The sequence below is a fragment of the Cnephaeus nilssonii genome (assembly GCF_951640355.1).
Source record: "Cnephaeus nilssonii genome assembly, chromosome: 15".
NCBI classification, from domain to species: Eukaryota; Metazoa; Chordata; class Mammalia; order Chiroptera; family Vespertilionidae; genus Cnephaeus; species Cnephaeus nilssonii.
The window spans coordinates 7,921,594-7,993,682 of NC_137086.1; positions in this window are offsets into that span (position 1 = coordinate 7,921,594).

Genomic DNA, 72,089 nt, shown 5'->3' on the forward strand with positions numbered 1-72,089 from the left:
TCTATGACCTTGAAGGATCTGATGAATATTTTGTTGTATTTTTTCTTGTAATATTTGTTTAAAATATATTTTACATAGAGCTGAAATCAGAATTCTGTACAATTTATTTTTCTGTTTTTTTTCACCTAACATTATATCAGAACAGTTTCTTAACATTTGGTAAACATATTTTTAATGGCTGCCTAATACTCCATTAAAAGGATATATTGAGTTTTGCTCTGCAATTTGACCTCTGATCTTTTTCTGTGTAACAGATAGCATAGGCTTATTGATAATTCAGTTTGCTATAAATATGTATCTACTTTATGTAACACCTTGTGTTTTATTTATAACTCTGGTGGTGGGGAGGTGTGTAAGTGGGAATTTGGATTATAAATTATAATGAAATATATAAATTAAAAGTTGGTTTTAGAACACTGAGGAGGAAATAATTTATTTTCTCTTGGTATTTGAGGGCATGGTTTCATTGATTAGTGGCATTTGAAATGATCTTGAAGGCTTAGTAGAGTTTTTGGAGTAAGGAAGAGAGAGCATTCAAGGTAGAATAAAGGCATGGGGTACTAAAAATACGGATTTGATGCTGACGTGTTCAGCTGTGCTTATAGCAATCCACTGGTAAGTCTAGACTCTATCCTAGCAAATACTCTAACTATATCCCTTTTTAGGTTCTTTTTGCTGCTGATAGAATCCAGTCAATTATGTTATTTATGTATTATGTCTACATATTTCCTCTTCTTTCTGTAGTGGCAGCTGTGAAAAGTTAAATGGTTGGGCAACTGGTTCTATATGTGTCTTTTCTCTAGTATTCTGAGTTTAAATTTATTAGTCTTTTAAGAAATGGTTTTGGGAAGAAGCAAGAGCCATAGAAATACAGGAAACAGCCTTAAAAATGGCTGCAAGGTCTTGTGGAACAATGAACAGATATCTTTTTCAAGAAATACTAGTAATCGTGGTGTTTTTAGTTCATGTGAAAAATAGAATATAAAATAGAAGAAAATAACTTTATTGACTCTCCACCCTCACTTGTATGCAGTGCCCTTAACCTTGAGAATATCCAAGAACTGTTGAGAATGAAGCATTCTGAGAGCAAAGGACTTCGAGTGTACATATTGTAAGCTTTAAGTGGGCATTTTATAGGTCTTTATACTACCAGAATATATATCAGGGGTGGAAATCATCAACTCTGGAAACAAGGAGGCCTTTAATCAAATGAGTGAAAGGGCAGTGAGATGTGTTCAGGCTGGCGATGTAGCGGCTAGATAATACGCCAGCTCTGCGAAGAGCACTAATTGCAGCAAGAGATTAAAGTCTGTGGAAATCGCTTAAAGCGCTGAAGGTTTGTGGAGGTAAATCAGAACAACGCCCCAAGTCAGCCCTCCATGAATGAGGATCGCGTGCCTTTGCTTTCCGCCTTGAGTGCTTCCAAAGCTGGCCTCAGGACGGTGTGACGGTAATGATCAGACTGCGACCACCCAGACCCAGAGCTTTGCACCTCCAGTAGCAAACCTGTAGTTACCCAACGGGGAAGACACTCAGATGCAGTGGTGCAAAGGGATATCAGCATCACCTTAGTTTAGCCAAGCCACCGACCTATTGAAGCTCCTAATAAAGTAAGTTTGAACTTTGCCCCAAGCAAAACTTTAAGGCAGCTCACTTTTTAACTTGAAAATTAGTAGTCTTTCTAGGATGACCACAGCTGTGATTCAAAGATGAGTATTTAGAAGTATTTCCTCCCTATTCTTACTCAAATTTACATTAGAAAAGAGATTCTAAGTTAGACATACATGTTGGCTCTTAGATGAATTTTACCCACTTTCTGATAGACAATGACTACAAATACTTTCCCTATACTCAGGACAAATATAAGGATGTTGAAAATAACACTCTGAAATTAAGGTGCTGGTAGTTCAAATGGTAGGTGTTCTTTGATTTTAAGCTTTTTCATTGTGATGAGACTTTAGGATCAGAGGTGTAGAATGACAGTCAACTTGACATATGGGGGAAAATGGATATTTTTTAAAAAGGTAATTGTGGATTAAATTTAAAAATATGAAGTTTTTATTTTAAGGACTTACTTAGATTTAAATATTTTTATAAGTACTAGTGTATATTTACATGGCTTAAATTTATTTTTTTCTATCTATAGAGATGTAAAGTTATATAGAAAAATACTTAACATAGTATAAAATATGAAATGTTTTTTTTCAACCTGGGGAAATTTTACAAGTTTCTCTTAAAATATATAAAGCCCAAATGCTTTTTCTGTTTATTACCTAATAGAGCCTTTTAAAGGTAGTGTCATCGTTCTTAATAAAACAAACCCTAGAACTATAAAAGACTTGGAAGAAAAATCTTGGGTGTGGAGGTGTGATGGGGATTGATGTACAATTCCTAATTTTATTCCTACTCTTTTTCCTTGAGATTCTCTCAGTTGGGTACTGCCATCATGCTGGTTAAAAAGGGTCTTTCCATGCTTGGCCAGTGTAGCTCAGTGATGTAGCATTGACCTATGAACCAGGAGGTCACAGTTGAATTCCCAGTCAGGATGTGGTTTTCAGGCTCGATCCCTAGTAGGGGGCATGCAGGAGGCAGCTGATTGATTATTCTCTCTCATCATTGATGTTTCTCTCTTTCTCCCTCTCCCTTCCTCTCTGAAATCAATAAAAACATCTTTTTTAAAAAAGGGTCTGTCCCCAGTACCAATTGAGATGCTACATACTAAAAATATTGCATGGGTGGTGGTACATGGAGGATTTTGTGTCATTAAAAATACTAAAGAGAGAGTAAAGGTGTCTAATTAGTTTCACTCTTCTAATGATGATAACTTCAATGTGTTCCATTCACACACATATATGTTGTGTGTGTCTATATGTATAAACACAACATTCATTTAAAAATATTTTTATGCCCTTGTTTGTATGTACTTAATCCAGCACTGGCTACCTTATTAGAACTCAGGCATAGGATTTTAAGTAACTCCTGCTGCCTAAAATATTCTTAGAGACATTAGGGCCAACGTCATACTGAGAGCCTTTAAGTTGAAATTTGCCCACTATACATATATGTATAATGTATATGTGTGTGTATAATACACACATACTTAGCAATATAGCTTCATTTTATGTGTTTGTTAGGATTCCCAGTGTTTTAAAACGATATAAGTAATATACGGGGCAAGGCAATATAATAGAAGTGGTTGGAGGGAGAGAAATAATTCCTCATTCTGTTACTTCTCTGCCTTGGAAACATGAGGATTTTATTTGAAATGTCCACTTGTTTCCTTGCACTAAATTACTCCAGCAAGTGAATTTGTTACCTGTATCAACAGACTACACTTGTCTCAAATATCATCCCAAAAAAGATCTTGTTCTGATAGCATTTCCCTCAGGGACTCAGGATTGATTCATTCTAGAGATATTTTGGTGTGTCTACTGGATGCAAATCATTCCATAAATATTTATGCAAGATCTGTGCTTGGGACACAAATGAATAATATCATTCCTGACCTCCGGAAGTTTATTTTTGTTAGGGAAGATGAGAAAATTAGAGTGATCTGTAACAAAAGATAGGCTAGAGTAAATTCTGCATTAATGTCCACTCAATATTTAAGGAATAGAGCAGAGTAGGACTTAGTGTCACAAATGTATTTTAATTTTAGCTTAGACCAAAAAGACTGTCTTTTCGTCTTTATACTCCATGGGTATGGAGATGAGTTTATTTCCAGAAAGAACACTGTCGCTTTGCTATTAAGAGACAAAGCAATTAGATGAAGAGTTTGAAATTCTTCAGTGTAACTTGCCGTATAGGAAGTTATCTTGCTCTTCCCACGCAAATAATGAAAGCAAACAAACAGAGGAAAGCACCTGCTTATTTCACCTCTAATTGTGTTTTCTTTTATCCGGCCCCACGGGCCAGATTTAGTCAACAGCTGTGCGCCATGTGTGCCCAGAATCTGTAGAAATTTGTGCATGGGTCTGCAGAGCACACTTTCTTTCTTTCTTTCTTTTTTTTTTTTTTTCATGGAACAGTCATGATTGAGTTTAGTTTATTTTTTCCACTTTAGTGTTGAAGAGTGTGCATGAGGAGAAATAACACATACACATGCACGTATAATTAAAATGATTTTTCAGAGCACAGTGGAAATGCTGTTGCATCCATTTCTTAACATTTGGCAGGTACAACAGTGTGTGAAGAGTGGCCCTCCCTATGGCCTACTTTTTCATGGAGGGGTAAGAGGCCTAGCTTCTTCACAGTGATTAATCTGCGGACTTTACCTGGGGAATCATATGCTATGGAGTCCTTATGATGGTACTGGGGATGTGGAAACTTCATCTCTGCAAGCAGCACATTGCTGAGAAAGATAGAGTTATGCAGGGATTTGAATATGAATAGTCATTTTGCTTGATTATTTTAGGCTGTGTGTGCTCGAGATGGTATTTAGGTGCCCCTCTTCATAAACCATTTCAGTATGCTATCAGCTTTGCCCTTACGAATCCTCTTGTTTCACGTGGGAGCACAGAGCTGACTCTGCAGGAAAAGAGCAATATAACCTTTCTGAGGTCCATGGTGACCTCATCCTTATTAGCAATTCTGCCTCTTATAGATGGACCTCCGGTTGTATTCAGGTGCTTGGGTGAAGTGTTTGGTCACAGCACTTCTGCTAGGTTGTAAATGAGTTAACTCATTTTATTTTAAACTAGAGGCCCAGTGCATGAAAATTCGTGCACTCAGGGGGCTCCCTCAGCCCGGCCTGCACCCTCTCACAATCCGGGACCCCTCGGGTAGGGTCCCTAGGCCTGGCCTGAGATCAGGGCCTATCGGGCCTTTCCTTCCCCAGGCTGCAGGCAGCTGGCTCCACCCCCACTGCTGCCACTGCTTGCCATCTGTGCAGCGCTACCACCCCTCCCCTGCCACCGGTGGCCTCCCTCTGCAGGCGACAGGCTGGGGTGCAATGGCTTGGCTGGCCTGGGCCTCCCTCTTTCTTTGCTTGGGGGTGGGGCCAGCCCAGTGAGGGGCTGTCTGCCTACCTGATCTCCCCTAACCACTTGCCTGCCTACCTGATCACCCCTAACCGCTGGTCTACCTATCTGATCACCCCTAACCACTCTGCCTGCCTGCCTGATTGCCCCTATCCACTTGCTTGGGGGTGGGACCAGCCCGGTGAGGGGCCATCTGCCTACCTGATCACCCCTAACCACTGGTCTGCCTACCTGATCACCTCTAACCCCTCTGCCTGCCTGCCTGATTGTCCCTTACCACTTGCTTGGGGGCAGGGCCAGCACTGACTTCCGGTTGATCAGCCTCCGGTTGTTACTGGTTAAGACCCAGGGTTTTAATATATTAGGATGTGCTTGATTTTAAGACAGCTTACATTTTTAACAACGTCTCACACCAAGTAAATAAATAAATGAGAGCTCAAGATAACATCAGCTTGTCAAAGCCCTGATGTGATGAAAAAAAAGCAACAGCCAGTTATGCCGACAAGTGATGATAGGAAATGTCTACGTGGGTTAACACTATTCCTTTTAAAATAACCCTTAAATAAATTTATATATAGTCCAGCAGACCTACTATGATATATGGATTCATGTTTTCACCAAAAAAGAAATGATAGTTTTTGAAATTAATGAAAATATTCTCTGATTTGTTCCACAGTAACTTCATAAAAGTTTTTTACTTTTTTAAGTTTCTGGTGTTCGTTCTTGCCTTTGATTGATGTGATGCAGTCAGTGAGGGCCTTTCTGTGAGATTCATTTTGGAGCTTGTTTCTTGTAAATGATGCTTCATGATTGTGTCAACGCTGCGGCATGTGCTGCTTTTCCTTCTGGGTTTCCAGCAGAGGCATCCTGGCCAGTGAGTGAATCGACAGTGCTACCCTCTGTCTGCTCATCTTCCCAGCCTGGCCAGGCACAGCCATGAGCCATGTCCTGGATCTCGTGGTGATGTTGATTACCTCCATAAATTGATCATGAGGCTGCTGAAAAAAAAACAATAGGACACACATCCATAGATACTAGTATTTTCCCTGATGTAAATTACATATAAATAAAAATTAAAATAGATATGAAGGCAACTTGTTTTATTAATCAGACATTTCTACATTTTGTAGTAAAGTAAATGGATTTGAATTTTGATGAGATGATGAGATGGCTCTATTAAATGTGGTAATGAAGATTTACAAGACAAGTAGAAGTATTTTGGTAGAAATTTTCAGTTGACTTATATGTGATCATTGGTACAATTCCTTTCAATTTTTTCCCTATGCATAGAATTCCCCATGGCATGCATTGTTCAAGAAACCATTCTTTAAACTGCCCATAGTAGCCGAAATATTGGAATATCCTCTGGATACTTACAGTGCCTATGTTTGTCATTTGGAGGATTTCATATCCTTGGTGAGATAGAATTAATATCAGTGTGGTTTGAGGAATCCTGTGCCCAGTGATGTCATTACCATTCCATGTCCCTATCTATATCTATAAAAGCCTAAGCGACCAACCAACCGGTCGACCCATTGCTATGATGTGCACTGACCACCAGACTGACGACCAGGGGGCAGACACTGAATGCAGGAGCTGTGCCCTGGTGGTCAGTGAGCTCCCACAGCCAACCTCCCACGGCCCCGATCGGCCCTGATTGCCGGCCAGGCCGAGGGACCCCACCTGTACACTAATTCATGCACTGGGCCTCTAGTATATGGTATAAACCCGCAATGCATTATTATTTTTGTTTAAACAATTATATTTTAAAGAGATGCAATTATAAGAAAAGTTATATATACTTACCAGGTAGTTTCCATTTTCTGTGTTCTTCATTCCTTTGTGTGAAGCCATATTTTCCTTTTGCTTGAAAAATGCCTGCCTTTTTTTATATTTCTTTCAGTGTTAATCTGCTGGTAATGAATTATTTCAGTTTGCATATGATTGAAAAATTATATATTCACCTTCATATTTGAAAGATACTGTTGCTGGATATAGAATTCCAGGTTGGAAGTTTTTTTCTTTCAGTACTTAAACATGTTGCTACACTGTTTTCTCATTTTCTAATGAGAAATCTGCTGTCTGCCGAAACCGGTTTGGCTCAGTGGATAGAGCGTCGGTCTGCGGACTGGAGGGTCCCGGGTTCGATTCCGGTCAAGGGCATGTACATTGGTTGCGGGCACATCTCCCGGTGGGGGATGTGCAGGAGGCAGCTGGTCGATGTCTCTCTCTCGTCGAGGTTTCTGGCTCTCTATCCCTCTCCCTTCCTCTCTGTGAAAAATCAATAAAATATATTTTAAAAAAAGAAAAAAGAAATCTGCTGTCACCATGATACTTGTTCCTTTCTATTTATAGAGGTGTATTCCCTTCACACATCTGACTGTATTTAAGATTTTTCTCTTTATCACTGATTTTAGGAAATTGGAAAATTATGTGCTATCTTATTTTCTTATTTTTTTGTGTGCTTGGAGTTAGTTAGAATTGTTTACTTGTAGGCTTATTGTTTTCATCATTTGGGAAGTTTGTTTCCATAATTTTCACATATATACTTTTCTGTTCCTATTCTTTCCGGCCTCTTCAACTCCCCACAATGAGTTTGAGGTAAGGAATGTCTTGGTTGGAAATCTTCCATTAGTGTGTTTGGTCCTTTAGTTCTGACTTAGACCCCACCTATACTTTTTAGAATTAAAGTTATTTTTTAAATGACATTGTTGACAGATCATTTACCAATATTACCAATTCATAGTGCTCTTACAATTTTCTTTCTCATTCTGAGATTTCTTGTGCATTTATCTGAGTAGATAAAGAGTAAATGAAGTAAGTGCTACTCTCTGACTTACATTTTAACTTTTTGGTTTTAACTTAGAAGTAAATTTTTATAATTTTTTCTTGTGCTCTGATGTTTCCTGTAAACTTAATTATCCAGTTGTTACTTTTGAATCTTAATGATCCATCTCATGTGGAACTAATCTTAGAAGGATAGAGTAGAGAAAGTTGGCGCAGATATGTTATCTTTTGGATTCTAATACTGTATACTATGGTTGCTTTTCCCGAATTTAAAATACCCAATTTGAATCCCATCTACTGGTATATCTGTGCCTTCCAAGTTATTTGATACAATTAAACTAAGTTTCAGTAAACACCATATTACAAACTACACAATATGAATGGAGTATCAGTTATTTAAGAGTGGGAGTCAGTAATATGGATATGACAATTTCTCATTAACACTAACAACTTAAGAGCTGTTTTTACATTAGATTAAAATAGTAATTTAGCTGCTTAGTAAATGATTAAATGCAAAGTGTTATGTAATCTCTTCACTAAGAGTGGGTAAATGTTGCCAAACACTAATGATTGATTTCCTTAATAACATTAGGCAGTGTGAGGCCTTACGTTTCAGTTAAGGAGGTTCTGTCAGGACTGGACTGGGCACTGGTGCAGAGGCAGCACGGCAGGGATGGAAGAACATAGGCATGTCTGCAGGTCAGATTTGGATCCCCATAGTTATGCAACCATGAGCAACTTGACCTCTCTGAAAGCTCAGCTTTCCCTCTACCAAATGCTTCAACTTACATTGTAGCTTTATAATTGTTATTAGTAACTACTATCGTATATACTGTCAACCAAAGGTCATTGCTGCAAATTTAATGCCAATAGGAATCCCAAAATTGGGGTGAGGTGAGGGGAGAGAAACTCAATTCAGTGTAAATTATGAAACAACCCAGCTTAATTATGAAACAGCTTGGCTGTGGAACAGCTGCATTGTGATATAGCGTGGCTATGGAGCAGCACAACTGTGGAACAGCAGGGCTATAAGGCAGCTCTGGGGAGAGGTGGCCCTGGCCCCAGGGCTGCAGGTTGGCCCCTCTCTTGCTAGATAGCTCCAGTCCATTCTGCTTTGCTCTGCTCCCCTGGGGTCTGCTGAAATGGCTCTGCTCTGCTACACCCCCGCTGGCTAGACAGCTCCTCTCACCTTTGGTGTCTTTGGTGTTAACAGCTCCAGGTGGGGACACAGTCTTCAGTGGAAAGGGAAAGTGTGCTCCCCAAGACGGAGGGGAACTGACTGACAGAGAAATCCCCACCCCTGGTCCCTAATTGGTCTGCCCTCATGCAAATGAGGACTCCAAATCCTCACATTTGATTGGCCCAAAGTGGAATGGAGCCACTCTGATAGGTCAATGAAGATGCAAATGAGGATATAGATGCACAGCCCCTATTGGATAGGAAACGTCTCAGTCTTATTTGTGTGGACTTTTGAGTGGCCTCTTCTATTTGAAGAACAGCAAGGAGGCCAGCATTCTTGGCACAGATTTAGTGAGGGAAGAGGAGAGGATGTGCGATCATGGCGGGCCAGATCATACAGGCCGCCTTATTGCTTGGGCTGAAATAGGAGGCCAAGGCAGGGCTTTGAGAGAGGACTGATATGAACTGACATTTTAAAAGGCTTACTGCAGCTTCCATAGTGAGAATCTAATGTAAGAGGACGAGAGAGAAAACACAAATACCAAAGTACATTGAATAGAACTAAGTTAGTGGGTTGCTTCCTTGCTTCCTTGTATGTGCTGTGCCAGGGAGATTATGATTGACTACCCATTATATCTCTGAGATCGGAAGGGCTGGCTTCCTCGAGGGAAAGGGATTTCCTTTTGGCACATAAGGAAATATTCCTCGGTGGTGCAGAGACGTCCGTTCTCCTATTAGTGGTGACTTGGTGACAGGAAAGCGAACTCGCTGGCTCTGGCCCACCTGGATGTTTCAGATCTATTTCTGGAATGCAGATTTTATGAGGTATGCGTGGAGCGTCTTCCTTTTATTCCAACTTAAAAGTTCCCTAATTGGCTTGAGTTCAGATTCTGTGTCATAGTTCTGTGGTGCTGGGTGACACTAATAAAGAACAAAACTATGTATTCTTAGGTATAGGACAAATGGAGTGTAGTAATTAGGCAGGATTGTCCCTCCACTGGACAAAAGCCTTAAGCAGCTCAGGCAAACACCAAACAAAAACCTGGCACATGCATGCAGTGTAGCTACCTGGTGAAATCCTAGAAAACATGTTCACATTTATTCTCCGGCAGTGGTATTCTTTTCACAAAGCATTCTGCACTGCGATAGCTGTATCATTAGCCTGATAATCTCAAGATAGGTCTCTATTGATTTTTACACGTTTTGCTCTATAATATTGGTTTAAAGCAGAAGGTTGAACAGCTTAAAGAGATTGGTCTAAGGGGGAAAGGAAAATAGACTGCCTTTGGAAAAAGAAGTGTAGTTAAATCCAAAGGGAGCAAATGGGTGTTTGTACCTGTTGAGTAGACAGTGAGTAATTTCCATGTGTCCCACACTAGGCTAGGTATGAGGGGGCTCAACACAGTGCTTGCCCCAGAAATGCTAATATCTATCTTGTTGTGGTTATGTGCTATAGCTTCTTTAATTATTATGCACTATTGAGCATTTGGTTGATGTATTACTTAGCATAACACTAGTTGTTATAAATAAAGCACACAATTTCAGTTGCTTAATGAAATGAAATTTGATTTCTTGCTCATGTAAAGGTTCAACACACGTAACTTTCTTCCATGTAGTGATTCAGGGACCCAGGCTCTCTCCATCTGAGGCTCTGTCATACCCCAGGGTCTCAGAATCTTCTGAATTTAGTCAGCAGACGGGGAAAGAAAATGGAGGATAGATAATTCCTGGATGGGCATTCACTTTTCAGCTAAAATACTTTTCTGAAAAGAGAAATCACTTTCTTTTTACTTTTTTTTTGGTGAACAGGTAGCTGATCTTGTTACATACAATTTCTAATTTTTTTTTCCAGTTGCCAATAGTAGTACTTTTAAATAGAAAACAATTGGTTTTCTCTTGTATTTGAGATTTATTTATTTGGGATATGTTTATAGAAGTGAGTGTACTGGATGTAAGTTTTAATGATAAAATAACTATGAACTGTTTTATTTAATAAATACATGAAAATCCCAATTCATATACTTATAAAGTTATTGGATATGAACCACCTCTAATTAATTATTATTAATGCTTGACTAAAGAATATTTTTGCTATCCTGTTCCAGGACAATGAATACTATGAGAACAACAAACATATTTATATTGTCAGATTTACTTAAAAAACTTTATTGCTTTTCTGTTTTATTCAACACATAACATGAGTTATCTGACTTAACAAAACAGATACATGTACTATTAGACTGAATTATTTTAACATGACTTGAAAAGAAAATTGGAACATGCATCTAATAGTTTTCATATTCTTCTTGTTTGTTTATAGATAGGAACAAGACTGATGCTGAGTTCTATTTTATGTGAACTAATATAGTAAAACAAAGAAATTACATTTCTCTAGAGTGAAAACTAACAGGTTTACATAAGAAACAATGGTGTCAAAAAATTGCTACCATAATACTTTTTGGTGGGGGAAACCCCTGAACATCCCAAATATTTAAAGAACTCATTTTAATTTATAATGTTCTTCTTCTTCCTCTACCAGCCATATGTTTCAAGAACCCTGGATGCTTCTAAGGGTTTTGTTCTGGGACTTCTCCACTTCTCATCTTACACATTCCCCCGCCCTCCACTGGCAATCTGCTCCATCTCACTCACCACCTAAAATGGGACACTGTTCAAAACCATGCCTGCAGACCTATTCTCTCTTCGGGGCTTTAGCTCTGTATATTCAACAGCTTATACAGGATTTTCGTGGAGAGGTCCCATAGGCATTTCCAATATAACATATCCTTTCCTACTTTTATGCTTGCATCCGTCTTAATTCTGTCTCCTACATCCAACAAATCACCACTTCCTGTTTATTCTGCTCCTAAATAGTTTTCAAAATCAATTCCAACCCTCCCCTCTCTACTGCAAATCCGCAGGCGAGGCCGCCATCTTTCTCAGTACTAACTTTTCATGTCTCCAGACTGTCTCTTTCAATTCCCCTCCATACTATAGACGGAATGTTCTCTCAAAAGCCTGATTATGCCCCCCCCCTGCTTAAAAATTACACAATAGCTTCACATTGCTTTCAAGGAAAAGCCCAGATTTCTTAATAAAACCTATAAGGTTCTCAGTGTCTGGCCTCCCATCTCACGCTGTTACCGTCATCTTTTCCCTCTTCCTACAAATCACCTGCTAATGTTATCTGACCTCATGACCAGACTGGTTCAGGAGGCCTTTTTGGGGTCCCACTTAATAGTGTTTATTACACAGAATTGTAATTGTTTATGTGACTGCCATTCCCCACCTGACGGTAAGATGCCTGAACTCACAGATTGTACCCCGTCCACCACCTTATTGCCAGCCAAGCCCAGGGACTGGAACATTTACATGCCCAGCAAACATGCACGGAAGCTCCTTGTGATGGCCCCAAGCCCACCACCTTGCAAAAGCAGACATACGGTCATTGGCTTCTATTTGGAAGCTGAAATGGAAAGATCGGGAGATTCACTTATGTAGAAAACAAGAAAAACTCTGTATCTAACAGTAGCGATCTCCCATTTCTTATATCCCCTTAGTCAAATATAGGTGCTGTGATAAAAATAATTATTATATAAAGTGCAGCATCTACCTCACCTTTGCCGTACTTCAATCTTAAAAATGCTTGCAGATTAGTCTGCATTTTGTATTAAAGAGAAATCAAAAGATCAAGTACAAGTGACTTATTTAAACGGAGGAGACTGATTTCAAAGAAACGATGTTATAAATTTAGCAAGAAGTAAAGTTTCAGACTACCTATCATTGAACCTTATCTGATTAAAATATGCCCAGGGCAGGACTTCTCAGTATAAGGGTCAAACATCATAGGGAGAGTTTGCAGAGTGTTCATGAGAGTGTGACCAGGAATTGAAATCACCTTTTTCAAATAGAAAAAGCGTGCTGCTGCGGTGAGGCCGGGGAAGAGAGCCGCCCTCCACGTACCAATGAGGTGAGGATCTGTTTATGGAGAGTGGGGGCCGTGGTGCAAAGGTTAATGATGTTCTTTGTCCCGGGTGTAAACCTCATAAGTGAATGGTGCCTCAGGTTTTTATTTTTTAATGTGTCTCAGGTTTATTGCAAGCATAAGTGAAAGAACAGTTCAGTGGGGAAGAAGGCACAGAATATTAATTAAGCTGGAAGGCAGATTAAGAAAACCCAGGAAAATATAATCCAGTTTGCACATTCCTGGATTGGGAAGTAGTTGTAAGATCTGGTGTGGCATCCCTATAAAGAAAATCAGTGTATTTCAGTACAATTTCTACCTAAATGTGAAGATCCTCCCCTTGGGTTATCGTGATGTACATTGAGGGTCAAGAGAGGTGGAAAAGTGTTGTGTGGTACAGCAGTTAAATCCTAGAGCTTTTATGAGAATGAAGCAGCATGAGGAGTAAGTGAAGGGGTGGGGGAATTGGGCCATTGACAATAAAAGCTCTTGCTTGTATAGCAGCTGGTACCCTGTCTTGAGCCAGATGTAAAGGATGGGGTAGAATAAGGATGGATGAAGAATGGAGAATAGAGTAGGAAAGGAGGTGTTGTGTGAGAAGGTACCTTGGTCACAGAGGAGGGATCCAAATAGCCTCCTGGTTTTGCTTTCTCTCCCTGCTTTTCTCCTTTTCCTTTTGGACTGATGTAGTTACATGTGGAGTGTACACACAATCATGTTTCGTGTAGAACCTTTACCATCTCCCAGAACTTGCAGTCAGAGACAACAATATTTCAAAACCCGTTCCCACACTTACATACACTTTGAAAGTCCTGTGTAGAACATGTCAGAATCATGATGCCAGTTAGATAGATGAAGAGAAGAGCTCAGGGAGGCTACCCTGGCTCGCCCAAGGTCACTTAGAGATTTGTGTCAGAGCAGGGATTGCAGCCATTATCTCCAACCCCCCTGTTTTGTGAAGCAACACATTTGTGGGGTGCCTGGCCATTATGTAGTAGATGGTTGTAGTGGTTGGTACTGTCCTTCAGAAACCCAGGATACCAGCCAGGGTTTTGGACAGCTTTTGGTCAAAGAGAGAACTGTGGCGGGGGGTGGGGGTGGGGATGGGGGGTGGGGGAGGGTGAGCTAAACAATTTGTTTGCCTTTATCTTCTAATATTTTGAGAGAGGTTCTGTTGTCCTATCCAAGGAAGCTATTTCCATCATGGATGCTGCTGCTCACAATAAGACTAAGAGCTTCGTTAAGCTAAGAAAAAATAGAAGAAGGAAACAATAGCTAACATTTTATGGAAGCAGTTGTGGAGAATACATTAAAGTTAATGAGTATTAGGCTACTTAAATTATTTACAAGACTTCAAAATGTTAAATATTTGTCTGGAAATAGAAGCTAGTTCCTGTTCCCATTCTGATCCATCTTTTGGACTGTAGGATGGTTGGCCATTTTCTCAGGGTCTAGAGGAAAGTCCCTAAGTGGTTTGAGCTTAGATAAATTGAATTGGCTCGGGCACACTGCCAGTTTATTATATATGAGCATTCCAGCCTTGTCCCCTGCCACACCTTGCTCCCTTTCCTCCTAAAAGTCACCAAGTCTGGACCATTCTAAACTCATTCTGAGGACTGAAGGCCTCATATCTACTATAGGTGTTTTCCTCTTTTTCCCAAAAAAATACGTTTTTATTGATTTTTAGAGAGATAGGGAGAGGGAGATAGAAACATCAATGATGAGAGAGAATCACTACCTCTGCCTCACACTGGGGATGGAGCTGGCAACCCAGGCATGTGCCCTGACCAGGAATTGAACCGTGACCTCCTGGTTCATAGGTCGATGCTCAACCAGTAAGCCATGCCGGCCAAACTAGGTATTTTCCTCCTCTAGTAAATGAAGGCAATGGTGAAGTCAGAAGAATGATGGGGTCTTAGGCTATGTTATACCTAGATTTATACTCCATCATCCTGCCTGGGTATGAAGGCTCATCTAGTTGCTCTTATCCCTTCTGTTGAATTTGCTTTGGAAGGAATTGTCACACCTGACACTTCTGTCTCACAGATGCAGCCAAGGTCATCCTTTAAAATCCTCCTGAAGAGTGAGCTATAGAAGAAAGGGATTATCTGGAAAGCATGGGACTGGCCTTATTCAATTTATATTAATAACTCACTATGTGGATTTAAGGAACTTTAGTCTTCTTTTTGGACACAAGTTTCTATGTCTGCAAAATGAGTTTTGGCCCATGGTAGAAAAGGATTGTTGGACATGGAAGTATGCAACAGATTGAGGATCCTCACAGAGAAGAAATCAACATATATGCATAAGCCATGGACATAGAAAATAGTAAGGTGAAGGCCTGAGGAGGGGACAGGAGTGGAGAGGAGAGGGGTCAATGAGGAAAAAAGGGGGACATCTGTAATACTTTCAATAATAAAGATAAATTTAAAAGAATTTAAAAAAAGGATTGTTGAATCAGCTATAAGACTCAATTTTTTTACCTCTGGTATAGAAACAAAGGGCTTTATTAAGATACATTTCAAAGATAGGCAACTGTCTACTTTGAGGATAATAGACACACATTGGACAATATTAAACATTTGCCATTTTTGCCTCTAATTTTAAAGTAATAAAATATTTTGCACCGGGTTGAAGGCTACTGGGCACCATGACCTAATCCCACTCTACGTCTTTTTTTGCTGCTTTTCCTATAGCCGTGGTCGGCAAACTGCGGCTCGCGAGCCACATGCGGCTCTTTGGCCCCTTGAGTGTGGCTCTTCCACAAAATACCACGGCCTGGGTGACTCTATTTTGAAGAAGTGGCATTAGAAGAAGCTTAAGTTTAAAAAATTTGGCTCTCAAAAGAAATTTCAATTGTTGTACTGTTGATATTTGGCTCTGTTGACTAATGAGTTTGCCGACCATTGTCCTATAGTAATTACTATTCTGAATTTTGTGTTTAATATGATCATACATGGTTTTACACTTTTCAACATATGCATATATCCATAATCAATACATAGAATTGTTTTTAATGTTTTAAAACTGTGTAAGTGACATAATGCGGATATACCATTCTGCAGCTTTGGTTTTTGCTCCCCATTATATTCTTGCATGTATTTTGCTATTTTATTATTATAGAGCTAGTTTGATTATTTTAACTACTATAATACTCCATCGTATAAAAATACCACAATTCATATAACCCTTCTCTTATCGACATACATGTGCATTGTCTTTCATTTTCACCATTCCACAAATAATACTGCAATAAACATTCTTTTGTAAACTTGTGTCCTTGTGCATATGAGTATTTCTCTAATGTATAAACCTGGAAGTAGAAATTAAATCATAGCCTTATGTATATCCTCAGCTTTACCAGATGTTACCCAGCACTCAAAGTAGTTAACCCTTGAAACTCTGACCAATAGTATATGAGATGACTAGCTGCTTCACTTTATTGCCAACACTTGACAATGACTGACTTCAGAAATTTTGCCAATATGATGCATTTAAAATGGTTTCTCATTGTTATAGTTCCCAGATTATTATTACTGAAGTTGAGCATATTTTCATATTTTTATTGATGTTTGGATTTCCTCTTCTGAAGCAAGTCTATTTGTGTTTTCTACCATTTTTTCCACTGGATTTTTTCACATGTTAAAAAATGATGTATACGGGCTCTTTATATATTGTGGATATATGTTGCATAGTAGTATGTGTTGAAATCTTCACCAACTGTGTACTTTTTAATTTTTGTAAAGTTTTTGTTTTTAATTTAATATGATATAATGAAATGTGATTAATTTAATTATGACAGAATGTATATTCCAAAGATAGCTACCACCACATCTCCTGCCCAACATGTTGTTCTAAAACTTTGCTATTTCCTCCTGTAGGGATGGGATCTATGTCCCTTGCACCTGAAATTGAGAAGGACTTTGTGACTACCTTGACAATAGAGTTTGGCAGAAATGGTGTTATATTTCTTTGAAAACCAAGTCACAAAAAATGCCATTTACTTCTGCCAGGTGATCTTGGGATGCATCTCTTGGATCCCAGCCATCTGGCTGCAGAGAAGGACCAGCAGAATGTGGAGAGGCTCACAGGTGGAGAACCAAGGCCCTAGCCCACAGCCGTGGCCGAACTCCCACTGGACAGCCATCACCAATTTGCCTGCCACGTGAGTGAGCCACCTTAAAAGTGGGTTCTTTATTCCCCCAATCTTATTGAGGTATAATTGACAAATAAAAATTGTGTATGTTTAAGGTATACAATGTGATATTTGATAGGTGAATACATTGTGAAATGATTACCACAATCAGGCTAATTTACTTGTCTACCACCCTCAAAGAGATGTCTGCATTCCCACATTTATTGTAGCATTATTCATAATGGCCAAGATATGGGAAAAGCCTAAGTGTCCAGCTATGGATGATTGGATAAAGAAAATGCGATACAGGTAAACCACAGATATATTGCAGGTTTGGTTCCAGACCAAATAACAAAGCGAGTCTTGCAATGAAGAGAGTTGTAATCTTTCGCTGGTGAGGGTCTTGCCTTCAATTTGTAAAAAATGCAACATCTGTGAAGCATCATTAAGGGAAGTGTAATAAACGAGGTATGCCTGCGTGTGTATTTATAATAGATAAACAGATGTATTTATACACAGAGTGGAATGTTACTGAATCTTAAGGAAGAAAATCCTGCCATTTGCAACAACATGGACGGACCTGGAGGACATTATGATGAATGAAATGAACCAGACACAGAAAGACAATAATGTATGATCTCACGTATATGTGGAATCTAAAAAAAAGTCAAACACATAAAAGCAGAGAGTAGAGTGGTGCTTGCTGGGAACAGGGGTAGGGAACAATGAAAGGTACCGAATCTCATTTATGCAGAATGAATACGTTCTGGGGCCCTAATGTAGAGCAAGGTGACTGTAGTTAGGGATACTGGACTGAACACTTGAAGTTGGTAGGAGAGTTGATTGTAAGTGTTCTCACCACACACACCAAATCACAGGTGGGTCCTTTACCTCAATCAAGCAGCACCAGGTAAAGAAGAGGAAAGCCTCCACACCAAGTTCTGCACAAATTGCAAATTTGTGAGCAAATAAGTCATTAAGTTTTGGGGGGTGGTTTGTGAATCAGTTGTAAATAAGTGATGCAATCTGATGTATCCATCTTATCCTTTACTGGTTATCAGTATCTGCAAATGTTGTTCTTAAATAAATTCTTTCCTCTATCAAGACCATAAAGGTTTGGCTCTATCTTTTCATCTAAATGTTTTAAAGTTCTGTTATTAGCTTTTTGGTTTATCTGAGATTTATGTATACAGGGTGGGACAAAAGTAGGTTTACAGTTGTTCATCTGGAAATAACACAATAATCCTATATAATAAAGAGGTAATATGCAAATTAACCCTCACGCCCTCACAAGATGGCTGCCTACGACCAGGCCAGCAGGGGGGTTAGTGAGGGACGACCAAACAACTGAACAAGCAGGCTGCATGGAGCCACCAGGCCGGCAGGGGGGTTAGTGAGGGATGACCAAACGACTGAACAGCAGGCTGCGTGGGGAGACCAAGCCAGCGCAGGGGCTGTCAGGGGCAACCAGGCAGGAAGGGGGAGCACTTGGGGGCAACCAGGCTGGTGGGGGGGGGGCAGTAAGAGGTAACCAGGCTGGCAGAGGGGCAGTAAGAGGTGACCAGGGGGACAGTTAGGGGTGACTAGGCTGGTGGGGGGGCAGTTGGGGGCGACCAGGCTGATGGGGGGGAGTAAGAGGTGACCAGGCCGGCGGGGGTGGGGGGCAGTTAGGAGCAACCAGGCCGGCAGGGAGGGGGTAGTTGGGGGCGACCTGGCCAGCAGCAGGGGCCGTTAGGGGTGACCAGGCCAGCAGGGGGGGCAGTTAGGGGCGATCAGGCCGGCATGCAGAGGCATTGAGGGGTGATCTGGCCAGCAGAGGAGGGCAGTTAGGGGTGACCAAGCAGGCAGGCAGGCAGGTGAGCGATTAGGAGCCAGTGGTCCAGGATTGTGACAGGGATGTCCTACTGCTGGTTTAGGCCTGATCCCTGGGATTGGGCCTAAACCGGCAGTCGGACATCCCCCAAGGGGTCCTGGATTGGAGAGGGTGCAGGCTGGGCTGAGGGGACACACTCCTCCTGCCCCGTGCACGAATTTCATGCACTGGGCCTCTAGTTAATAAATAATAAGACAAGAATTAACTCTGTTTCATGTAATCACAACTGTAAACCTACTTTTGCCCCACCCTGTTTATATTGCCAAGTGGGCTCTAATTTTCCCCCCATATAAACAGTTTTTTCAATACAATTTATGTATAGGTTTTGATGCTACCCTTTTCCTATATGCATTTCCATATGCATGCAAGTTACTTCTGAATTCCTTATTTTCTTCCTCAGTCTGTTTGCCTATTCCTGTGCCTATATCACACTGTCGCATTAGAGTCAGTCTTCACATCTGTCAGAACATAATTCCCTATTTGTTTTTTACTACAATTGTCATGACAATTTTGGGCTTTTGTTCTTTGGTTTAAATTTTAATATTAGCTTGTCAAGTTCTATAAAATACTTTGTTTATAGTATTTATAGATTAATTTGGAGAGAATTGTATATGACTATGCCTCTTATAATTTTAGTTTATTATAAGTGGCATATGAATGTACATATAAATCTATAGAATAGACTACATCGCTTAGACATATATTTAAAAATTACATATTCTAATTGTTGCTGGTATGAAAGAGAGCATTTGTCTTCTTATTTAGGTACTGTAGGCCCGGTGCATGGAATTTGTGCACTCAGGGGGAGGTGCGGTCCCTCAGCCTGGCCTGCACCTTCTCGCTGTCTGGGAGCCCTCGGGGGATGTCTACTGACAGCTTAGGCCTGCTATCCGCAGTTGGACATCCTTAGCGCTGCCTTGGAGGCGGGAGAGGCTCCTGCCACCGCCACTGTGCTTGCCAGCTGTGAGCCCAGCTCAGGGCTTCTGGCTGAGCGGCGCTTCCCCTGTGGGAGTGCACTGACCACCACCAGGGGGCAGCCCCTGCATTGAGTGTCTGCCCCCTGGAGGTCAGTGTGCGTCATAGTGGCCAGTCGTTAGCTGTTTGGTTGATTTGCATATTAGCCTTTTATTATATAGGATGCTTTACATGCAATAAAATATGTGAGTCTTAAGGGTGCAGTTTGTTGAGTTCTAGCAAATGTACACATGCCTGTAAACACACATGTCAAATAGAATATTACGCTCATTCCAGAAAGTTCCCTCAGGGCTCTTTCTAAGCAATTCTTCCCCATCAAAGGCAGCCACTATTTTGCTATCACTGCAGAGTAGAATAATCTGCTCTGAATCTTCATGGAAAGGAAATAATTCAGTATGTATTTTTTGGGAAGTTTAGTTTCTTTTGATTATTGTAGCTTCTGTGACATTCATCCATGTTGTTGCACATAACAATGTAGTTTCCATTTAATTACTGAGAAGTATTGCATGCTATAAATATACCACAATTTACCCATTCTTTTGCTGGTGGACATTAGGTTTATTTCCAATTTTTGACTACTATTAATAAAGTTACTAAGAATATTTTTGCACATGTCAATGTGGACATATATTTTCACTTGCCTTGAGTGAAATTGCTGAGTCATGGGTCATGGGGTAGATGTTTATTTAACTTTTTAAGAAACTACCAAACTATTTTGCAAGATGGTTTCAAAGCATGAGAATTTCAGTTGCTCCACATACTCACCAACATCTGTGTTGTTAATCTTTTTACTTTCTCCATTGTAGTAAAGGGTAATGTGGGAATACCTAAGAGGCATGGATTGTTCTTTTTTATTTACTTATTATTTATTTAAAATACATTTCTATTGATTTAAAAGAGAGGGAGAGAGAGATAGAAACATCAATGATGAGAGAATCATCCATCAGCTGCCTCCTGCATTCCCCCTACTGAGGACCAAGCCTACAACCTAGGCATGTGACTTGACTGGGAATCGAACCATGACCTCCAACACTTAGCCACGCCAGCCGGGCTGGATTGTTCTTTAACCAAGCACATGAAGTGTGTTATTAGTGGTGGGAGATACTCAAGAGAGCAAGGAGCTGAGAAGACAGTGGAAAGCCTCAGCTTTTTCCTTGCCCATGATTGACAGGACCAGGCCTTGCAAATGCCCAGAACTCTCTGAAGGATGAGCCATGTGTCAGGGGAACCCTCTACATCCTCATTTTCCAGTGTAGAATCTACTTGACTGTAAAAAAGTCCCAAAGGATTTATTCCCTTGGAGAAATTCCCCTTGTTTATGTGTGCATACATACGTAAAAATTTTACATAGCCGAACCGATCTGCCACAACTAGGAAATTCTACTGAGAAAAATATCATGATTAGGATCTCAACATCTACATTTTCCCCTGACAGCCCTTCCCCACGGGTGAATGATTAGGCTTCGGATTCTATATCTCGATATGTTTTAGGGATGCAATGTATGCTCTAAGAGCTGTGTTGGGGCATGGATCATTATTCACAAGAGAAAGTGAAGACTCAAACCAGGTGTTGTGTTCCTAAGATCTTTGAATCAATTTAAAACTTGCCTGTCATCCCTGATGTAAATGTGATACCCACCTTCAACAAGCATTTCATAAGCAAGGAGTAGACATTCATTGGTTCTCTAGTGGCAAAGTTTTTGAATTTCTCATTTTTAAATTAGTGAGAAGTGACAGTGATAAGCATCGGGAATATCTTATCACTTCCAGGCCAAGAAGCGTAAAGGGTGTGGGAAAGTAAATAGCCATCACACAAGTGGGCTGTAAGGAAACAGTATGCCCTCCCAGGCTAACACAGAGAAAGAAGTCCTAGGGTTTGGAGATAAGTGTATACCAATGAAACCATCGCCACAATCTCTATTGGTCTCCAAACTCATCAAGGTGTCTACATTAAATATATACAGCTTTTTGCATGTCAATCATACCTCAGTAAAGTGGATCAAAACATAAAGAAGACAGGGAACGTTCACTGAAAGGATTGAGGATTTCAGGGATTTTGTTGATGATGGATCATGAGTTCCAGAGGACCCGGTGTAAGGGAGTTCAGGAGTGGAAGATGGGGTCAGATTAGAGGATTCCAAGAGCCCTAGAGAGATAAGGGACGGCATGACAAGTTTGGTTATTTACCCAGTTGCTCAGGCCAGGTCTTGGAAACATCTAAGCAAATGTTGGTTGTAATTTTAACATATATGTCAAATCTCACTTCTACTCACTTTCATTGCTTCACTTGACTCTGAGCTATTTCTCCTCTTAGCTGCACTTCTGATTGGCTCTTCTTCTAGTCTAGCTTCCCTCCTTTCCCACACAGCAGCCAGAGTAGTTTTTTAAAGAAACATAGTCAGGTCATGTTATTCTCTTGCTCAGAAGTCTCAAGGGCTTCTCCTTATGTTTAGGACAAATTCAAATCCTTACCAAGATTTATATAGTCTTATGACTGGCAGTGTGACACTTCCCTAGCCTCATTTCCTCCGTTCTGTTCGTTTTATACTGCTGAGCGCCTACCAGATGCTGAGCATGCGCTTGTCTTAGGACCTTTCCCCTTACTGTTCCCTCTACTGGAATGATCTTTCTCCAGATATTCTTGGGGCTCACTCACTCATTTCATTAAATTTGCTCAAATGCCATCTTATCTGAGAAACCATTCATAACCATCTTGACTAGAACAGCAGTTCCTTACCATTCTCTATCTCTTTATCTGCTTGCTCTTCATAGCCCTTTACATGACATAATACTACATTGTATATTTGCCTGTATACTGTCTATTACCCTGACTCTTTCCCTACCCCATGAAAGTTCTGTGCTGAGTTCAGTCACCACTGAATTCTCCTGCCATAAATATTTCTTGAAAAAATGAATGAGTTTGAATCTATATGTGATAGTGTTTCCTAACATTTATATCATAATTCCATTTGCTTCTTCTCTCATGTCAGGGAGGTCTGTGTGGCATCATGTTATTTCTTTGCTTGAGAGCCTGTTTACTTTTTGGACTGAGATTGAACTTCATCTGTGATTTGACATCATCCTGTATATCAGTTTTTATCTTTTATTACTCCCCAACGAGAGGCTACTTCTCCCTTATTATTTTTGTTCATTTTTTCTGCTGCAACTTTGCATGTGTGTATGCCTCCTTATCCTCTTCTAAAGCTGTGTAGAACTTGACAGCTATGCCACAAAACTTGTCACTTGGTCATGCACTTTCTCCTAGTTGTTGCAGATAAAAAAGGCAATGGGAAGATTATTGGATAGTTCAGGAAAATCTGAACATGAAAAATTCCAGAAGCCTCTCAGTTCAAGACTTTTCTATCCAGCTCAGCTGGCATGGCTCAGTGGTTGAGTGTGTCGACCTATGAACCAGGAGGTCACAATTCGATTCCTGGTCAGGACACATGCCGGGGTTACAGGCTCGATCCCCAGTGTGGGGCTTGCAGGAGGCAACCGATCAACGATTCTCTCTCATCATTGATGTTTTTATCTCTCTCTCCCTCTCCCTTCCTCTCTGAAATCAATAAAAATATATTTTTTAAAAAGACTTATCTATCCAGTAGGATTTTAAATTTATGGGGTGCAGGTTTTTATGTGGTAAATTTCCCCAGAGTAGAAATAACTTGCATTATATTTTAGAGATTTTTCTCTCAATTTACTCAGTATCTGGATGTTTACTAGACAGGGGAGGATAAAAGGATTGCAAGGTAGGTTTCACTTTGGAACATAAGAACTGCTGAAAACCCCAGCATTGTTCCTTTAGATACTGGAAACATTTCTCATAAGCCTCATTTTTTCCCAGGAAGATGGAGCTAGCTAATCAGATCGTATTCTAACTTTTGCCTCTAACTTTTATAAATTGGTAAGAACACTATCATCTAACTATTATCATTATTATTTGCACCTGAAAGAATAGATTTCATCATGACCCTACTTTGGTGTGGAAGAACTCTGTCCATTATGGGGTCACAAGATTTTTAATTATTAAGAGACCTGGCTGCACCCAGCTGTCATATTTTAACAAACCCGTAATCCAATAACCTGAAACAAATGCCAATGCAGAATTAATGTATTTTATAATTAATGTTCAATATTTGCTGTCAAATGGATAGAATAATTTAGCAGTAATAATTAGACATTATTGTTATTAGCTTAAAATGAAGAATGCATTCAGAGCTATACAAAGTAATGCTGGGAATTGATTTTTGATGTATGTATTCTCTACAGTACAAGCCTACTGTAGAGATGTCAGTTCTGGCCAATAGAGTGTATTCTTGAAATGCTGATTCATAACAAATTGCAAATTTAAAAAAAAACTAATAAATCCTTGCTTTCATCTGGAGGAAAAAAAATACTGATGGCCAGAAAATACGGAGGAAAAATTGGGGGATATGCCTTCTCAGATATCACAGTATGCTCTGAAGTAAATGTAATGGGAATAATGTGGTATTGGCAAAGGAATAGGTAGATAAATGGAAGAGAACATTTATAAGTAGAGCCTAGTTTGTATTAGAATTTCACATATGATGGAGGCAGTACTTCTCATTAGTGGAGAAAATCTTGATTATTCAGTCAATGATCTTAGAGCAATTGGCCTGAATTAGCAAGAAATTCAAATTAATTCTCTATTTTACATTTCACACAGTAAGAAAGTCCACCTGGATTAAAGATTGCATATTGTTTTTAATCTATTATTAGAAGAAACTTTTCAGTGGAAAAGGCTTTTTCCATTGCTTGATATTATGGCCAGAAACCACAAGGGAAAAGAACATAAATTTGACTTCATAAAGTTTAGAATTTCTATATGACAAAGTATAGCATTCATTCATTCATTCAGTCAGCTGGTATTTATTGTGTAGCTATGACATGCAAGGCAGAAATTAGAACAATAGATAGTTAATATGGCATACAATGAGTTAAATTTTTAAATGTATAATAAATTCTTACAAATAAATAGAAAAAAAGAACAACTTGAGAGAAAATGGGCAAAATACATGTAAGGGTAATTTTTCAAAGTACAAAAAGTCAATGAAAAAAATAAAAAGTTTTTTAATTAAAGATGTAATTTAAAACAACAATGAGATATAGCTTTTCACTTACCATGTTAATACAGTTTTAAAGGCTTGATAATACCCAGTGCTGGTAAGGGTACAATCAAATAGGCATCTCAACTTCTCTTATGAAAATATAAATTATACAGCTTTTGGAGGGCAGTTTGGCAGTGTAGAATAGTATTTAAAATGTGCATAACTTTAATAAATCCTATAGAAATAATTACAAGTGTTCAGAGATTTATGCAAAACGCTTTTCAATTGAAGCAATGCTTATATGGTAGTCTCCATTATCCATGGTGATATGTTCTAAGACCCCCAGCAGATAGTCTTAAACCTATATATTCTATGCTTTATCCTATACACTAGAGTCACAGTGCACGAAATTCATGCATGGGGAGCAGGAGGTTCCTTAGCCCAGCCTGCACCCTCTCTTAATCCTGGACCCCTTGGGATATGTCTAACTGCCGGTTTAGGCCCGATCCCACAGAGATCCCTGCGGGTTCAGGCCTAAACTGGCAGTCAGACATCCCTCTCACAATCGGGGACCACTGGCTCCTAACCGCTCACCTGCCTGATCACCCCTAACCACTCTGCCTGCCTGCCTGATCGCCCCCAACCACCCGCCTGCCTGCCTGATCACCCCTAACCACTCACCTGCCTGCCTGGTCACCCCTAACCACCCACCTGCCTGCCTGATCACCCCTAACCACTCGCCTGCCTGCCTGATCGCCCCTAACCACTCGCCTGCCAGATCCCCCCTAATCCCTCTGCCTGCCTGCCTGATCACCCCTAACTGCTCACCTGCTGGCCTGATAGCCCTTAACTGCCTCTGCCTGCCTGCCTGATAGCCCTAATTGCTTGCCTGCCTGCCTGATCACCCCTAACCACTCTGCGTGTCTGCCTGATAGCCCCTAATTGCTCGCCTGCCTGCCTGCCTGATCACTTCTAACCACCTCTGCCTGCCTGCCTGATTGCCCCTAACTGCTCACTTGCCTGCCTGATCGCCCCTAACCATTCACCTGCCTGCCTGCTCACCCCTAACTGCTCGCCTTCCTGCCTGATTGCCTCTAACTGCCTCTGCCTTGGTCCCTGCTGCAGCAGCTTAGTCTGAAAGGACTTTCAGAATAATGTCCCGGAAGGCCGTTTGGCTGTCCAGTCTAATTAGCACATTACCACTTTTATTATTATAGACTAGAGGCCCGGTGCACGAAATTCATGCATGGGTGGGGTCCGTAGGCCTGGCCTGTGATCAGGGCTGGGCCGATCGGGGCCCAAAGGCCCCAACGGGGTCGGGAGAGTAGGTGACGATTGCTGGGCCGGGTGCGGAAGGAACAAACGCCTGCCACCACAGCCGCCGCCACTGTGTGGTTCCCTGCCTCGCCCCCTCCTCCTTCCCTTACTGGCATGCTGATCGGGGCCTGCCCACGCGGGGAGAAATGGGGCGCAGAAGGTTGGTCGCTGGCTCCAAGGAGGGAGCCGGCCCTCAGCCCCCCTGGGAAAGGGGCCATGTCCACTGCCACCCAACCCCGGTTCCCTGTTCCAGGCTGGGGCCCAGCCCCAATCAGGCGATCGGGGCCTACCAGCCTGGGTGGGGGGTAGGGACCACGGGAGGTTGGCCGGCCGGGGGAGGTTGGCTGTGGGAGTGCACTGACCACCAGGAAGGGAACTCCTGCATTAAGCATCTGCCCTCTGGTGGTCAGTGCAAAACATAGCGACTGGACGTTCCGGTTGTTCGGACGTAATGGTCGCTTAGGCTTTTATATATATAGATACCTCCCTATGATAAAGTTTACTTTATAAATTAGGCACAATAAGAGATTAGCAATAACAATAATAAAATTGAACAGTTAGAACAGTATTCTGTAATAAAATTTATGTGACTATTCTCATTCTCTCTCTCCCTCCCCCCCCCCCCTCTCTCTCTCTCTCTCTCTCTCTCTCGATCTGATCACCAAGAGGGCCACTAAGTGGCTAACTGGCAGGTAGTGCATACAGTGTGGATTTTCCAGACAAAGGAATGACTCATGTCCTGGGCAGGACAGAGTGGGACAGCCCAAGAGTTCATCATGCTCCTCAGAATAGTGCACGATTTAAAACTTATGCTTATTTCTGGAATTTTTCGTTTAATATTTTCAGACCGTGGTTGACCTCGGGTAACTGACATTGCAGAAAGCAAAATTGTGGGTAAGGGGGAACTACTGTACTAACTAAAAGTGAAAATCACCTAAACATCTTTATATCATATTGGTTAAATAAATGTTATACTCATACAATTAAATTCTGTTAAACTGTCCATTCACAGAGATAACTGAGTGTAACTACATGGAAACATGCCCACAATATATTGTTATATTAAGAAAGTCAGTTTTACAGTATGTAGAGTGTGACTCCATTTTTAAAATAAATATGAATAAGATATTCAAGAATATATATGTACATAGTAATACACAGAAGTAGCATAAAAGTATTAATTATCTCTGAGGAATGGAATTTCAGATTTATATTTCTTTATATATGCCAGTATCTTTTGGATTTATTAAAATAAAGAACATTCATTGCTTTTATAATAAAAAAGGGATATTCTCATTTGAAAATATTAAATCATAAAGCCATAAAAAGAATCCATATAAATTACTTTAAGGTCACAATGCTCTTCTGCCTACATTTTGCATGAAGAATTATAGGTTCTTTAGTCCCAGATTTCTGTTGCACTGAGAAATTTGCTATGTCGGTTCTCAGCAATCATTTTGGTGAGCATTTCTGTAGAGTAGATTCACAAAGACAGGTAGGATAGGATGCCTAACCCTAAGGAGCTTGACAACTTATAACGTGGTCAGTTTGAAGTAGTAAGAAGAGCTTTTAGTTGGAGGAGGCTGGTTGATTCACCAGCAGTAGCGCCTGTGTGGTCCTTAAGAAGTGTATTTGAAGGCATCTTAAAGATTAATGATGAAAAGATCCACATCAGCGGCTCCTGAGTTCAGCTCACTTCCTGTGTTTGGTCATCCTGGCCTAGAAGCATGCCCTCCTATCACAGGTAGGACCACAGTCAGGTGACATTTCCCTGAAGGACTGCTTGCCTGGTGACTCCGTTGGATCTATATGTTCAGATCAGCCCTTAAGTCCCCACTACTGGTGTCTCCTCATTCTCTGGCTCCCCCGCTCTTTAAATTATAAGTTGCCTTGAGAAACCTGGGTAATGGCAGGCCAATTCTTTCGGCCCATAGGAAAGTGGAAACTTTATTTGAGCATAAGTCCCCTATCGGAATGCGTTAGTTTAGCTCCTGGATAGATTGACAGAATTCTGGTTTTCAATCCCATGCTACCAACCCCACTTGTGATTCCCATGGGCTCAGAAGTGCTCCTGCCACCTTTCTCTATTGGATAATATAAAGTTAACAAGGCTTCCTGTGAGAAGCAGAGTCTTTCAAGCTGGTTTGCTATGGTCTAAGATAGAGCCCTGACATTACTTGTTAGAACTCACGTTGGTAAGAGTACAGATGTGTCAACCCAGAGAAACATGATTACACAATAGCTTTGTTCTCTTGGGTCTCGCTGTATCCTGTGGGGAGGAGGAGGTAAGCCATTCACACAGATAACTGAGTGTACAGTACAGAATGTGAAGAGTGAGCAAAGGGCCATGGAGGCTCAGAAGGAGAGTTACGTCCTGTGAGAGGCATAGGATGCTTAAAGGAACAGTGAGCTTATAGGATGTGTGATGTTTCAATGAACAGGAGTGATAGGAAAAATGTAAACACAGCAAATTTCAAGTGGACAATACACTCTATGTTGCAGTCTTGAGAGAATTCCTTCTATTTCAGGAAACTCAGTCTTTGCTCTTAAGGCCTTCACTGCTTTGATAAGGCCCACCCACATTAACTTACCCAAAGTCTACTATTTACTTACTTTATCAGTTATTTACTACCTGTTATTTAGTTGTTTATTTACTTATTTGCTCATTTACTAAGTTACTGGTTTTCTTACTAAAAGTCTACATCTAAAAAATACCTTTACATAAACATCTAGCCTGGAGTTTGATCAAACAACTGGGCACCATCACCTGGCCATACTATCACAGAATGCTAAACTGCCTTATATAATATGAACATGAACCAGGTCTTCCTTGGGTATAGAGATTGTTTTTTGGATGTGCGGTGTAAGAAAGTAGTTCAGACCACCATCTCTAGAGTCAGATTCCGGGCTTTGAATTTTAACCTCTACCATATACTAGTTTTCTAAACCTTGGATAATTTGCTTAATCTATTTGTGCTTCAGCTTCTCAATCTGTAAAATATGAATATAAGATTACCCATCTCATAAGGCTATTATAGGAGGATTAAGTGAATTAATGCAGATAGAGGGCCCAATACAGTGTCGTATGGAAATGTTCAGTAAATATTACCTATAATTATGAATGATATTATCATTATTACATGGTTTCAGGGACAGGGACTGGGGCCCAGGTAATAGGCAAAGACAAGCCAGCAGAATAAACTCTGATCTGAGCCAGGGGCAGATCTCAGCTACACGGCCATGGCTAAGGAGAGAGAGGGTCAGCAAAGCTATGCAATAAGTGATATCTACTAGATTTTAGGAGTACTTATGTTTTAAATTTTCTTATTCAGTATTTTAATTTTTATGACATCCTCAAGTGTTCATGAAACTTGGTTCAAAACAGTAATTTAGTGTCAGTCATGGTTTGCACTGGCCTAGGGGACTAGCAGCCACCACATGTTTGCATTCCCAAGGCAGTGATGTGATAGAGAAGCAAAGTATGGGCTCCAGTGATTTTATTTGAATACTAGAGGCCCGGTGCATGAAATTCATGCACGGGGGCGGGGGCCGTCCCTCAGCCCAACCTGCACCCTCTCCAATCCGGGAGCCCTCAGGGGTTGTCCTACTGATGGCTTAGGCCCACTCCCCATGGTTCTCTGCTCTCTGCGGGGCCTGCCTGCTCCACACCACGGTGATGGCCAAGCAGGCCCTTCTGGGTCCTGCCTGTGGGCCGCGTTTGCCTGCTCCCGGGTTGCTGTGGCGACAGCCAAGCAGGCCCTGCTGGGTGCTGCCTGCGGGCCCGCTTGCCTGCTCATGGGTCGCCACGGCTACGGTCAAGCAGGCCCTGCTGTCTGCTGTCAAGCTGCACGGCCGGACCCACCCACCCTGGAGTCGCCGGTCCGGCCCTGCCAGGCTCCCCGGGCCACATAGTAGCCGTGGCTGCTGAGCGTCTGGCCCTGCCTCCCTCTCTGACCTTTGAAGCAGCCTCAGCGGCGGCTGCTGACCAGGCCCTCCCCCAGCGCAGGTGCGCGGAGGCCCCTGCCGCCCCACCTCCGACGCTGTGTGCGCAACCTCCTCCTGTCTGGTTGACCCATTACGGCGTCCCGGTTAATTAGCATATTTCTCTATTTTTTATATATATATATATATATATATATATATATATATATATATATATATATATATAAAAAGAGAAAGAATGACTCCCGAGTTGGAATGCTTGGGGACATCTCAGTAATACGTAGCCATTGCCTTCTATCTGATATCTTGTGTGCTAACCATGCTCACTGCTCTCTCTCTGCCATGCTGGCCTGTCCCTCTCTGATTCTTGGCTTTTGTGTATAAGAAAACGTTGCCTTTGGATATTTTTTGGGGTAATTTTTACTTTGCTTAAAACATAGACAGGAATAATAAAAGTGAAGAGGGAGAATTAAAAGCAGGTGTTCGGGGTGCTGTCTTACAGCTCTGTTCAGGCCCAAGTTGGTTCTAAAAAGTGGCCAAATGATCTTGGGCACAAGTGATAAGGCCCTGGAGCAACACGGTACCACTTAGATAGCGTCCCTTAATTTCCCACCCCGTCCTGAGCACGAGGATTCCAGGCTCAGCCTTAGGACTGGAAAAGGCCAATTTGAGATTGGTCAGACTTGAGCACCCCGCAAACAGCTATCACAAGCCAAGTCACTGGTGCCTGGCAAGGAAATTAGCATTTATCGCATTTCAGTAAAAATGATGTGGCCCAGTTAAATTAGATTTCCTTTCATTTACAATAGACTTAAAATCCTATTTAGCTATAATCCAACCATTGTAAAATTGGTTACAAGGATCCTAATTTTCTGAGATATTGAAGCCTCCCCATTCTATCAGAGCATCTTGATTTTATCCATTTTCATCCATCGTTAAATTTCTTATGGTTGAGAATGCCAGAGGCAACCTACCTTTCCAGTCTGCTGCTGCATTCAGCAGTAACTGGATTGAGATCAGAAACATTTATTTTATTCAATGCCTTATCTGCTCGTTTCCACTATTTTAAACACTACCGAGGGTCACACTGCAAACCCTTCTCTGATTCTAACAGTAATCAAGCGGGAAATGGTTTTATTTTATTTTAAACTAATATCAAGCCTAAGAAGACAGCATCGTTTTATACAATGGGGTTGAATGGCCCATTCTGCCATTGCTGAAAAGTTACCGTTTGCATATCTTACCACAACACCCAGGCTTACGTGGTGCTTCCCACTTAAAATTCTCTGCGCCTTCTCTCTACTTCAATTGATGTGTCTTTCACTCGGGAGCCAGCTCAAGCTTCGTCACCTTTAGGAGCCGAGAGTCACAGGTGGTCTCTCTCCATCGTGTAAATTCCTGCTGCTCTGAGGGTCTGTGTTACCTTGTACAGTCTGTCCGTCATAGTATGATGTCCTTGGCTGCTTCTGTGTGAATCTTGCTCCCCCATTCAAACAGGGCACTTTGTGAGGGCTGAAATGACTCTGGCTGAAATGACTCCATCTGCTTCATTTAGTTCACGAGAACATCTGCTGATGGGTTGATTCCCACAAGGAAGGAAAGCCCGGCTCAGAAGGGGAGAGATTCTCTCTTGGGTCTGACTGTCCTTAGCGGTTCAAAATGGCTTCGCCAATCCCCTTCCTGCCAGGCTGTTCAGTGGCGGGCTAGGAGGAAGAGGGGACTAGGAGAAGAGGTTGGGGTGGGGAGGCGAGCTCGCCCTCTGCTGACTGATGGGTAACAATGTGTCTGGCCCACAAGAAGAATGCAGTGGGAGCCTCAGTCACTCTGCCATCAAAGAAGAAATATGCTGCCACGTACCCCAGCTACACCAAAGCAGCAGGCCAGACGTCTCTGCCCCTCTGAGCTTGGGGAGTGGACTCCCGTAAAAGTAGGGGGCTTAGAAGAAAGAGGGGTTTGAATGGCTAAACCAGGTAGAGCCCTGACTCTTTCTGGGGGCCTCCCTGCCTGGCCTTGTTGGATTACTCAGAAGGAGGCCCCACATCTGCCACATTCGGCACCCCAGGGCGCCTCTAGCAGACAGCCTCCAGACAGCTGGACGATAACGCTCTCCTGCTGGGAACTCTGCGACACCATGTTTTTAGTCACCACCGGACAATGGGGCTGGTTGCTGATGGAAGGTGAGATTTGAAGTCCTAGACCAGGAACTCCTGTGTCTGTTCTGCGACAGACGTTGAAAGCTCATTTCTGCCCAGAGCGCTTCCCTAATTTTTATTGTAGTGCTCTTACAGCCTTGATGTGGGCAACAAGTGCTAGAACTGAGACCCTAGAACTGGAATAACCACTTGGGTGTTGTTTAACCTAAGAGCTGGGGTCCAGCCCCATGACCTCCATCCAGTTCATCTTTAACTCTGGCCCCCTGGCAGGTCTGTGCTACATAGCTCTGAGAAAATGATCTAACCTCTTAGAACCTCATCCGGAAAGTAGGGCGATCCATGCCCATCTCACAGGGTCTTCAGAAGAGTATATCAAAAGAGAATATTTTGCATGGTGCGGGCACATAGTGTGCCCTTCTGAAAAGGGCAGTTGCTAATGTATGGCTTTGACGAGTGGGTGACGGCAGCTGCTCCTGGGGACCAGGACACAGAGCGTCTGAGGACAGTGGCAGGGAGTGGCTGCGAGGTCTGAGATTTGACCATGACATTTGACCCTATGTCTCTACTCTCTCTGGTTGTCAGACTGGCTGCAGAGATGATTTGCCTTTGTCCAGTGCCAAGGCTGCCTGGAATTCTGGTCTCTATTCTGCTGGGGCCTGGAGCAAAGCCAGGGAGACACAATGAAGGATGTTTCCCTTTGTGTCTACAGCTGCTTCCTAGTTACAATGGGCCATTGTTGTGCGAGGTCACAAGGGAAGGAAGTGTCACCGAGAGCCCAATTGATTCTGTCTGGTGTCCTGGGCCTCAGAGGCCCTGCTCTGTCTCGGGTATCTGAGGATTTGGGAAGTTGTCTCAAATAGTATATTAGTTATTACTGACTGATAGATTGTTGATCGTAACTCTTTTTCTTTCCCTATAATAGAACGGTACCTTCATGAGCTTTGCCATATGACTTTGCCTCCCTTCTTTTTCTTTTTCTCCCCAACACTCCTCCCCCAAAAATTCAGGCATCACTGTGATGTTTCATCCCAGCAAAGGCTGGCTGGCGGTGTCAGCTCATCCCCACTAACCTGATTTCATAAAGACACAAAAAATAATCCTTCTCAGAGATATTTGTATTTTTAAAGGGAATTCTGGGAGTTGCAGAAGACTTCTCTAGGCAGAGAAATGAATCACCAATGATAGAATACCAAAAACGGTATTAGGCTCTCAGCCCTTTAGGGTGGAGAGTTTTGCGTTCTCCCCTCACCCCAATCCCACTATAAAGGCTCCTTAAATCCTCCTGTGTTAGGATGAGACCTGCTCACCTGCTTCTGTGATCCCTTTCCTCTGTGTTGGGACTGAGGTAGAGAGGCAGACAATGAAATGTACAAGCTGGTTCCATTTAAAATTCCTGTGGGGCCTCGGGGCACACACGTTTGTAAGAGTACCTGGTTGTGCTGACACCTGCTGCTGGAAGGTAAGATGGTGACCTGGGACTTCTGCAGGAGGTGGGACCCTGGAGACTGCTTCCTGCCGCCTCATTAGGCAGCCAGCCCTGACCCCTAGACACACGTCATCCTGTCCTCTCCCTCTGGCCAGCCCCTCGGAGGGCCTGGGCGTTGAGGTCATTGTTTGCAGGTAAAGTCTGGCTGGACTTAATAAAGGCTCAGCACTGAAAACAGCACCCCTCGGTGCTGCTTCTAGCACCCCTCGGTGACACTGCTCTTTCCCAAGAAAGCATGCCTTCCTTTTTTTTTTTTTAGGGGAGCTCAGCAGGTAATTTAAAAGACTAACAAACTTTGGCATAGCTCACTTTAGGAGAGGAGAGCTGGCTGGAATATTAATGAAGCCAACTAGTGATAGACTTCCTTCCTGATGCAGGAACATATCAAAGAGGTTAGGTCCATGAGCATCGCTCTGCAGAGCCCCATCTCTATTATCTAGCTCTTAATTACTTCGTTAAAATTCAGCAGAGAAGCCCCACAAATCCAGTAGCGTGCCCAAGGCTTGCTGGGTGATTTCCCTGCCTCTGGCCATTCGTACTTTTTAGTTCCTTAGGTCTCCAGAGATGGAAGGCTAGATCATAGGCAGTCAGATCTGCTGCTGCTGGCTGGTACCTCGCAGAGCTGGGGCGGCTGCCTGCCTCCTCACGGCTGGCTGTCGGCTCTCTCCCACGGGCACGTGATCTCTGCTTATTACCCTGTGTCCTTGTGGAAGGAGCTGTCCTACAAAAGTGCCCTCCAGATCACGGAAGTCTCCTCGGTTAGAAGCACACACATGCTGTCGGGAACTTTTTGGAAGAGATATTTTGCTGCCTGCCCTTCCTACTTAAAACAGCATTGTGTAACGGGACAATTGATGGGTCCGGGCTGCCTGTCACTACTTGAGCCAATTAAGCAGAGACAGGGTTGAATCATATGAGTGTTTATTCCAGTACTGCCGGCAGTATGGGAGAGCAGCAGGTCATCCACAAAAATCTGCCCTGCACCTCACCATAAGCCAGCTGCTTATATTGGGTAGGAGGACGAAGATTACATGGGAAGTAGGCAAAAGGATTTGGCAAATGGGCAGTTTACAGGTAATGCAGGCTGGAGATTTCCAAAGTCCCTGAGGGTATGCAAAGGCTGGGCGTCTTCAAAGGGCTGGCGGCTCTGGTTTCTGCAACAAGGTTGTTAATCTTTTCCTGATAATAGGCAGCTCCTGAAGGAGAGGATGGGCCACATTTCCAGGTGAGCGTCCAGGTCGCACGTGCAACTTGCAGCCAGGTTAGAATGGGCTTCTTTAATCAGAACAAAGCAATCACAGTTAACAGAGCATGATTCATATTTCTTACCATTATAGCTGGTCCCCAGTATTCTTTTTCTGCCCCTATCAGTTGGGGCTCCATGTCAGCTTGTGCGGCAGCTTATCCGGGGGAAGTGGACCTGATAGGCTTTGGGTGAGAGCACTTTGACTCTCGCCCTAGGTTTCCAGACTCCTCGAGCCTCAGTTTTACTATCTGTAAAGTGACGCTGTTAGTCGGTTTTGCCCCTCCTGAGGTCTCAGTTCTCTTGTTCCGAAGGAGTCTCCATGTGGTCCTGGGGCTTTAATACGGTGTCACCTTCTGGCTTGAACTGTGGCAGGCAGCTTCTATCAGAAACTGTCCCTGTGGGCTCTCACTTCTAAATGCTGTCCATGTTAGTGATGGCCCTCGCCACTGCCCTCTTTAACTAGCCCTGGGATCAGGAAAACTGCCCAAGGTGTCTTTATTTTTAAACATAGCTTTTAGTCCACAAGGAATGACGCAAAGGTGGTCCTCCTTTTTCTGTAGCATCAAGTGAGTGCATGGGCTTTGGGGACTGTTTTTGGTCCAGAGCCCCTTTAATGTCTCTGAGTTTCAGTCTGTGTTCCATGTGGAATGGATTTGTCAGAATCACACCGACTTTGCAAAAGACAAGACATCTAAACATGTCCACCTTCCTTGGAGGCAACATGCACTTGCCAGTGGAAGTTATGGAAGTTTCATCTGCCCTGTCTTGTGCTCTTTCTGCCCCCTCCCCCAGAGTTTATTTTGCTGTTTTCTAATCACCGAATCTATCAAAGGCCCGTTAGGGGAGAACGGGGATCAGGACCTCCTGGGTTGTGGCCACCAGAGTCTCCAAGGGACCTGCAATGGAGATCGCTGTGACCCAGCAGCACCCCCCTGAGGCAGCTCCAGGTGGGCTCAGGCAGAGGTGCCAGGGCTGAGCCACAGACAGGAAGTCAGGGAGGAGCTCAGGCTTTCAAAGAAGAAAAACAAGGAGCAGGGCTTGTGTTGATGTTAAAACCAGTCAGGCACTCGAGCCAGACTGAGATCTAACAGGTGGTGGAAAGAAGAAGCAAGTCTGCACCTTCTGGGTGTTTGTAGGACAGTGAGAGCCTGTGACAGGTCCCAGCCCTCGTCTCTTCTGGCTCCCCAGTAAAGGGAGAGTCTGGAACCCTTCCCCGGCCCAGCCCGTGGTTCCTGGGGGCATTCCTAAACCCAGGAGGTAGAGGTGATATTTGAGGACTTAGCATTTGGAAAGTGGTTGGCTCCAGAGCCAAATGTTGCTTTTGGCATCAGGACGATCCTAGATAGAGGAAGAGTCCCTCTCATTGCGCAGCATGGAGTTACTCAGAGAACTCAGATCTCTTTTTCTCTTTCTTTCTTTGGGGGGAAGGATGATCTTCTCAAAATGCTCCTTTCCCCTGCATTCATTCATCACTCTTAAGTGGTTATCGCTCTCAGTTTCATTGAATTCTTCAGATTTCTTTTTAAAAATGAATTTTGCCTTGTTTCTCCACCTGGCTCAGTGTCTTCCTGTCTCTTTGGTAGAGGGGCTGCATTTGCCATTTGGTAAAGGACGATGTCTCTCTACAGTGGGATTACTTTTAAGGATGTGGCATCAAATTGCTGCCTGAAGCCCTTATTGTTTTCGTTATAATGGAGCCACATTGAAGGGCCTGGGCTTGGTATGAGCTTGGGCGAGTCCTGTCACCTTGGTAGGCGTTTGGTGTCCCCATGTGGTAAATGTCCAGTAAATGGAAATGCCCTCCACTAGTCTGCTGCGAGTATCAAATGGACTGTCATCTGTGCAAGAGTCTTGAAAATTGTAAAAGGTTGAAGGTGATGCAGTGGTAAATTGTATGTGTCAGCCAGACGGGGCCACAAGGATGCCAGATTAAACATTATGTCTGGGCGTGTCTGTGAGGGTGTTTCTGGATGATACCAGCATTTGAGTTGATGGACTATAAAGTAGTTTGCCCCCCACATTGTAGATGGTCATCATCTAATCCATCGAAGGCCATGGTAGAAGAAAAAGCAGAGGCAGGCAAGATTCAACCCCTTCCCGTGTGACCGCATCACCTGGACGTCGGTCCTCTTCTGCGCTCAGGTGGGACTTACCCATCCGCTCCCCTGGTTCTCAGGCCTTCAGACTTAGACCGAATCCCACCACTGGCTGTCCTGGGTCTCCAGCTGGCAGACAGCAGACTGTGGGACTTCTCAGCCTCCATAATCACGTGAACCAACTACTCGTAATCTGTCCCTCTCTGTCTCATCTCTCAAGAGGTCATTAGAATATATATATATTCCTGCTTCTGTCTCTTTGGAGAACCCTGGCAAATGCAAGTGAAGACATGATGCTTGACCCTTTCCAGGGCTTCTTGCAGGTACAGTTACTCCCAGGAGGCATGATGGGCAGAAGCAAACGCTCATAACTGATTCCTCTAAGTAGAAAACATTGGCAGGGGCTGTTTAGGATTATACCTGGTTCTAATATACTTAATTCAGTGAATATGTTTTAGCTCCTTATGAAATACCTACCATGTGCCAAGCCCCGTGCTAGGCAAAGGCATAGAGATAAGTCACATAGAAGTTCTGACCCTCAGGGTCACATTCTGGCTCTGTTGGGGCCCATCATGACTTACTTGACCTTCAGGTTTGACAAAGCTGCACGTACTTTGTAAAGCAGTGCCTGTGGCAAGAATTAAAAGTGTATTTGGGAGATCCAAGCCCGAGGTGATGAGAGTGAAAGCAGAAAAGACGAAAGTGAGGCCAGGAAAGATGCAACGTAATGCAGTGCTCTGTGTGACTGCTGGCAGGTTGATGACAAGCGTTGTGGAGACATTGGTCCTCAGGGGGCATGTTTCCTTGGCAGCCTGGATTTCTTGGGAAGGTGTGCAAGAAAAAAACACACTTTGAAGCAATTCACACTGAGGAGAAAAGAAGCTATTTCCTTCTGTTTCTATTTCTCGTTGGTCAAGGTTACATCCAGAGGGAGTTGACTCAATTATGCTCTTAGGTTGTGTCATCTAGGCCCGAGGGGATGTTCAGAGAGCCATATCCCGTGCCCCAAGGTGTTATACTTCGTACAAGTGCAGAAGTGAGGGGACAACTTGGCACAGGTGTGGTCCAACCAAGAGTAAGAGAAGGACAGTTGAGGTATCTGAGAGGCATATTGGCTTTGGGTCCTATACTGACCTTCTCCTTCTCAAGGTTAGGAGAACTTGGAACCCAGTGGAGCACGGGGGTGGATATGGCCTCTATCGCCATCTACTGTAAATGACTGCATCCTGCTGATGGCCTCTAAGCTGAAAACCCTCACCCAGGGGCTCCACAGTCGCTGAATGGCTTCTGTTGCCCAATGCAGCCTCCCCTAGAGGCCCAATCCAGCCGTATCCTCTCCCCAATCCCTTATGAGAGGCCCAGATCCTTATTAAGAAACACTGGATTTTTGGAGTAAAAAAAAACAAAAAAAACTATAAGAGACTTTAGAAACAGTCTGGGGAGATTATAAAGAAATGTGGTCCAGTGTTCCAAGGAGATTGTATAGAATATTCAACAGCACTCATGTCATAAAAGGCCTGCGGAGGTTTCTAAGGCAGAGGCTCACCCTGAATTATGATTCCCTGATGCAGAGCCCAGCGAAAGGTTGCAGCATAACAGATTAGGGCTTGATTCTGCGGCGCTTATAAAAATAGAGCCACCTTCCCAACATGCAGTGGGGATATTAATTTCCAGGGCTGAGGTTCAATTGAACAGAAAGACAGAGTAGAAAATAGAGCCGTCTTTTCAGTCCCAGTGGTCACAATAGAACCTCACCCCGATCCTCTCTGGAAAGGGTCTCCCAGCCAGCTCCCAGCCACTCTAAAACGTGCCTGCGCCTTCCTTTCCATGGTAACGGGAGGTGCGTAGCTGGAGGGACAGCAATTACCGTCCACAGAGGAGGAACCGGAGGCATCTGGAGAATAACTGACCCTCTCACAGGCACAGAACCAGTCCGAGCGCCAGGCGGTTTGCAGCTAGTAAAATCCTACCCCCAACGGGGAGCAGACGACCACAGTTACATTTAATTCTGCGTAAGCAGAAAGGGTATCACCGTGTAGACCTGCTGTGTGCTGCGCCCTGTGTGAACTACCAGACATACATCATCTCCCTCAGTTTTACCGTGGATCTGATAGGTCAGTATTCTCTCCGTGCATTAGGAAGTGTCCTTGCTCCCCCTTCCCCTCAGCACCCAGCTCAGGGCGAGGCTTTCAAGGATGTGGGAACCCACAAGGCAATTTCTGGGGTGTTGGGAGGATCTGGCCTGTTATTCTTTGAAACTGACTTGAAACTTTAACTGCAACTTTCTCTCTTTGCCTTAAGACTTTGAAAGGTTAGGCTCCAGACAGATGGGAAGAACGTGAGAGTAAATTTGTCCAGTTAAGTGGGCATGGCAGCTTGATGACAGAGACCTTTGAAAGCCAGACAAGGGGCCTCAGTTGATGGCTACAGAATGAATGGGTAGGTGGTAGGGTTTTACCATTACTAAGATGGACTGACAGAGGCACTCAGTTAACATCTCCTGTGCCTAAGACAGCTTTCCTCACTATGGTTCAACACTGGTTACTAGCCTAGGCTGGGGCTCAGCGATGGCAACCGCCTTGCCCAGTGTGATGGGAGGACCTCAGCTGCGTGAGGCCCTCCAGCAGGTGTTGCCCGAGCAGGTGCCAGGTGCTCCCTCTGTAGGCAGAGGGGAACAAAGGTGGAGGCTACGCCTGGAGATATGGGTCATGTATGGGCTTTGGGCCCAGCCTCATGTATGACTGAATGAGGGAGGCACTGAGGAGGAAATAGGTGTGAGAGCAGCACACAAGCAGAATGCTCTCTGCCTCCCTGCTGCCTTGGTTCGAGGGCCCCCCACAGTGGCCATTGCAGGATGCAGGAAGGCATTCTGCGGTTGCCAAGGCAGTGCTGACTGTGGTGGACTAATCTGGACATTATCAAGGCAGTGGTAGCCACATGGTCATGACCCTGGCCTGGACTTCAAGCAGGAACTTGGGTTCAGCTGTGGTGTGCGATTGTTGCTACTGCGCGTAGCACACTCCACAGGGCTCTCATTAGCGCCTGGGGAAATCTTCCTCCCTGGCTTTCTCACAGTGAGCAGTTTAATTGCATTTAATCACCCTCCGAGATGACCTCGATGCCATCTAACCATTTTCTTATCTTCTAACTGCTCTGAGGCTGGATGTGTGCGGGTGGCCTGCACCCAGTGGGCGTGAAACGGTTACACACACAACTCAGCGGGGGAGGACATTGATGCTCAGTGGCAGTACGTGTGTCACAGCCTCCATATTTGTGCACAATGGAGAATCTATCTTCAGCTCATGCCCCATCTGCCAGTTACTTTTCTAGGTAAAAAGAGCAGAATTGACCCACCCACTTCCTATTACCACCATGTGACCAGAACACCCAGAGGATAATGAAAGTTTTGATCAGAGCAGTTGGCTCTCAAATTCCTGTGTGCATAACACCTCCAGTACCTGGGAGGTGTGGTAAAATGCAGGGGCGTGAGCAGCAGCCTCGGAGATTCTGACTTAGACCTGAAGTAAGGACTAGGCACCTGCAGTATTTTGTTGTCGTTAATCCTCACTGGAGGATATTTTTGCATTGATTTTTAGAGAGAGTGAAAGGGAAGGGAGGATGGTGAGAGAGAGGGAAACATCAATGCGAGAGAGACACATCGATGTGGTTGCCTCCCACACATGCCCCAACCAGGGCCGTGATCAGCCTGCAACTGAAGTATGTGCCCTTGACCGGCATTGGACCTGCGACCCTTCTGCCCAAGGACCGACGCTGTATCCACTGAGCCAAACCAGCTAGGGCGGCACTTGCAGTTTGAACAACCTCTTCAGGCCATTTCGGTTCGTGGCCCTCATTGTAGAACCACTGGATGAGGTAAATGAAAGAGAACCAGACAGCTGCAGGACCACCGGCGGAGAGAGAAGCCTTTCTGGGTAATAGTTAGCAGCTGCTGGATGTGCACCTCTTCAAGCAGACCCTGGATAAAGCCTTAACCTTTTGCTCTCGGATGTCGAGTGTGACTCGACACGGTTAGCATCGGTAGCAGGAATCGAGAAAAAAGCAAGCGAGTGCAAAGGGTTAAAGGTCTGGTGGCCATATGCCCCCCCCCCCCTTTTTTTTTTGACTGGGTTCATGGTTGATGTAGATCAATTAATACCTGCTACGTATTTTTAGTGCCTCCTCTCTCCCTCAAAGGAGTGTCTGGACCGTAAGTTATATAGTTTCCCTACCTTAAAGTGAACTTTGAGCAAGCTTTGTAAACAGGAAAGAGACATTCCTTCCTGCCAACATAGGCTCCGGCGTTGAGTTAATCATCTCCCCAACCCGTGTCCTTGGATTCGGAGGGGAGGAGGCATGAGCGCGTCACGTTTGCTGCGCGCTCCCCTCCAGCGTCCCCAGCTAAGTGGTTACCCAGGAAGGTCCAAGAGCCCCTGACCGCAATGAGGTTCAGAGGAATAAATGGTTCACAAAGGCCACAGGCGTGTTTCCAGAAGCACTCACGGTCTTACAGACGTTACGGCTTCCGCTCAGTAAGCTCCAGTCGGCGTGCGCCCAACTTCCCACAAATGGTGGCACAGGAAACCTTTCCCTTCTCTAACCGCGACATCCTCTCTCTTGTCCAGCATTCAGATTGTATTTCCACAAACACGGGACTGCATTCTACATTTGAGGATGTCATTTTAGGCCAAGGAACTCCACTAAGAAAGCATTTATCAGCAGTAAAGTTTGTTTGAGGATTACCCACTGCGAATAGAGCCAGGCTCCCCTTTTAAACTGAAGCATGCTATTTTGGGAATGTGACCCCTTTCATGAATAAATGACATGGTGACATTTACAGATAAAGCAAGGATTTAACTGCTATGAAAGGAGGTGACAAATGTCAGGATGTCAATAATGATCCGGGAACATAATGGTTTCTTGCCTGAGCACCAAGTAGATACATAATGTAACTGCTGCCTGCCAGCGCTCCGCAGAGAAGGAGCCCGATCTGGGGACAGTGGGGAGGCTCCCAGAACCAGGACAGCCAGGGGTGCTGGGTGCACGAGGCGGGGTTTGGGTGCATGAGGGATTTGGGTGCACGAGGGGTGTCTGGGTCCACGAGGGGTGTCTGGGTGCAGTATGGCTAATGGCTTTAACCCCTTTATATATTGCTCTCCTGGCAGACTCCAGGACGGATGCAGTTTTTCTATCTGTGGCGAGATGTTGTCAGAGGGAGATTCAGATGTTGCAAAATAGCTTTCTCATTATGCCTTTCTTTCCGCAAAAGCCAAAGGTTTAGAGAAAATGCCAGGAAAAAGTTTGAGCTGTCACTGGCATGGCGAGGCCAAGGCCAGAGGTGGCACCTGACCAGGTGGTGCAGGCCTAGAAGTCACGCCAAGGTCACCCCCCTCGGGCACGGGGCCAGCCCGCTGTCTCAGCAGCAGGCGACTGAAGTCTGGGCCTGTTAGCCAGGGTGCATGGCCCAGCCGGGGTGGCCCGCACCTGCAGAGACCCTCTCCTCTGGGCCCGCTCCCGTCTCGGATTCAGGGCGCTGGACTTGTCCGGGTCTGTGCCTGCGCCTGCATCTTTGAAGGTGTTCGTGTTTCCTTCCACTGGCCTCTCTCTCCTCCCTTACAATGAGATGCCCTTGGGCAGTGGTAAATGTTTAACACCGGCTCTCGGAAAACAAACTCCAGTTTGTTTGCAGTTTTCTGTGGTGTAAATACTACGCCCCCACCCCCAGCCAATTTACACAATGTTTCAGCATGAAATCACCAAGCAGAGCAGGAGAGATGCACGGGTTGCTCCTGACACCTTCAACCGCCTAGCTGTCTTCGGGGTCTTTGCTTTTCCACGCTCACCCCCACCTCAGTTACTGCTCTCTTCCCGAGGTGGATCTATGCAAAGAACCTAAGGATATATTGTCAGCCTGGATGTCTCTCCCCAGATCCAGGTTCATAGCACTCACCCCAGACAACTTCCTCTGCCCCCACCTTTGCAGTTGTCCTGCCTGATCCCCTCCTCATTCTCAACTCCCAGGGCAAGCCCAGCCCTGATCTCTCATCCTGTGCGATGCCCTCTGGGTCTGGCCCCTGTCTCCAGATCCACTATGGTACCCCTACTGTACCCCGGGTCCGGGCAGTGCCTTCTTTCCTCATAATACGTGAGAGCCCAGGATTGCCCAGCTCTCACCCCATCTAACAATGAAAACGAGAAAACAGAGGCTCTGGGGCGCTGGCTGCCGTGTGCTGTGTCCAAGCTGTGACAGCACCCAGCGTTCTGGATTCCCAGTACCAGTGCCTTTTCCTGGTGGCACCGTGTTTCCCATTACTCCTGAAGGCCAAGGCCCAGCCGAAGGCCTCATCCCCTCAGCACTGCACCCTCTCCCAACCTTTCTTCGGTGTCTCAGTACTTGGTCACAAAGAATCGTCCCACAGGGAGTTCCTGGGGCAGGGCCACGCCAGTGTGGCAGGTTTTGATCAGCTTTCCTTCAGCTCCTTGGTACAGATATGTGAACAGAGCAGGAGAGAATTTCAACAGGCCCGTCAATCATAAAACCCGTTTTTCCCTTGACCAGGGCGGTGATGTGTCCTGGAAATGAGGTTCTCAGCGTCAGCCTGTGCCAAAATACCCTCTCCTTGGGGATTAGGGTTTTCTTGACAGATGCCGTGGCCCTGTCCCCTGTGGCTGCTCAGGACTTTTGGGTGGCAGCTTTGGCCTTTCTTCTCTCTCAGTCAGCCCAGGCTGCCACGACAACAGAGATTTATTTCTCCCAGCTCTGGAGGCTGGAAGTCCAGGATCGAGGTGCCAGCCCACGCACTTCCTCCTGAGCACCCTCTTCCTGGTTTGCAGGCTGCCGTCTTCTCGCTGTGTCCTCACTGCTGGGAAGAGAGAGAGAGCTGGTCCCTTGTGTCTCGTCTTACAAGGGCATTAATCCCATCATGTACCCTCATGACCTGATTACCTCCCAAAGGCTCCACCTCGAAATACCCTCTCATTGGGGATTAGGATTTCAACAAGTGGATTTTGGGGTGACGCAGACATGCAATGTATAACACTCTCCATACCCTCTTGTCCCTGCCTTTGGGCTGCCTTGATGCCTTACCCAGAGGCCAAAGGGAGCCACGTTTTCTCTCCTATAATCCTGTGCTCCAGCCCCACCCCCGCCCCCTTCAGTAGGATGACCTCTGCTCCAGTAGCTGAGGTCGCAGCCTCATTGCTCGGGAGCGGGAGGTGATGTGTCCTGGAAATGAGGTTCTCAGCTCTAGCCTATGCCTCCTTTTTCCCTTTGGTCAGTCGGTCCAAATCCAGACTCTACCAGTGTCCTTCTGGCTCCGCAGCCTGGAGTTCATACCCAGGAGGGAGTCCCGTGGCCCCCGATGCTGGGACAGAGGCCATCAGTGATTTCCTTGATAAAACTATGGCCCTGGGAGTGCTTTTCACTCTCAGAGCTTTATCCTGTTGAAACAGCAGGACTATAATGACCCAGACAGCATAGGAGAAGTTAGCTTGCAAGCAAAGCCTGCTTTTAATATATCTATGTTATATATGTGGCAGGTACCAGTTTTGGGGGAAGAAATGTGCATGTATGTACCTGTGTCTGCATGTAGGCCTGTGCATATAGTAAAACATGCAGGTATTAAAACAACACAATGTATGTAGTTAGGAGATTAGTGCTCTAGCCTATGAATGCACCTGTAGTCGAAAATAGCTTCCTAACTACCCTAGTGAGAGAATAATTTCAACAGGGCCGTTAATCATAAAATCCATTTTCCCCTTGACCAGTCCTCTGACGCGCCCCAAGGTCTGCTCCTGCCTGTCCTGTCATCATCCTGGGCACCAGCACTCGTGTGTGCGGAGCCGCAGACACAGGGGGAGCCCGGCCCTTTCTCAGGCCGGGGACGGCCGTGCCTTCGCTTCGCTGGGCTCGGCAGTCACAAGCACTGTTCTCTGTAACTTTGAAGCTTCCAGGGGGAAGGGCACAAGGCCAGTTTTCTGGTGTGGCATTCCTGTGCTTGGGCCGGAAGCATCGGGGAGCTGTAAGCGCGTGCATATTATGGAGCAGTCAGGACTCAACGGCTCATGTTTTCTCATATCCCACAGTTTTATGACCCCATACCTTTAAATATTCATTCCCATTACCCTCCATGAGGACATAAAGTCAAATGACGCCTCCACAAGTCCTGGCGGGTGCTGATCTCTGCAGTTCTCCCAGCGGCTTCCTTGGGAGAGGAGAGACCCCGGCCCCCACCCAACCCACGAGAGAGTGGAGCCCCCGGCCCGAGGGGGTGGCCTGCCAGTGAGTGTCCCCGGTGTCCTCTGCAGAGGGTCACCTCTGTTTTCTCCTGGTGCCCGATCTGGTTGCTGCATTGTACGTACACGTGTGTGGGGGACACACACCGGGAGGATTCACACGCCTCTCCCTTTAACCTGGGCTCGAAACATACCGGCTGGTCAGTGCCCATTTGCTGAACTAATGAACGATTCTTTCATGTAAGGGCCGCTCCTTCACATGCTGTGGTTTTCACAAGTGATTAACTCTGGGCTGGAAGTAATGCAATGAGGCCTCAGGGTCAGGCGAAGTAGCAGTTCCTCGTCCACTCTTTCCCCACCTCGCAGTCCCTGCGCCTGGCTCGCTGGCCGGCAGAGGAGGCTGTGATGTGGTGGTGGGAGGCAGAACCACATGATGACCCAGGGGCCGGGGCTGGTGCAGGTGACCGAGCTTTAGTCCCGGTGACGTCCTCTCCGCCCGCGGTCCTCAGCCCGCAGGGCCTCTCCTGGCTGAACAGGGTGACCTGGCTGCTGAAATGGCTTGTAAATCCTTACAGAGTGACATGAGCCAAATGCACAATTTTCTCCCCTTGGCGTAACCCCAGCTTTTTTTCGGTTTCTTAGTACTTGGTCACAAAGAATCGCTGACCCAGCTGGCCCATTTCAGATCTGTCCACTCTCACTGGCCCTGGGCAGGGTGGCGGTTTTAGTGTGATTAGGAAACCTGGACCCGGGGCAGGACCCACCACACCCCACAGCAAACACTCAGCTCAGCCATGTTAGGTCTCTGTGTTTGATTTTCTTAGAGCGCCATCCAGCACAGTTAGTTCATTGGAGGTCGAATGAGTGAAACGGAGTCATTGAATGAGAATGCTGGGGCCATAGAATGTTGAAATGTAGTATTATAACACATCATGTAAGACTTGCTGTCCGTTCAGCATGGACACTGCTTTTCTTTGTAAGCGCTCAACACAACACACTGGACAAGCAGGTTGTTCTCACCCCAGCATGCCTGCTGCCTTAATTGTGACAAAACGACAAAGGGGAAGAGGCAGGGGTGTGGTCAGCGGGCTCCACGTCCGGGCATGTCCCCGAAACCCGAAAAGTCTCCCTACAGCCATCAAAGCCACGCTTGGCTCCTCATCCTCACATTTTGTGTCTCCACCTGTACCTTAGGAGAGCCCTCTTCTCCCACATCCTCTGCGCCTTCTCCTCCCTCTGTTGTCACGGTGGATACCAGCCCCAGGACCCCCACACCCACATTGCCGGTTACCAGACACTTCCTGCCCACAGTGACCCTGGTTCTCACACCACCTGTGAGGTGGGCCAGGCCGTGTCCTTTGTACAGACCTAGAAACGAAGGCTCAGGCCTGGTGGCTGGGCCACACCATCCAGCTGATCGGAGACAGGGCTGGCACAGGACTCATGACTCTGAATCCTGTTCCAGTGCTGTCTCTGCTGCCCAGCCTGCTGCTACCCACCACAGTTTCCCCGGTGATGCTGGACCTTAAGAAATCCTTCCGATTATACTCTGGAGTGAAGGCTGCTTTCTCCCTGAGCGCTCACTCTCCTTTCCAGCCTCTTGGCCCCATTTCTGGGTGCTGACTTGAAGCCGTCCCAGCGACGTGGATGGGGTTCCTCTGGCTCCCTCTCCTGCCCTCTGCCCCTCCATGCGTCCTTTGAGAGGAGCCTGGAATATCCCGGCCGGGGCAGTGAGTGCCTGTGGGTTGTTCTAGCTGCTCCACAGAACATGGGTGAATGCATCGGGCAAGGCTAGGCACACAGCGGGGACCTAACAGACATTTATTCAATTAAACCTTCAGAACTGAGACAGTGGTATGTGGTGAAGAAGGGGCTAAAGGGGGAGGGCAGGGCACTGGCCTTTTGAGTCCCCTGTCCCTCTGTCCTGGCGACTCCCCCAGTGCTCCTGACACCCACTTTCAGAGAATTTGAGCTTTTCCTTTTCCAAACCAATGAGGCCAGAGACTCGTTGTTTCTTACAAATGACTGGTCCTTGTTACCAGGTAGACTTGAGGAATGGGAAGAGAAGTAAAGCCCAAATAAAGGAAGGAAGCTCTGGTGATAGGATTGTTGACGTTGGCCAGCACACGGGGGACCAGCGGGAAGAATCTTTGGGTGCCCACCTCCAGGTTGACTGCCTAGGGGCTATTGGGCAGTTGAAGAAGTGAGTAAAGTTTTCCCACAATGGCTGGGATGTGGCGCTTAGAGGAGACTGTAGATGCCACAGGTCTGCACCAGCATCCTCTGCTTCTGACTCCGTTTTGGGCATTTCACAATCCCTTCCCTTCCAGAGCCGACTGCATTAATCGGGGAAGAGAGAGAGCCTGTGACTGGTGCTCTGACAAGGCCTTGGTCTCTGTGAGCTCCGGAGACAGGCAGCCAGATTTCAAAGGCCTCGGTGCCCTCCAGCTTTTACCCTGCCTGTCAAGAGAGGCAGCAGAGGAGTGAGAGCTGGGCTGGGGGAGGTGGCCAGGGAGTAGGTCTCGCTGACATTTGTCCTTCCCTCACTGCCGACAGCCAGCTCAGGACCAGCTCCACAGCCCGCTGCCATGGCCCTCCAACCTCTCACACCAGGGAGGCAGCTCGGACTCTAAATTTAGCAGGAGGAGGGGAAGGGAGGTCAGCGTGTCCAGGGTGAGGGCAGGAGGTAGGTGCAGAATAAAAGAGACAGAGGACCAGTGAGAGCAGGGAGAAAGGGAAGAGTGAGTGAGGGGAGGGACACCCAGGAGTCTTGGTTACAGACTGAGAGGAGAGTCTTTTAAAGAGTTTGTAAAAATGGGGAGTGTGAACCTGTCCCTGTTAGTACAGGGAGCATCGTTAATGTCTGCTAAAGAGACGAGGTCGTTTTGCGTTTGTGCGCATCTGAATGAGAGCTCTCATTCAGTGCAGTTGAAGCAGTTGAAGCAGTTGAAGCTGCTGTAGCTGAAATGGACCAATGGCATTTCTGTCCAGCATAAGGCACGGAGGCGAGGGGGTAATTATTGAGCATCTGTTATGAGCCAGGTTTGGAATTTGCACTTTCCATTACTTAGCTCATTTAATCCCTAACAATGGTTTGGTGTGACAGCTTTCAGGATCATTTTTCTGTTTTGAATTACAGATCACGCCGCGGCTTGACTTGTAGACTTTAAGGAACGAACCTAGGGTTCAGCTAGATCTGTCTGATCAGAAACCTTCCGGAAATGAATGAATGAGAATGTCCTGACACCCCTCCCACCAGCATGCTAGTCTGTGGTTCTAACCTCTTCCTTCAAAAACGTCACATTTCTTATATTTTTTATTTAAAAAATATCTTTATTGATTTTTTACAGAGAGGAAGGGAGAAGGATAGAGAGTTAGAAACATCGATGACAGAGAAACATTGATCAGCTGCCTCCTGCACACCCCCTACTGGGGATGTGCCCGCAACCAAGGTACATGCCCTTGACCTGAATCGAACCTGGGACCCTTGAGTCCGCAGGCCAACACTCTATCCACTGAGCCAAACCGGTCAGGGCTCTTATGTTCTTTTTAAGGGCAATGATTTGTCCCTTTAATTCTCTAGTGGTTTTGTTTATACTAGCACTTAACTTCACAAACCACGTCTGTCTTGAAGGAGGCTCAGTTGAGTTTCATTTGGGAGGCTTTCCTCATCATCAGAGCTGAATCTCTAGGTCGAGGCACCGGTGTGGCTGATCGGAGTCATGAAAGCTCGGTGTCAGTGCAGCCTTCATGAAGAAATTTTGATATATATCCCGACAGTCTCAACAGGAAGCTCTTGGGCAATAGAAGTTTTCGGGTGGCCACATCCTTAAGCAGACAGGAACTCCACATTCCACATTCAGCAAGGAAACCATATGCATGCTCCGAATTCGCCAAGGACGTCTTTTCATTTAAAAAAATGGCTAAATGACAAGCTTCAGAAGATTATTCCAAAGTGATGATTATTTATTATTGTGCTATCACCACCTGTTGCTTGGCAACCAAGAGTTTGAATAGTCACCAGTGAGAGGACCAACCTTGCCAGGTCCTATGTCTGGCTCAGCCGGCATCCACGTGGGGCTTGGAGCTGCGCAGGGGATACTCAACTAGCCTCTGCTTCATCCCAGAAACTGGCTTAGCAGACACTAGGCACCCCACCCCCACCCCCCACATGCCTTCTTGACCAAATAGGCAGATGAATGAAGGAACGACTGTCCAAAAATCCATCTTGCATTTTTTTAAGCTAACCTCCTAATGAATTCTGGAGGTAGTTTGGAAAGGTTAAGAGCAGAGCAGACCTCTGAAATGACTGTGTGTGTGTGTGTGTGTGTGTGTGTGTGTGTGTGTGTGTGTGTGTTTGGAGGAGAAGGAGGGTAAGGGCATGGTTTTAGGCAGTGGAGAAAGAGAAAGGTGGAAGGCTTGCAGATTCTGTGAGCAGCTGCCATCCTGTGGGTCACACTTCAGGTCAGGAACCTGGTCCCCCTCCATCCCGGGTCAGTGCTTTCCCTGCAGTATACTGCTCCCCGCCAGCACCCAGGGCTGGCCTGCAAGGTGACAGGTCAGGTTAGCTGTCTAACAGGTCACTTCACTTGGCAGGTGAGATGCTGACCTCCAGAGTGTCAGGAGCCTAGGATTTCCTGTGTTGAGCACAATGTGTCCACCTGAGCAGTGCAGGCCTGTTTGTTGTGCAGGACTGATTGCTGCATTGTGATGCGGGGCTCATTTCTAGCTGCCTGCGTTGTTTCCCCTGCAGCTCTTTTTATGTTAAAGCCTGTCTCTCCCAGTGTTATCAGATGGTTTCCTAGGAGATGCCCTCACCACCAAGTTCTCCGCTGATGCCGAGCTGGATATTATCTATAAGCACTAAATAGCTGCTTTGTTCACTCAGCACTGCTCTGCCCTTTCTCCCTGGGCTGGTGGCTAGTTTCTAGCAAGGGTCCCTAATGGCCGTGCAGAGAGAGAGGGAAAGGCTAAATGCGTCTTCCTTCTAACATCTTCATAGCTGTGAGCTGTGGATGTTCTTGCTGGTCTTGCTCCACTTCAAGCTAATGTAGAGACTGTGTTGGTGGCTGGTGGGTTTTCCAAATTGAGACAGAGTTGCCAGATTTCACATGGAAAAGGACAGAGATCCCTTCCTTAGAAGGGCAGGTAGAGTCGTTGATTCTCTTTCCACCTCAGCTTCTAGCTCTGTAAAATGGAACCTTTAGGGTGACATCTAGAAGCACCAGCAACAGCTGCTGGAAACTCCCAGTCGGGGCCTCCACTTCCTGTTTCTTAGTTTTCTCGACAGAATGGTTCAGATATAGCTCCAGGCTGGCTTCCCTTAAAGGGATGGGAACACGGCATCCGTGAAGTTGGAGGGAGCCTGCTGTCACTGTGGGAAGAGGGCTTGACAACTTGGGCACAGAAGACACACTTTCTAATCTGTCACGTTGCTTTTTCTTAGAAGACCTGATTATGTTTACACACTATCTGATCTGATTGTCTTTCTGAGAGATTTTCTTCTTGCAACTGTAACTGAAGTCAATCAGATTTTATTGAGATCAGGAAATAAATACATCTTTTAGGGAAAACACACATGGATGCATATGTATTACTTATAGAACTGAATTTAAGTAAACCATACTTCCATCCTCTACTGCCTCCAAAACTGATTGCCACTTTCTTCAATTATTGATTAATCACCTGAATCAACTTTTTGTCCTATCTTTTTATATCCTCTTTGGTTTCAACGACTGCCTGACATCCTAGTGTTGGAACTGTTTCTTTTGTCCCCAGTCCCTAAAATTTATCCATAGGTATGACCATTTTCAGATCTTCTCTATCACTAGACAACCTGAACACCTTGAACCTCAGTTAGAATTTTCCAGCCATAATCTGTATACCTTTTCCTTCTTCCCCACTTTTATACCCAACTGAACTTTTCTCTGCTTTTATTGGGCTTGTCAATATTTCCACTCTTCACATTAAGTTGAACCCACTTTGAATTTACTCAACTGCTTGCATTGTCTGAACTCCATCAACATTTGTGTCAAAGGTTCTCCAGTCAACAACCAAGACTCCCATGTGCCCTTATCTCCCTCGGAGTCTGCCAGGCCATCTTCTTTAAAGAGTACCATCCTTATGAAACCCCCTAAAGAAAGTCAGTAAGCCAACCAGACCCATATCTCAAGGAAGGCTTGGATTTGGGGGGGCTACAGGCCTTTTGAGCAATTATGTGACATGATCCACCTGTCTGAACATTTTGTCTTTTAATCCACCCAATCCAAGACACCTGTGTCACTTGTGGAGACCTTAAGCAGGGATTTATTGTGACTGCCACCTGGAAAGTTGATAGATTTAAGTGCCTCAACTCACAAAGAGGGAGCTCAAGTGAAATAAACATTGTGACATTTAAGAAGCAAACAGAGCATTTACTTTGGGCCAGATGTGTCACTGCATATCACCGTAATGGACTGCTCGGCACTGTGGAGGCCCAGGTGATGAGCTGCAGGCAGTGACAGAGCTGGTCTCGAGTCCCCAGACCCCTTCCTTTGGAGCATGTCATGTGAGTTTCTCATATTTTATATGTAGTAATTCCCTTCTCCTGCATCGCATGTGACACATTCTTCATAGTGTGGCCAACAGGATGGGGGCTCTGCTGCCGATGTGTCTTCAGTTGTCTCAGGGAACGCCAGTGAGCTCCCAGGATGGAGGGCACAGCTTTCCGTGTGCATTTGCACACTGTCATCTGGGAATTTCAGAACGATTCCCCCATTCCAAGATGGCCTTGCTCACTTAAATTCAACTTACTATATAGCCCACACTTACGAAGCTTATGCTAAATGTAAAGCACTGTGCTTACTCATGTATATACAGAAAAAAGGGCAGGGGTACTTTGCTCAAGGAATAACTTAACCAAATGAGCTAGAGAGCATATTTATACACAGTGAAAGTGGGATGCTATTATATTAGAGGTAATCATGAAAACTCATGAGAACACAGGTGAAGGAATAGGGAATTCTGATGAAGGAAAAGGCAGTTGAAGATTGAGGAAAACTTCTTAGAGGAGCTGGCATTGGAGCTATGGCTTGAAGGACAGATATATCTAGATGGGCAGAGAGCAGGAGAGAGCAGAGAAAGAGAGGGAGTAGAGGAGGAGGGAATGGAGTGAGAAGAGGGCTGTGGGTAGGACCATGGGGGCAAGACTGGAATGTGGAGTGTGTATGTTTGTGGTGGGAGGAGCGAGTGAGGTGAGGCATCAAAGGTAAGTTGAATAGGCCTCAAGTTTAACGTTCATTCAATAAATGCCAGTAGTTGTACAAAGCACAGGATTCACCACTGAGAAAGAAAGGAGGGGTACAAGGGGTTCCCTATGTAGAAACCACACATATCTAGGGGCTGTGAGTTTACCCAGCGCTGTCCATGACCATGGGTTTTTCATTGCCTGAGTTTTCTCTAACCATCCCTTTCTCTCTCGGCATTCTCAGTGCTCACCTCTGTCTCCTTTGCATTTGTTGAACCCTGATGACGCGAACCATCTGACCTGCCTAATCTCCAGTTCTTGTCTGGGTGCTGATTCTGATCAATATTATGGGATCTTTGCCATATTATTGAACTATTCTAGTTCTTTGCCATAAAAATGTGACCCAATCCTTCTGTGCTCTGGCCAGCCCCGAGTGGCATTTGTCTTCATGTAAATGCAGACATAGTCTGCCTTGGCAATTCTCGCTTCTGTGCATTTTCCCCTCCAGGCACTCACTTTGCTGCTATGTAGGCACACTGTTCCCAGGCCTGCGATGGCTGTCAGTGTTATGGATGCACCAGAAAGAAAAAAACAACGACACACAAACTGTCACAATCAAAAGCGTTCCGACTTCAATGAGTAATGAAGTTGCATGAATTCCAACCTGTGCTTCCAAAGGATTTCCATAAGCCTCTTGATTTCCAAATGAGAAAATCATGATAAGCAGTTAATTAGCTCTTTAAGTGAAGGCGAGCCACCGCAGCCACTGCTGTGCGCCCCACACACTCAGGAGAGGGATTACGGCACCACATCCAGAAACACATGCAGTGCAAGCACGAACACGGAGTTCATACAGATTCAAGTAATGTCCTGTGACTTTTCATTAAGCCGTGCATGTCCCAGATACCCCTTGGGGACTTTCTTAATGTTATCATGACAACATGCAATTAAGTCAGATTACATTTTTTTTTATATGCAGGGCAGGTGCTAAAATGCCATTCTAAATTATTCACCAGTTCACTCTTCACTGCAAAACAACCCAAGGTATGACTTTAAGGTATGCAATATTAAAAAATAGCAGCTACATTGATATTGCTGTGTCATGTAAAGCAGTCTTTCTCCCTTCCCCCGGGGAGAACAAAAGACTTAATCCAACTCCACATGTGTCCCTGTGCTTATCAGAGCTTACTGTATTACTCTGATTTATGTGGCAGATTGTGAACTCCTTGAGAATTAAAAGTTTCTTCCCCAGGGCTGGAATATTCTGATTTCAGCATTATGGAGTCAACAACAGCTTTGAAGAGGAGCAAAATTATTTCTCTTTCTCCCTCTCTCTGTCTCTCTCTCTCTCCCATCCCCCATTGTGTGTGTGTGTGTGTGTGTGTGTGTGTGTGTGTGTGTGTGTCCCTTGGTATTTGTGTCACAGTCAGTAAGGGATCATTAAGGAGACTGGTTAAATACAGGTGCCTGCAGAATGACATCATCCTGGTAGGCTTTAAGGCCCCTGTCTGGGTCTTCAGAACAAGATGCCTCTTTCAGAGGAGAGAGAATGCATTGGGATGCTGAGTTGGCGAGAGGCCAGCCCCCATGGGATAGGGCTTAGTGTGGGGAGACACTCCTTTAAGGTGCTCCTGTGCTCCCCCATATCTCACTGGGTATGCCGAGGTTGCAGAGCACTGACCATTCTTTATCTGGCCCAGTTTTCAAGTTTTGTTTGTTTCAAGTAACTTGGAGGGATAAGGCACATCTCCTCCAAGATATAGAGCAGGCTTCCCTACACGCCGCTGTAAAGCCATGGCTTCCCCAGGCTCAGTTTTATTCTCTTGTAACACAGCCCACCTCCTGTGCATCCATCTAGGGGCAACTGTACTGTCCCTGAGGAAATCAGGGCTCGGTGATGGTGCTGACCCCCTGGCTACTGCTTTTGTTGTAACGAAGTCTTTTGTCTCTGACTCAAGAAGGCATCCATGAAATTGGGGCAAGCTCACTTGCTAGCTTGCGAGGAGCGTAATGTAACATCTTAGGTTCTCTGCATACCCTGACAGCCAATGTGTCGTGCCTTCCCCAGCCTATTCCAAAGGTAGAGTTCTTCTGTTTGGAGTATTCTATTCTATCGCACCCGGTCCTCATAGGCCAGAGTCTGAAGAGAAGCCTTCTGTATGAGGATCTCACGACTCTTTCCACCACTGTGGAGCCTGTGGAGGCCACTGAGAACAGGACTTCTAAAACAAGAAATATGCCTGGCAGGCTGGGATCTAAGGCCATTTTTGCTGGTGATATGCAGGGTCTCCAGAACCAGAGGGAGCACTCAGCTCTTCTTAGATTGGAGGTGCGTATGCTCGAGTTGGAACTGAATTATATCTAGGCAAGGGATGTGCTCATGTCTATAAGGCCAAGAACAGCACAGTGACTCCTGGTGGCAAACCCAAGAAAACCAGTCCTCTGGGGAAAGGAACTTGTGTTCATGGAAACAGTGGGTGGCTCATGCCAAATTCTGCAGCAACCTTCCTGCTAAGGCCATTGGACACAATTTGTATAATTCCTGTGTACCTCTGAAGGATTTAAAGAGTTGAAAAGTCAACGAATAAAAGTGGATTTGCCAAAAAAAAAAGTATCTCCAGTAGCATAGTCTATCATTGACCTCTGAGAAATAAAATGCTACACATCTCCCTATTGTGCCAAACTCCTTTATCACAGTGTACTTACCTCATTAACCTCCTGTGGGCAGGGCAGACAGAATCTCTGATGTGTGGCCAAGCGTTGCTGCCTGGGTCTTGCACATTCAATTTATTGGCATCATCATGAGTCCTGGAGGAGAAGTTCAGGTGTATTATGTAAATGTCCAATTCTGGGCCCCGTCTCCAAAGTTGGGCAAGTTACTCTGAAAGCTGTGCTTTTGGAAGTAACTTGGACGGTGGGGCCCCCAGGCACTGACTTGTAGCCCAGGTGCGTGTGGAAACACTGTAGGGACCCACTGAGCAAACACAACTCCCTCTTGTCTTCTGCGACTTCGCTCCTGCCTGGCAGGAAATAGGCATGTTGTGTTTGTTCTGAGAAGGGATATGGTTCCTCCCCAGCTGGGCATGCGCTTCTCTAGCTCAAATGGTAGCTGCTTTTACTGTGTCCTCCTCCAGAGGGGCCAGCCTGGTCAAGGAGTGATGACACAGAACGACAACCATCCCCATCATCGCCAGTCCAGCAGCACTTCTTCTTATGGTAACTGTCTCCTGTGTCCTGACTACCTGAAACCTGTGATCTTTAAAGCTCACAGCAGCCATGAGGCGTGGGTATCATGCTGCCCACTGTGCACCCGAGGAAATAGGACCTCCCTTGGCGAGATCACATAGCTTCTGAGCGCCGAAGCTGGGATTAGAACCCAGAGCTGTCGGAGGGCACACATTCACATCTGCGCTGGTGTCTCTCTAACCCTACCTTCTTTATGAAGGCTCAGCGTTTGAGAAGGGGTCTGTGCAATTCATAAAGACTGTCATTTCCTAGCTCAAACACCTCTGAAGAATTTATATCCCAGAATAAAGGCCAGTCTTCCTGCCTGTCAGTGAATTCCTCTTTCCAGCTACATTCCCTCATGTTCACCCACAAACAGACCTTCAACCTTAGCCAAATGTAAATATTAAAAATTCCCTATAATGTCATCAATTTTTCTCTGTGCTTTAGCTTAAGCGCCCCCAGCTTCAAACAGCCCACCTTTTCTCTAACAAAACCCGACTGTCTTTAAAGGTCTTAAATCAAACATTACCTCCCTGAAGCCATCCATTCCTGTTCTCACAGCTGACTGTGAACTGTCCCCCCTTCTATATGTTCTGCTTCTATAGGTTCAGGCCCCGATTGTACACGGCCTTAGTGCACTCATCTTCCCAGAGACTGCATGCTTCTGAAAAGCAAGTTGTCCGAGCAGCCCAGATCTTTCTTGTGTTTGGATTAATAAATCCTGCTGCCTACTAAGTATTTCAACCCTACCAAATCTTTGGGGATTCTCTAGGTGTCTCAACTCCCTCCCAAACGTGTGCCTCCCCCATTGCTTCTCATCTCAGTGAATGGCCCTCCTACACCCATTTGCTCAAGTCAGTGGTATCATCACTGGCCGATTTTTTCGATCACTTGTCACCTCCATTCGATTGTCTAATCCTGTTTCTCCTACCTCCTAAGTACTTCTCAAATATGATCATTTATCTCCATTTTTACTGTAATTTCCCAAGTCCAGGTGGCCATCATTTGTCACCCAGATTACCACAACAGCCTTTCTTCCAACTGGCTTCTGGACTTCTGGATTTGCCTCATCCAAAAGATTCTCACTGCTAGAGTCAGAGAGACTTAAAAAATGCAAATCTAAGCTTATCACTTTCCTGCTCAGAAGATTTTCCTGCACAGCGATTGCCCTCCGGAGAAAATATGAACAAATTGTTTACATGACTTTTCTTTGGGGAACTTGTTTATACTTCCCTGGCCACATCTTCCACAGTTTCTCCCTCTTGCTGTTTACGCCTTGACCATTCCAAGCCCCCTTCAGTTCTCCAGATAAGCAATGCTCATTCCCATGTGTGGTTTTCTTTACCGCCGAGGATACATTGCTTCTGCCCCTTCCCCAATGCATACATTCTCGCCTGGCTGCTCCCCTACTCTATTATCTCCGCTTTGATATAACTTCTGAGAAGCTTCTCGGACCTCGCAAAGACTGGATTTGGTGCCCTCCAGTCCTCTGTGATTCCCTCTGCTCCCCATCACAGGGGAAATGTTGGAATTGCTGCTACTATACTGATTACAACACACCCCTTAAACCTAGATAGCCATGGGATTCTTTTCTGCATGGCATTCAGGCCTCCATTTATATATATGCCTAATATGCAAAGTATCTCCTTGGGAGTTCGATTGACTGGGAGTTCGATCGCTCACTATGACGTGCACTGACCACCAGGGGGCAGCGTGGAATGAAGGAAGGCCCCAGGTTGGCAGCTGGCAGTCAGGGAAGGGAGGCCCTGGCTGGCAGGCGGCAGCTGGCAGCCAGCAGCAGCTAGGGACCCTACCTGTGCACAAATTTCGTGCACTGGGCCTCTAGTATGATTATGAACCTCCATGGAGCCCTGTGTATATAAAAGAATACTAATTTTTTTCTTTTGTTTATTTGAGAAAAAAACAGGTGTTTCCAATGTTAAATGTTTACAACTAGATAATTAGAGATAATCTTGAATCTTTATATTGCTAGAGGGTTTTTGTTTTTTTCTTGGTTGTTGTTATATTAATGCTACTTGCTGCTTGAGCAAGGGTTAATGGCTATTTAAGAAAGATGAGGGAAAGTAGGAAAGAACTTGTCTGTGTTCACGATGACATTAATTTATGAAGAAGGGTTGGAGGAGCAAGCCAATCAAATACTGGATGCCAAATTACCATATATCACACAATTTATGAGGCAGTCAAAAGTGTTATTAAATTGGGGACCAGAACAACCTTCTTAATTCATCCTTATGACAGTGATTGTAATGACTCTAAGAACCTGGTTTAACCTGAGTTCACTTTATAAAAGGTCTTTCATTTTTAAACATTACATTTATTGAATTTCAAAGAAAGCTTGCTTTAAAATGTATACAGTTAAGGCCTTGATAATCAATCCACATTCAATACCTGGGTACACACCAGCATCTATGGGAGATGTGCAATGGATTCTGGCTTTCAGAAATGTGGTATTGATGAATTTTCTCTTTTTCTCTGTAAAATAGAATAATTAATCTTCAGATTTCACTGTAGTAACCTGCATCCCGCTTTTACTTTTCTGTTTCATGCTCCCGTGGTCCCAGCATCTCTCACCGGATCCTCATTTTTCTATTCTGGTAGCTCTGGAGGAAATTGGCTTCCTGGTCAACAGTGGGCCCCTCCCTAATCCTTCTTTGCAGTTGAATTCAGCTCCCATATATCCCTAAATTCTGGTCAAGGAGGAGGGTTTACTGACCCCTGGCCTTGTGGACTGAAGTGAAAACCACAAGTAGAACATCACGTGACCTCTACAGTTGTCCCCTCAGGGGTTGGGACACTGTTGGATGCACTGAGCTTGCATGGGCCCTGCCCCAGCCTCCGGCCCCCAGCTCTAAGCACACAATGGATGCTCAGTAACTCTTAGGCACGAGTAAATAAGTACTTTTATTTATTCTATGTTTCCATTGTTTGACTTTTTAAATAATCTATTAGTTTATGCTGTCAATTCGAGACTGATGCAGATAAGTACCAACCTACGGTGCGCTTCTTCACTGGAGCTGGCCCGTGCAGGGCACTGCACACTTGGAGTCATGGGGTTGGGAGGCAGCTCTGCCAGACTCGTGTGTGCTGGCCTCAGTTCTCAGAGCAGCTGGCTCGCCCAGCACACCCAACATCTCCAGTTACACTGAAAGAAAGCTTCTGATGGGTATGGTTTAGGACATTATCCTGGAGCCAGTCTCTGTGACTGGAGGGATGGGTGCACATTGGGTGACACCTGTGTTGTCTGGATTTCCTGTAGAAGGCGAGAGGAAGAGGAGGGGAGCACTGTGGTTAGGAGCCCCCTCAGAGCTGTCTGGAAGAGAGGAGAGGCAGTCCTCCAAAGGAAGGGATTGTTGTTTCCAGATGAAGTGGGAAAGGATGCCCGGTGGTTAAAACCAACTGACGTCTCCCACAGAGATTGTTTTAGGAAGAAGCAGACATAGAGAGAGTGACTGAAGGAGTGCCAGATAAACTTACCCTTCAACTTTATGGTATTGTCAAAGTCAACATTGGAAGTGTTTAGTTTCTAAACGCCAGCGGTCTGTCTCCTGCTTGGGGAATGGCACCCACACAGCACCAGGTGTGTTTTCTAAATGGCTGTCTGAAAGCAGGCCCCTGGGAGCACGAGCTTTCGTCCCTGATAGAGGGTGTCCATGGACACTCTGATTCTGTCCATTGTCGCCCAGATGATGCTCCTTCTCCCTCCTGGATGATGTCAACAGGCTGTTGAGATGACACCCAGCACTGTCTTCAAGACAGAAGATGGGAGGAGAGGCCAAAGATCTGGTCCCGGCTCTGGGACCCTAGATTTTCATCTGGCCTGAAAAATTCTTGATTTCAGCTCACCTTAACTCAGCGAGAGTTTGACCTTATAATTGAATGGCCACTTAAAGAAAAATCTTAATAAGTAATTCCAGCCCAAATATCCTTCTAATGTGATATTTTGAAAAAATGTTTCGTCCTCTTTAAGCTTAAGGCATGCCTGCACTTCGTCATAATGATTTTCTCAATACTTCATCTCCCCAGAGCATCCGTGCATTGTAAGTAAGTACCTTCTGTTTGCTGCTTAAGCTGTTTATTAATCACATTTTTCCTGTTCAGCCCTAACCAGGAGAAATGACAATTTTAAGCATTTCTCACTTACCTTTTGTAAATTGACCCAATTACTATATGATCTTATAGACTATTCCTTGGGGTATTTCACCCACTCCAGCACTGTAATTGGTTTGCTAAAAAGGAAAAGGAGGGGAAAGAAAACCACATAGTAAAGCCTTGTGTCTTAATGCTGTGCTATGGGGTTTTGTTGTAGCCTAAATGTGCTCTTAAATGGTTAAAGGAGTTTTAGGTATATACCCTTATTGCAGCGATCACATTTAATGAACACATAAATGCTCACCACAATTTTAGGGAGAATATCCAATTTCCAACATTTATAAACCTGGAAATTGAGGCTCTTTCTGGCTTCCCATGCAGGGTTAGGCTGTGGGATTGAAAATCTAAATTGGATGCAGTAACCATTCACTAAAGATTGGAAAATATCTCCCTCACATTCAGGACACATGAGCCTCATTTATTTTGTGTTTCTAGAAATTCCTCTGAGGCGGCTAGATATTTGCCCAATATCCCTGCCTCCCCCACACAAGGAGAGGCATTTGTAAGCTCATCACTTTGGGCGCTGAGGGAACACGGTGCCCTGATCAGATGCTGAGGCTGAGCATCAGGGACATGTGGGCACACAGCAGGGCAGGAGAGTGTGGGTGTGAGCCGCACCAAGCAGGCGATCCTCTGGACTGTGTCCTGGGGTGGTCTTGACCACCAAGGATTCCAGGAACTAGGGTGCTGTGCCCTGTGGCTTTGGGACCTGGCTTTTTTTTTGGGGGGGGAGGGGTAATTCTCACCTAAGAATATTTTTCCCATTGATTTTTAGTGAAGAGTCGAAGGAAGGGGGAGAGACAGAGAGAGAAATACTGATGTGAGAGAGACACATCGATTAGTTGCCTCCCGCATGCATCCCCACCAGGGTTGGGGATTGAGCCTGCAACCAAGGTAGGTGCCCTTGACTGGAATTGAACCCAGGACTCATCAGTCTGTTGGGCAATGCTCTACCCACTGAGCCAAACTGGCTAGAGTGGGACCTGGATTTTTCATTTCATTGGGCTATTTTGGGAAAAGCAAATTAGAAGTTGGAGATGAGACAGTTAAGGAAGACTTCCACTTGTCCCACCAACATTTCCAACTCCTTTAAGACTCATTTCAGGTTCTGTGCTGTCCGGAAAGTCATTTCTGAATCCAGGCTGAATTAGTGACCCTGACCTAAGCTTTCAGCACCACGTGCCACCTATCACCCATGACATTGCATTGGAATGATCTGCTTCTGTCCAGTTTCCTTTCCAAGGCAGGGGCTCTGTCTCACTACGCTGTACACCTGGTGCGTGGCACAGGGCCTGGTGCAGTAGGTACTCACTACCCCACTATGGGATCTGATATGGGCTCAGGACTTGGGATTCAGGAAGACCCTCTTGGCAGAGCCACAATGAGGTTTTCGTAGTCATAGGCTACAGGGGGCAGAGGGCAAAGGATTCTTCTTTTCAAGTGATATTTTCCTCTGGGTCTTTGATATAGAATGCAAAGAAAGAAGAGGGAGGCGTGATTTTGGCACGTGGGCACAGCCTGTTTCACCAGGTTTGCGTGGGCAGCTAAAGCACCAGCAGGGGTACGTGGGAGGGCAGCCTGGTGGCAGGGAGCTGAGACAAAGCCCCCCCTTCCTCAGCAGTCAAAGAGTTGCTGCTCATAGGGTGGGCTTGATGGCACTGGGGACCCCCTGATAATCTGTGGGAGATGTGCTGTCTTCCCAAGTTATTCAGGGGCATCCCTTTATTACTATTGGGATGGATCCCTTGGAGAGACAGCCCCATTGTCACTGCCTCCTTTATTAGAGCCTGTGGCCTTCTGGGTATTGCTATAAATGTGGAGGGAAGGGTAACGCTCTGACTTTCTAAGGCTCCAGTGCCAGGGTTAGAATGCCAACTATTTGCCTTACAGTTGCCACTGTATTTGACCTCATCTCTTAAGTGTCCTGTGACACCCTTCACTGCCATGCAGTTAATTATGCATTGTGGAAGGGTTTAAATAACAACCTTTACTTCTAAATGTCCACTCCAAGTCCTCCAGCATTACAAATAGAAATCCCAAGTAGTAACACCTATATTAAAATAGAAAATAAAAAAAAAATGTATAAATTGCACCAAGCCACTGTGCTGGAAATCTTGCCAAAAACATAAAAAAGCATATGCATAATATTTTATTAAACTTAAGAAGCATATATACATTTCTCTGTGGGATCCAAGTCTATTAGTAATAGACTTACCATAAAACTCAGTTATTCAACCGTCATAAAAGACAGCACAGACCCAGAAAATGCTGCCACTTTTTAAAGGAAACATTTCAAAACGAGAGAAAAAAGACATTTACTCTATAATTGCAACTGGGGAAATGACAGTTAAGTAGTCGGTAGCCATGAGCGTTTCTGGGCAGCTCCAGGTTTAGTGGCAGCAGTGGGGAGCTGTGTAACGTAGGGTTTTCCAGAGAAAAAGTACCAAATAGATAGCATGGTGCGTGTGTATGTGTGCACGTGCTATACCACATAGAGAGATGATACGGTGTGTGTGTGCTCTACATAGATAGGAATTGATGTACATGTTCACGTGATTATGGAGGCTGCCAGGTTCCCAGATCTGTAGTCAGCAAGCCAGGGAGCCAGGAGAGCCAGTGGTGTCAATTCCAGTCCATGCTCCAGTCCAACTTTGAAGGCAGCAGGAGTCTGATGTGTCAGTTTGAAGACAGCCAGGCAGAAAGAGATAATTTTTTGTTACTGAGCCTTTTAATTTTATTCAGACCTTCACTAGATTGGCCAACACCCACCCCACTGGGGAGGGCAGTCTGCCTTAGTCTACCAATTCAAGTGCTAATCTCATCCAGAAACACTCTCCCAGGTACACCTAGCAATAACATTTAAACAAATACCTGGGTCCCTGTGGACCAAATTGACACATCACCAGCACAGGTGCGGTGTCTTGGAGTGCTCTGCACAGGAAGGACCCCCTGACTTTACAGGGGTAGGGATGTGGTATCTGTGCAAAATACTGCAACACTCGTTAAATAGAGTAGCAACTCTTGTGGCATTCACGGCTTAACTTATTATGCATTTGTTGTCCAACGTTTTGCACCTAATTGAATCTTCCCCTAGATGGCTAGATATGATTTGTCTTACGAATTTATTTGAAAAGACAGATGAATGGCTATAAGAAGATTGGATTTGATTACTACTATAGCATATTGCTTTTCCCAGAAGAGGCTAAGAGTTAGCACATGGAACCAGGATCCATAATAACGTCCTGATTCTGTGGTTCCGTACCAACTCACAGAGTTACTGTGAGCTTTCCGTGCTGCTGTAGTTCTTATGTACATATTTGAAAGGTGAGGAAACAATTTATTTGGGTAGATTTTTAGGAGGATGATATTTTATTTCATCGTCCTTATCTGCCTAGGCCTGATGGGGTTATGGCATAGGTCTAGGAAATAACTTTACAGATTGGAGGCTTGAGCTTAAAAAGCAAGAATTGTGTGAGGAGGGTGGTTCTGTCCTTATCTTATTCCACCATAAATGCATCTCAGGAGATGGGTCTAGATGGCTTAGGTGGAAAAATGGCATTTGTCTAACAGGACTCTGTTAGGATGGAGTAAAGGAAGTCAGAGAACCAACAATTGTATTCTCATGACGGAAGGTGTGTTTCTTGAACTTGGGTGCAAAGAGCCCTGGGTTAGGCAAAGATACAGAACAAACATGGCATCTTCTTGAAGCACCAATTCTGTGTGACAATTTTGGGGAAAAGTAACTTTATATTAATTTCAACAGGTCAGCATCTATGGGTTATAACCCCTTCCCTTGGTGTATATGTATACCTTCTTCTGTAATTAAAGTTTGAGAGTTCTGACAAAGACCATTTGCAAGTAAGAGATTTGATTTATAGACTCAAACCTTTTATTCATTTGCTGTATGGCCCTGTACAACACACATGTCCTCTCTTTACCTGCACCTTACTTATAAAGTTGAGATGCTTCAGGCATAACCAAAAGATCCTTTCAACCTTTCTGATCTCTTGGCTCTTTAATCTTCACTGGTTTTGAGAAAAGGGAAGAGCTCTCATAACATGTGTGGTCCATTTTTTCTCTTTCATTCAACCGAGTGTTTCAGTTGCCCTTCACCTCTAGGTCCCAGCCTCAGGGAACCATTTTTGGAATGCCCCCAAAGGAGCAGGAACTCACTGCTGGTACAGAGCCTCTCTGTCTCTGTGGTCATTCATCATGCGCACATTTCTCTCTCATTGGCAAAGAGTGATGGCAGCCACCCAGCAGGTGACAAGCTCCAATCAGCCCAGTGGGGGTAGTTGTGGAAGCACACGCCTTATTAAGCATAGCTCATGACAGATTGAAGTGCTGTGAGCACTCGCTAAATGGTTTGGCAAAGACACAGATCCTTTTGCCAAGTTAAGTCTAGAAACTACACATTTCAAATCCATTATAGAACAGCTTTATACTGAGGGCCTAGCTGATCCGGAGACTATACAAAGTGTCACTTACAGACAGGTTTTTCAGATATTTGCACAGAAAATGGATCCTCTTTTAGGGTTCCAAGGCATCTTTGTTTGGGGAAATGGATGTACGTGGAAATTCAGTAAAATGTAAGAAAGACATATTTGGGTTGTTGGGGGTAATCTGTGTGTGGGTGTGGCTAGCAGTGTTCCAGTCCTGAGCTCTATTACTGGAGGGTAGGCTTTTGCCTTCAGGGAGTGACAGGATGGGACCCTGCCATTCCATCTGTGGCTGTTCTAGTGAGGTCTTTCATCCTGAAGTGGGACTTGGAGGTCCCAGCCTTTTCCTGAAGCTTGACATTCACTCTGCTATGTTTGGGGCCAAGTCATTATATAGTACTGGGCCCAACCCCAGGCATTGTTGTCAGTGACCGAGGAGACCACCTTTACCTTTACTGAAAGCCTCTGCATTTATTCACTTGTTTATCCAATACATATTTTTGAGCACATACCATGGAGTCTGAAAAGCGAATTCTTTGGTTTTGCTCCTAAAGGTAAATGTAACATACTTATTGGTGTGTATTGTTTAGAGAATCAGGTAATGTTCAGTTTTATGACACCTTATATTTGACACCCTACTATGTGTTTCCTTATAATACCCTATGGCACATATAATGATGACACCCTATTCTTCGCCTATAATAGCACTTATTATATTGCACTGTAACTTCTTATTGAATTACCTGTCACTCCTAATAGACTAGAAGCTCTGTGAGGGCAATGATCACTCCTAATAGAAGCTCTGTGAGGGCAATGATGGTGTCTCCCTTTTTAATTGTTGTATCCCTAAAGCTTACACACATTTCTAGGTACGTAATAAGAAACCAATAAATACTTACTGATTAAAAAATACTTTATTGACTTTGACCTTCTGATTAATTCCAGCAAAGGTAAAGCAGAATTCTCTAGTGATACTCATCTTGTCTCCCTTGACTCCCCAATATTTTATAGACTCAGTGTAAGTCAGAGTGCAGGGGTCAAGTTAGATCTACTGAGAATGTACATTTAACTACTACCCAGTAGAATTTGTGATTTCAGGGAACTAATTTTACTTAAAATGACAGACAGAAAACAAAACAAAACAAAAACCTAGAAATGTATTATTTTGAGGTTCAGTAAATAATAATCCCAAAGCTTTAATATTTTGGTGAAATAACACTATTTTTAAAAAGGTTAGTCATTAATCAAATTCTGGAGTTAAAGCTAAATACTTTTTGCTATTTCTTTTTCAGCTTCAGACTTTTCACCCCGATGGTAGTAGATTTGGTAGGATGAGAAGAAATAATAAACATATAAAACAATTTTGTTCCAATAAATATTTACTTAGGCTTGTAGTTTATTCCTGAATGAAATTGTATCTTCAATTCATCTTCCTGTGAAATATGGAAATGTATGGTCAAAACAACCAACTTTGCCTTTGGCAAATTCTTGTCGCCTCAAGAAAACATAAACAATGCAGTTTAGACTGTTTTGTCTATAAATACTGACTAGTTAGAAGCAAAATGTATGGCACATAAATTTTAATGGGTGATTTTCTGACAATTGGGATTGCTTGAAAAACAGCTGAATTTAGGCGAATAAGGAAAATTGCGGACTTGAAAATATTTTTAACTGTACTGCTCTTGTCTAATGATTTTGAAACCCTTTCTCTTTTTCTTAACATACAAAATCTAATGGGTGCAAAGTTGAATAGATGGTTAATGCCCTTTAGTACCCTTGTCTCAGTGGGAGACACACATACTAGTATAAACCTGGAAATACAGTTCCCTGTGCTCTGAGAGAGTTTTGGGTAGAATGTTGATTCAACACACAGGGGAGAAATGGACTCAGGTCAGAGCTGACATCTGATCTAAAGTTTCACAGCTGGGTTGGGGGTCTCTAGGTAGAGAGGACGAAATTAATTTTACTAGTAAAGCAGAAAGCAAAACATATTCAGACAAGAAGGTATCACAGAGCTTGGAGTACTGAAGAGTATGTCTGGGAGTGATTTGTGGCTGGAGAGGGATGGAAGATGAGGGGAGAGAGTTGGTTGGCTCTGATCTGTGAAGGAGTCTGCGTGCCAAGATCAGGAGAGAAGTGGGCAGATGATAGCAGCAAAGGGTGTATTGGAAGAACATCCTGTGGTGGGAGCAATACTAAGGAATCACAGCAACTCTAATTCAGATAACAAGACCTAAAGTAGAATTTGTGGAGGACAAGGATGAGTTATGCTAATTAGGAGCCAGGAAAGTCTTCGTGGAAACATTGAGAAGCCAGGGAACACAAGGTGGGAAGCAAGTATCCCAGGAATTGGGACCATCCTATAGGAAGAGGTGAGTTAGGGAGGAGGATGGGGAGGATGGAGGAAGGAAGAAGAGGGAAAGGAAGGAATGAGAATAGAAGAGAAGGAAAGGGAAAGAAGGAGAGGGCAGAAGAGGAATTCCAGGTTCAGAACTAAAATTAGGTGAGTATGGCAGTACGATGGGAGCAGAGGTTAGCGAAGGCGGGTTGAAGCGATGAAAACAAGGGGTAGAACAAGAGGGTCTTTGTGAACAGTCTCAGGGTGCAGAACCTCAGAAATATTGAAAGCAGCGAGTTGATGTATTAGGTTGGCAGTTAAGAAAGATCTTCTTAGAGATTTGATTGGAGAATCTATAGGAAGTTGGGAGATTAATTCGTTAGCTGTTTTAGTAGTCTAGAAGAGAAGCTATGGTAGCCCAAACTAGGATATCTATTGGCAGCAGAGTTGAGGACATTGTCAAGAAGGGGATTGAATGAAGACCACATAGTGAGTAAGAGGTGCCGGTGTCAAAGGACCAAAAAGCTACATGTGGTTGAAGATTGACTGTGGAAGGTGTGAGAGGAATCACTGTAAGAGACTGTGGTGCTCAGAAGGCAATATCTAATTTATTTTTATTTCAAAGATGAAGTGGTTCTTGGTGGTAGGAAACTGCCCATGATGTGAAGATGGGGGAAGAAATGAAGGAGAAGATGCCCAGCTTCTTCCCTGAGGAGGCTATAGACTGAATGAGCCTTGGTGAAAGGATATTCTGGGAGAGCTCAAGTGGAGAAGAAACCTGAGCACTAGCTGCTGCAGTCTTTATTGACTAAGACATGATATGGAGTTGATAGATGATGATCCATAAGTAGAATGGTATGAGTCTAGAAGAAGCAGAGGGCTTTTACAGGAAAACAGTGGAGAACCGGTCCAGAAATAGCATTGAGAAGCTAGCAGAGGATGTGCAAGAATGATGTCTCAGAGTGAGAAGGAAGCAGAAGTGAGTCCCCAGGAGAAAGCCATGTTTTAGGTAAAGCGAGAAGGTGAAAGGAGCTGTTATTGAAAAGACCTAGAACATGTGGACCTGGATTGGGGTCTGGAGAGGACAGATTTAGGAAGGAAGGGCGAAGCTGTGCAGACGGTAGCCAAAGTTAAGCTGGATGGGAAGCATGTGGGTTTTGATGGTTGTAATGTTTCAGAAAATGCTGGAAGGAGAGGTTTGCTCAAGCTTTCAGAGAAGGTTAGCTGTGCATACTTTTATTAAATGTGAAAATAAGAGGCTATCAGTTTCCTTAAGTGGATTTTGTATGTTTAGACTGGAGTCATAGCCTTATGGTGCTGCCAGTTGGCCTTCTATCTAAACACAGATCAAGGATGCAAATCCAGAGGGCATCTCTGGAGATCTATGTCCTGGCACAAGCTGTTGGCTGTGTTACTGACCCCTCAGATGGGGGATATGATGTTGCAGCAGCCAGGAGAACTCACCCTGCAAATATTTTTACGTCCAGATCTTTTTCAGAGACTTCCTCAGCAAAGACACATTTTCTCTTTTTGTGTATTTAAGGGAATGAGCTCTAACCTGGAGGGAAGACAGCATCAAAGATCTGGCAACATTTATAAATGATGAATGAAAAAACATTTAAACATTAACTGGGGAAAAATTAAGTGTCAGTGCAGTACTGGTGCCAGTTGGCTCATGGGAGTTGTGGTGGGTTTGCTGCACGGATGAGCCAGCTGTCTGTGTGAGATTCTCCGGGCACTGCGTGGGTTCTCTTCTCCCTCCAGACAGTTCCTTCGGTTTTCCTTCTCTCTTCCCCCAATTGAGTATATTTTAAACCTCAGTTTTCAAGCATGTGAATTTTTTCAAACTTTCCTCCTTCAAGGCCTTTACTATTTATTTCTAAATCTGTATAGCCTATTCCTTTCTTTGACCCAGAATCCAGACTCTTGCTACTAGAAATATACATGTACAGGGTAGGGCAAAAGTAGGTTTACAATTGTGAGTATGTGAAACACAATTTATTCTTGCATTATTATTTGTTAGTTATTATGTTATTTTCTATATGAACAATTATAAGCCTACTTTTGCCCCACCCTGAAGAAAACCTTTTCTGGAATGCACAGTTACTGTCATCAGTTATTTGTAATATCACCTCATTGTTTTTCTTCCCAAACTCCCATTCTCTCTCAGGAGTGCCATTATCATCCTGGACATTCCGTCCTCAAATCATAGCATCGTCCTGTTAGAGTAGGTGCATATGTGGGATTGTACAAGGTCTGGTGGTCATTTCCCCATTCTCAAACATACATTTGGGTTTGATATAATTGGCAGTTGGTGCAACCATCATATTTATTCATCAGTTTGTGGGGCCAAAGCTACCACAGAGAATATCCTGATCTACCCTTCACACCTCTAAACCCCTGTAGCCAAGATAGTGAATTAAAACCAATTGCATTCTAGAGGGGATGGTTGAGATTAGTGTCATAGTTAAAGGATCTAGAGGGTGCAGGTCACGGTCCTCATCAATATTTTCTTTTTTTTTTTTTCTTTTTTTTTAAATATATTTTATTGATTTTCCACAGAGAGGAAGGGAGAGGGATAGAGAGCTAGAAACATCGATGAGAGAGAAACATCGACCAGCTGCCTCCTGCACACCCCCCACCGGGGATGTGCCCGCAACCAATGTACATGCCCTTGACCGGAATCGAACCTGGGACCTTTCAGTCCACAGACCGACGCTCTATCCACTGAGCCAAACCGGTTTCGGCGTCATCAATATTTTCATTTAATTCCTGAGTCTCCTCTTTGCAAAAACGGGATAGAGCTGGGAGAATGATAGTAAATTACTTTAAGCTCAACAAAGTAGTAGCCCCAGTCACAGCTGCCTTGCCAGATGTGTTGTCTTTGCTGGAGCAGATTAGTGTAGCCTCAGGTCCGTGGCACACAGCCATGGATTTGATGACTGGCTCTTCTCTGTCACTACCCCAGAAAGGGTTCAGAAACAGCTCACATTCTCATCATGTGGAACGGATAACTGCATGTGTTTATAACTGTGCTCCAGGGCTGTGGTAACGTTCCTACTTTCTATCACAATATAGGCTGAGAAGCTCTAGATCAGTGCTGCCCAATATAAATAAAATGTGAGCCACACATATAATTTAAATTTTCTAAAAACAACATTAAAAAATAAAAGGAAGCAAGTAAAGCAATTTTAATAATATATTTTATTTAACCCAAGATTTTCAAAATATTATAATTTTAACACATAATCAATATAAAATTACTGGTGAGATTTTTTTTATACAAAGTTTTCTGTACTTCAGATGTGTTTTATAGTTATACATCAATTCACATGTTGAATTTTCATGGGATATCTTTGATCTTATAAAATTTCAGTTGAAAACATAGATTCGCATGCCCAAGTTGTTCCAAACATACTTAAAATTTGACAGATAACTGAATGAAATACCAAAAAGAATAATTTTCCTTAAATACCTGTATCACATTGACAAAACTGGTCTATTATTCTATTCACTTTCATTTTTAAAATTAAATTTAGTGGCGTAACATTGGTTAATAATACTATATAGGTTTCAGGGGTACAATTCTATAATACATCATCTGTATATTGCATTGTGTGCTTACCACCCGAAGTCTAGTCAACTTATAAAGAATTGATTTGACTATGAAGAAAATGTTTGTCAGTTTCAAAACTACAACTGTTAAAATGAAGTAAATTAATTCTTTTGTCAACTCAATATTATTAGAATTGAATTCAAAGGGGTAATACATAAATTGAAAAATTGCAAAGCAACTAAATTTATTAATATCAAAAAATGTTCTTCAATATTTTGTATAGATTTTGCAATCAATTTACATAATGCTGTCAATTGAATTAAAGTGTTCATATTGATTCATGTTGGGAAATATGTAAAATCATTATTATTGATTTGTATTACAAAAAAAAATTTAATTTCAACATAAATTTGCCCACAAGTATAGCTAGGTCACAAATAAACTTTTTCTTTCCTCAGGGCTTTAAAATTAGTGATATCAGTGAGAAAATGTAAATTGCACTGCCATTTTTGCCTTTGATTATTAAACATTTGGCAAACATTCCTTTTGTCTAAGGAGTTTATAATTTATTAAAATTGGAGTTTATATTTCAGGAAACTATTATACAACTCTTTCATGATTCAACCAATGAGAATAAGTTCATTAAATTCATTGTCTTTTTTTTCCCTAAAGTTGATAAACATGATGATTTTTATACATATATACTTCATGATATTAAGAACTATATCAGAGGTGCTTTCCCTAGAGTTTGCTTCAGAAAACTAAACAAACATTTCCAATATGTATTATATGGTGGGATAAACCCAAAGGGATTGTCTTAAAATATCAGTAAGTCAAATTTTGACTTAACGTAGTTGGAACACCATCCATAGTCATAGAAACTACTTTCTCATATCTAGATGAAAATTTTCTTTGAGATATGTAAAACATTAAAAAATATTTATGTGATGAGTCTGATTTTTTTAGTTTGAAAATAGATGTTTCTTTATAAACTTAGATGTCTTGTTGAGACAAAATACACCAAAGTATTGATTGGGCTGTGTCTCTTAATAAAGCATGGCTCAGAGAAAGCTAATGAAAAGGACTTGAAATTTTTCAAAGTTTGAATTAATTGATGTTTAATACTGTTGGGAGAGTCTGTTATTCTAGTGACAGTTGTGTGGTTGCTTATTTGAGGATCTTTCAATTGTAAGATTTCTTCGTTAGATTTTTCTTATTATTCTACAACAAACTTTTCATAACTGAAATAATTTATTTGACCATTGTACATCTAAAAAACATTTTGTTTTAAGAATTCAAGGCATTTGATAGCTGGCCAACGTCACAGGCTCAAATCGTGTTAAGACTCTTAACAAAATTTTTGTTGGATATTTAATTCTGATTTCACATAATCTGATTTTATTATGTTATTCCTTTTTTCAGTGTGGAGAGGAATTTTTAAAATCAAATACACTACATATTACTGGCTAACATATTCTCAGTATTGCTTACTTACCTTAAAATTATTATTTTTACACAATTTGTGGCTGGAACTATTCATGATCAGCTGAGTCCTGTCAGATCCATGCAGCCATAGGTTGGGTAGGCCACACATCATTCCAAGATGGAAGTGGTGCATCCTGGCTGAGCAGAAGAAGGACAAGTGGGCACAAGCAAGTACATGAACAAGTTGCCCACATCCACATGACGCCCTCCTCTGT